Below are 70601 nucleotides of genomic sequence, written 5' to 3' on the forward strand. Positions count from 1 at the left end.
GAGGCACAACGCAAGGGCACATTCCTGCACCACAGAGAGTATCAGCCAAGACCAGCTGGACCAGCTCAGGCGGCATGTTTGCTAGTCCTGTCTTGCCATCCTAGCCAGCAGTATCCAGGGAGGACAGGGTCACAGCCCATGCAACAGGACATTGACCTGAGGGTGCCTGCAACTGGCCGTCCAGTTACAGTACAGAAAATTCAAACTCTCCTCTGCACTTCACAGTTCTAACAGATTGATGTTTATTTGAACAGCACTTAAAGCATCTCCCCTTCTCAAGGCTCAGTAAGTAAACTTGTTCTACTTTAAAAGATGGATTGATGGATGGGAAGGTGGATGCAGGGAGCGATGGAGGATGGAGGGGTGGGTAGCCACAGATGATAGATGGACAAACAGATGAGTGAACCAAGTAAGTTTGCTCTGTCAAGAACGCAGTCTGATGCTCTGACACACTTCAGGGTGCTCAGCCCTGAGGCACAGCGGGTTGTCTGTGGGTGCGCTAAATGGAGCATCCAGGTACACAGAACGGCACAGAAGTACACACTGAAAACTCAAGGGCAGAATTTTTTTTTCTTTGCTTTTTCCAGGAAGGAAATGCACAGCATAACTAGAAGCTTTTGTTTTTTAATCAAAACAAAATTATACCTGGTCCATCACTTGCACCTAAGGTAGATATTTGTGCCACCTGACACTAAAGTCACCCTGCCAAAGACACCTGACACAGGATCACACTGTTGATGGTCAGGTATCCAGAGACAGGCAGAGTGAGATGCTGTCAAATTAGCACAGAGCTACTCTTGTGAGGGAAACAGAACTTCTTACAGATCTAACGTTGATCACAGTATCTGGTGTTGAAAAACTAAACAGCTAGGAACAATAGAAAAGAGGCACTTCAGTATCCTACATACAGCTTTAACTCCATAATGAGCACGGTCATGTTTTCCAAACAAAATGAAGATTATCAAGTGGCTAAAACCAGTCTCATTTTACAGCATTTCCTTAATCTATATACTAAGAGAACAGGAGTTTCAAAGCAAATAAAGAGCAAAATTTAAAAGTTCAAGAGTGGGCCAGGGGTGCAGCTCAGCAGTAGAGCGCTTGACCAGCATGTGCAAGCACCAGAAAGAAAGAAAGAAAGAAAGAAAGAAAAATTAGGAGACGTAAAAAGAAAACCTCACAGAACTGCTGTCAGACCGGCCTGCATTCAAGTGCTGCTGCTCCACACTCACAGGCACCCTCTGCTTTCCAGCGAGTGTCTACACATTTTTTAAATTCGATAAGGGAAAAGTACATCTTGCATGTCAGACGTGACCTTTGGGAGACTCATCTCACCTTCTGGCGATAAGAGGGTGGCATGGCCACTGCAGGTTGGTCACAGCCAGACATGTCACATGCAAGGAAAGGGGCAGGGTCCTGGGAGAGACGCCCGAGGACACAGGCTGCGAGTCATTGCCGGGGTCGCACATCCAGTTCCCACAAGCAGGGGCTGCAGCAGGTGGGCATCTGCACTTAAGGCCACCGAGCACAGGCCCTGCGGGCTCCCACGGGCATGGTGCACGGGGTCTTCGATGTGAAGTGCGGGCACTCGGCAGGTTCCTGGCTTCACGTGGGAGGCACCACCACTTAATGGGGTGCTAACAGGCCATGCAGCCCAGCAGGCCCTGCTGCTCGTGTAGCAGCACCAGGCTGCACGCTGGGCACTCCTGTTCACTCCACTTCCTCCCGGGCATCTGCCAGGTGGCCCTTGCTCTGCCGTCGGAGGCTGACCAGCCTCCCCGCAGAGCGAAGGCTCCACCTGGCACTGCTGGCTGAGCTAGTCAGGCTGCTGTACCTGGTGGAGCCCTTATCCTCGCCCTCCCAGCCCGTCCAGGGCTGCTGGCCCTGCACAGAGTCCCCTGTGCCAGCTGCTGCATCCTCCTGAGCAAGCTGTGGAGGTTCCCAGCCTTCAATCTCATCTGGCTTTCTAGATTGCACATTCTGTTTTAGAACCAAATTGTCCCAAAATCCAGCCTTCTTCTCTGTCTTCGAGTCTTCTTTTAACCGCACGTTGGATCTGCAGGGGAGGAAAGAGTTACGTGTTGGCGATCCAGTCATCCCATAAATCGGTCAATCTATGAAGCTCTTTGCCTAGAAGTTTTAAATTGCTCAGAAAGCTATCCTGTGTGTGCAGGTTTGAATAAGTATTAAAATTAATAAGGAAATCATGAGAAGCAGTTTCTCCCACTGTTAAGGAAGTTTGTTGAAGCTGTGCACGGGGTACCACCTGCAGAGGCAAAGGCTAATCCAGACACAACAGGCCTGAACCACGCAGGCCAGGTGAAGAAGTCACGGACACGGCAGGTCCAGGCGAGGACACCAGGCCCCTCAAGCGGGCTTTCAACAGGGCTCCTCAGGTAGCCAGCTACCTCGAGCACCTGGTGGTTAAATTGCTCAAAAAGAAGAAGAGCTAAGAACGCCTCCTACCAAAGAAAAGGACGCCATGTGCCCAGGAGCACGGTCCAGGCCGCGCTGTCCAGAGGCTGCTTTGGCGGCTCACAGGCGCAGCTGGGGCTGCTCCAGGAGCGCCGCTCCTGCAGTCCCGACCCAGGCACCCTCCATCCAGGTCTGGTCCCTGACAGCCTCAGGCAGCCCGTGACCTTCGTCTCCAATGTCACGTACACGTTCAACGCCGTGGAATATTTATAATAAGTGGCACGTCCTCATTCCTAAGCTCTTTCAGTTACCATGCAACGAAAGCCCTTGCACTTTCAATAGAGCTTCCTCAGGCATGGCCAGATGGCCTCAAAGCCAGCAACCCCGGCTAACAGCTCAAGCGCCTTTCACTTTTCCATAGCATTTCAGGATGCTTATGGTGCCCTCGTGACCTTTTACCAGAGGACAGTTGACTTTGTCTCCAGAACATCCCAAAATGTAGCTCCTCTCGTGCCCTGGGAAGAACCCCACAGGCACAACCCAGATGGCTGCCGGGGACCTGCAGTCCGCCACACGGCCCTCTCCACCACCCACGCCTGCTCCCTGAGATGCTCTTGGCACACACTGGGGACTCACCCTTTGAACTTGGGAGATTCACATCTTTCAAGCAGATGCTGCTCATCGTCTTTGTTAAACAGAGAAGTCACTTCTTTCCAACCTCGGAAACTTGCTCCCTGAACCTAAAGAAATGTTAAGAGAAATGTCGGATTGCTGCTCACAATGTTCTGCTCACACCACGATCGCAGCACGTAACGAGCTGCCCTGGGACAGTACCGTGGTGACGATGGCCCTGCTGTCATCTCACAGGACACCACGGCCTGTCACAGAGGGATGCATTCCACCACAGCACAGGACTGCGCTGCTGGAGACTGTGACCTGCCCTCCCACCTGGGCACACACCAGGGTCGCTGCCCATTGTGACCAGGTGTCCGAGTCCTGCCTTCCTGTCCACTGCCTGCATCCCACATGCACTTACCTCCAATCACATTTAAAGTAGGTTTGATGATGAGGCGTGTGTTTAGACGGGGTTTCTTCTATAACAAGAGCTGGGTTTCTTAAGCCCTGGCAACCAGACCCCGGGGAAGGGCCTGTCTGAGGACCAGAGCAGGGTGCTCCTGGCCCTCTGCATGACCTATAGGTATTGGCACCTGTGAGGACGGTGGCCCTGACCCCAACCTCAAGTACAGGCTTTGGTGAAAAAACGGTGTGTGTTGGTTCTGAACAAATGACTTCATGCAATTTTCATTACTGAAGTCGGAATATCTTAGAATCAGTGACACCTTGGCTCCGTAAGATACTGTGAGAAGAAAGAACTGCATGTGAGTGACCAGCATTCCTGGCTTCACCCACGGCTTCACCCTCCCTGTGTCCTGGGGCAGACCTAGCTGCAGATACATCGAAAGGCTAAAGACGAAACATGAGTCAAGCGCCCTGAAAACTGAGAGGCACACTCTGGACAGAGGCCTGTCGCCCACAGGCAGGCCCTCCAACAGCATGTACAGAGACCCAGCAGCAGCCAGCCTCTTTGCACAGGGCTCAGGGCGTGGTGCGGCTGCAGGCAAGACCTCGCGGAGTGTGACTTCTCAGCCACAGAGGGCTGGCTTGTGCTCCATCTAGACCAGAAAGAGGACAGTCTGCAGTCACCACACGCCCAGCTCCACGTGAAGGCGCACCTCTGCCCTGGAGCAGGGTCCCACAGAATGACACTGTTCCTGGGAGCAAGTGCCCTGGCACTGCGAGGCCCTGTCACATGGCCAAAACAGCAGCTACAGATGAGGCCGGCTGAGCACAAGACTTGGGGGAGGAGTCGTTCATTGCTACCCAGTGTTCTGTCCAAATACATGTGGTGCACGCCCACCAGCACCCAGACAATGACTCCCTCAGCTGCCGGCTGCACCCAAGCTCCACCAAGTACCCTAATGGGTACTACCGAGCATCCCCCTCCTGGAACCTCCATGAAAATCAACAGGAAGGGAGAAGCACTGGAATTTATTCATTATTCTTTTTGGTACCGGGGATTGAACCCAGGACACAAAACACTGAGGCGCATCCCAACCCTTTTTTACATTTTATGTAGGACAGGGTCTTTCTTGCTAAGTTGCTGAGGCTGCTTTGAACTCGCAATCCTCCTGCCCCAGCCTCCCAGGCCCTTGGGATTATAGCCATGCACCACAGCACCCAGCTGGAATTTAAATAATGGCCTTGAGCACATTAGATCCAGAAGCACGATCCTGGGTAGGGAGAGAGATGACCTCCCGGTGGAATCAGTGTCCAGTCAGTGCCCGTGGGTGGCTGGGGTGCTGCTGCTCCTGCCACCAGGCTGGACGCTCTCCATGAATAGGCTTCTTCAGAGCAGGCTACTGTGTTTCCAAACTGGACAGAGGAGCCACACTGGACCAATGTCCCTTTCGAGGCCAGACTTCCACTCCCACCTCCAGCATCTTGTTGGCTTCCTCGTCCTCTCACATGAACTTCTGGGGTGCTTAAGAAAACCCTCACCTGTGGTATTTCAGTCTCTCACACAAAGCTTCCAGAAGTCCTGGGACTTTGGGACCCTGCATCCCCTCCTCAGGGGGATCCTCCCAATGAACTGAGGCTGTTTCCACCAAGGCCTCAGAGTTAGCTGCCTCCGGGCGCCAGCAGAGCCTTCCAGGCTGAAGGATTTGTCGAAGTTCATTGACATATGCATCTCACTGGACCCAGGTGGCAGGGAGGCACAGGCGCAGGACCTGTGGCCGAGATCTGTGTTGGGAGCCACTTTCTATTCCTGGCCCTCGAGCACCCAGCCTGGGACTCGCATCTGCAGCTCAAGCAAGGGCAGAGCTGAACCCCTGTCAGACCAGTCACCCTAGGGACATCCCAGGGAGTTTGATAAAACTCTAGCTTGAAGGACTAGTGGTCCAAGTGAAGATAAAGGGAGACCCCAGGCTGCTCAGCACAGGCCATCAAGCACAAGTTCTATCAGACTAGAAAACCACAAGGCGGGTGTGACGAGTGAGGTGTGCCGTTTCAATGAGGCAGACAAAGGAAACAGAATACCAAGTACCTCGGACACACTGAGGAGTGCGTAGGAAATCAGTGAGGCAGTCAGTTCTCTGGTCAGCCCAGTGCACACCCGCTCTGGGCCAGGTGCCTATGATTTCGGTATTTTAATAAAAGCAATCTCACAAGTACACTTTAAAATTTTTCTGTCACTCAGTTTTCCATCCCTGTGACAAAGCCACCCCAGGGCTGCTCTCCTCTGCAGCACCTTGAGCTGCCACATGCCAATCTCACTGCATTGTTCCTGGGACTGACCACTACCATAGACAATGTGCAAGCAATAGACAGCCTGTCACTCACCTACACCACACCGGTCAACCATGAATCAGGGAGGAAGGCAGAGATGTTGTCTGCCTCTCCAACCATGCTGAACTGTGGGACTCAGATATTCTTCTGCTTAAACACTCAGGTTATTGAGAAACTAGTAATTCTGGAGAAATTCAGACATCTAAGTCAACTGTGAAACCAAAGCCAGACCCTTTTATCAGACTAGAGGATCTGGCAACAGAGAGTTGACAAGGCTGTGGCTACCTCACAGGGCTCTCAGCTGAAAGGCCCAGAGAAGATTGTCTGCTTAGCAGACACCAGGGCCCACTCACCGCAGGCAGGAGGATCGACCCCCTACCCCCTGCTCCTATCCAAAAAGGGCTATTAAAATCCAATCTGGAAATAGGCTATGTCCTGCCTTGAGTGACTATATGGTGTATACAATTGCAGTCTTCAGGCTGAGCCTGCCCTGAGTGACTCCATGGTATAGAACAGCAGCTCTCAGGCTGAGCCTGCCCTAGTGACTCCATGGTGAGTAGAACAGCAGCTCTCAGGCTGAGCCTGCATTAGTGACTCCATGGTGTAGGACAGCACCTCTCAGGCTATGCCTGCCCTAGTGACTCCATGGTGTGTAGAACAGCACCTCTCAGGCTATGCCTGCCCTAGTGACTCCATGGTGTGTAGAACAGCAGCTCTCAGGTTGGACCTGCCCTGAGTGACTCCATGGTGTAGAACAGCACCTCTCAGGCTATGCCTGCCCTAGTGACTCTATGGTGTGTAGAACAGCAGCTCTCAGGCTGTGCCTGCCCCGGGTGACTCCATGGTATAGAATAGCAGCTCTCAGGCTGTGCCTGCCCTAGTGACTCCATGGTGTAGAACAGCACCTATCAGGCTGAGCCTGCCCTAGTGACTCCATGGTGTAGAACACCAGTTCTCAGGCTCTGCCTGCCCTGACTCCATGGTGTTATAGAACAGCAGCTCTCAGGCTGAGCCTGCCCTAGTGACTCCATGGTGTAGAACAGTAGCTCTCAGGCTGAGCCTGCCCTAGTGACTCCATGGTGTAGGACTGCAGCTCTCAGGCTGAGCCTGCCCTAGTGACTCCATGGTGTAGAACAGCACCTCTCAGGCTATGCCTGCCCTAGTGACTCCATGGTGTGTAGAACAGCAGCTCTCAGGCTAAGCCTGCCCTGGATGACTCCATGGTGTAGAACAGCACCTATCAGGCTGAGCCTGCCCTAGTGACTCCATGGTGTAGGACTGCAGCTCTCAGGCTGAGCCTGCCCTAGTGACTCCATGGTGTAGGACTGCAGCTCTCAGGCTGAGCTTGCCCTAGTGACTCCATGGTGTGTAGGACAGCACCTCTCAGGCTGAGCCTGCCCTAGTGACTCCATGGTGTAGAACAGCACCTCTCAGGCTGAGCCTGCCCTAGTGACTCCATGGTGTAGAACAGCACCTCTCAGGCTATGCCTGCCCTAGTGACTCCATGGTGTAGAACAGCACCTCTCAGTCTATGCCTGCCCTAGTGACTCCATGGTGTGTAGAACAGCAGCTCTCAGGCTAAGCCTGCCCTGGACGACTCCATGGTGCAGAACAGCAGCTCTCAGGCTGAGCCTGCCCTAGTGACTCCATGGTGTGTAGAACAGCACCTCTCAGGCTATGCCTGCCCTAGTGACTCCATGGTGTGTAGAACAGCAGCTCTCAGGCTGAGCCTGCCCTGGACGACTCCATGGTGTAGAACAGCAGCTCTCAGGCTGAGCCTGCCCTAGTGACTCCATGGTGTAGAACAGCACCTCTCAGGCTATGCCTGCCCTAGTGACTCCATGGTGTGTAGAACAGCAGCTCTCAGGCTGAGCCTGCCCTGGACGACTCCATGGTGTAGAACAGCAGCTCTCAGGCTGAGCCTGCCCTAGTGACTCCATGGTGTAGAACAGCACCTCTCAGGCTATGCCTGCCCTAGTGACTTCATGGTGTGTAGAACAGCAGCTCTCAGGCTGAGCCTGCCCTAGTGACTCCATGGTGTAGAACAGCACCTCTCAGGCTATGCCTGCCTTAGTGACTCCATGGTGTGTAGAACAGCAGCTCTCAGGCTGAGCCTGCTGTAATGACTCCATGGTGTAGAACAGCAGCTCTCAGGCTGAGCCTGCCCTAGTGACTCCATGGTGTAGGACTGCAGCTCTCAGGCTGAGCCTGCCCTAGTGACTCCATGGTGTGTAGAACAGCAGCTCTCAGGCTGAGCTTGCCCTAGTGACTCCATGGTGTAGAACAGCACCTCTCAGGCTATGCCTGCCTTAGTGACTCCATGGTGTGTAGAACAGCACCTCTCAGGCTGAGCCTGCTGTAATGACTCCATGGTGTAGAACAGCAGCTCTCAGGCTGAGCCTGCCCTGGACGACTCCATGGTGTAGAACAGCAGCTCTCAGGCTATGCCTGCCCTAGTGACTCCATGGTGTGTAGAACAGCAGCTCTCAGGCTGAGCCTGCCCTGGACGACTCCATGGTGTAGAACAGCAGCTCTCAGGCTGAGCCTGCCCTAGTGACTCCATGGTGTGTAGAACAGCAGCTCTCAGGCTGAGCCTGCCCTAGTGACTCCATGGTGTAGGACTACAGCTCTCAGGCTGAGCCTGCCCTAGTGACTCCATGGTGTAGAACAGCACCTCTCAGGCTATGCCTGCCCTAGTGACTCCATGGTGTAGAACAGCACCTCTCAGGCTGAGCCTGCCCTCGTGACTCCATGGTGTAGAACAGCACCTCTCAGGCTGAGCCTGCCCTGGACGACTCCATGGTGTAGAACAGCAGCTCTCAGGCTGAGCCTGCCCTAGTGACTCCATGGTGTGTAGAACAGCAGCTCTCAGGCTGAGCTTGCCCTAGTGACTCCATGGTGTAGGACTGCAGTTCTCAGGCTGAGCCTGCCCTAGTGACTCCATGGTGTAGAACAGCAGCTCTCAGGCTGAGCCTGCCCTAGTGACTCCATGGTGTGTAGAACAGCTCTCCACAGGCTGCTCCTGCCTTGGATGAGTCCATTTTTTGAAGCAGGGATTTACCACTCTCCATTCCATTTTAATTCTATGTGCTAAGATGTGTTGACTCCACACCTCGTGTGTATGAGTAAACAACCACCATATGCCCAGCACCACCACAAGGCCCACAAGGCACCAACTGATAAATAACTTACACCTGCCAACTTATCAAACCAATTCAAGGAATACCTGGAATCCAGGAATACCAGACACAAGAACTTTTCAACCTGAAGAGGGGAGAACACCTCACTTGAGACCCATAAAAGGAGGAGCAGCCTAAGACTAGACATGGTGGCATACTGACCTAGTCTGGTCACTCATCACAGGCCCCACCCAGGGAAGTCTCGTAGCAACGAACCTCCATTTTCCTGTCCTTACCAGGCTCAGCAGAGCAGGGTTCCCCTGCCTGTGACGACCACGCACGGCCCACTCCAAGCTGACACTCAGGCTGGGCTCTGAGCCTGAAACCACCCGTGTCCAGATTCTCACCTCGACACCTCCGGGCTCTGCTCCTTGAACCCTCTGCCCACCCACAGCCACTCCTCAGCTCTGCACCCGTCTCTGCTGTGCTCTGGGCTCAGCAGCCTGTAACGCTGCAGCGTCCCGGCCCTGTCTGAGTCTTTCTGTGACCCGTTTTCTATCAGTGTGGGACGTCTGTGTGACTTGAGTGTTACAGATACTAGAAATGAAGGCTGGGAGGGAGGAACCTGCCTGCCCAGCTGGGGACCCTCAGGTAACTGTCCTATGGGATGGAGGAGCCTGTGAGTGCCCAGTGGGGACCGCCAGGTGACCCTTGCGTGGGATGGACCGACCTGCCACTGCCCAGCTGGGGACTGCCAGGTGACCCTCGTGTGGGATGGAGGGACCTGCCACTGCCCAGCTGAGGACTGCCAGGTGACCCTCGTGTACTCAGAGAACTGCCCCTGTGGATTTGTTGTCATTCGATAAACTCTGGCATTGTGGGAAGACACAAAAGTGTCATCTGGTAATGGCATAGCACAATCACAACACCCAGGTACACGCGGATGCAGCAGGCACAGCCAGATAAACCAGATGCAGAGTGGCCAGGATCACAGACACATGTGTGCACACACAGCCCCCACACTTTGCCCTGGATCTCTCTGTCTCTCACACACACCCCCACACACCCTACACTGTCCAGGATCACAAACACAGCCAATGCGAGGACCTCAGGCTGTGCTCACAAATCAACAGAGTTGGTGCCCGAAACCTGTCCCCATTCCCAGTGGCTGGAACACAAGCAAGTGTGTGTGCCCTCTCCTGAGCAGTCTCTGGAGGGAACAAGGTCCTGCTTACTGCAGAGGGACCCAGTACCTGGAAGGGAGGGACACATTTTAAGCCCACACCTCATGCATCCCTTACCTACAGACAGACAGACACATCCCCCAGAAACAGTAATGATCGCAGGGCTTCTCAGCCTCAGACCCAAGGCCCCTCCAAGGAAGCTGGGCTGAAGCAGGAGAGAGTGATTGGCAGGAGTCAGGGCACAGTGCAGATGCTGGAAGTAAGAGAAGCCTGGCAGGCGAAGCAGAATCCAGGAAGAGGCAGCCGGGTGCACAGAGGGAAGATAACCACAGCACCTAGACACAGCTCAGGCAGGGACAGCAAAGGACAAGGCAGACCTGGGACTGTGTGCTGAGGCAGCACCCGGCCAGAGCAAGCTCCTCTTAAGAAGTCACACTGCACAGTGCAAGCCAGAGGGCTCTGCAGAGCAGCACAAGACTGGAGCCAGCGCCATCAGAGAGGCCCCACGGAGTCCGCTCCACAGCACTGATGGAAAATTACTTCATCTCGGGTCTATACCACAGGTCTCGTGTCAGAGAGAAAAACAGCAACAAAGACCTCCAAGCATGTTTGTAAGCACAAGTTCAACCTCCGCAAAAGCAGACCTACCTCTGCACAGCCCCAGAGGTACGTATGCAAAACCCAGAGCAAGAGCAGTTCATACAGACTGTGCGATGGTTTCTGAGGAGACTCACGTCTGCAGAATGACTCAGGAAGGCTGAGAGGAGGCCGTGGGCCACTGGGTCTGGTGAGACCAAGCCCAGGTGGAGTCACAGGTGCGAGTCCCAGCCACCACTCTCTGCCACCAGGAGAGAGAACGGCTGTGTTCTGAACAGCCACAGTGAGGAAGCCCCTCCACGTGACCCTTGGGAGGAGCAACTGATAAGACCCAGGGTTGTCCCTGTCCCCACCCTTCAGATTCACCATCTTCTGGAGAGAGGCTGTGAGTGAGCCACCAGGATCCAAAGCCACACCTGCCATAACCACACCTTCTGACGACAAGGTGGATGGAAGCTGTCCCTGCAGGCATGGGGTTCACACCTCAAGAACCAGGTGCAGTGTTCTACACAGCCACTCCTGGAGGGAGGCGTGGGGCACAGGCCACTACTGGAATCATGACTTCTTTTGAATTTGTTAAACAAAAAAGCAAGCAAAATGCTAGGAAAATTGCGATGTGCAATGATAAGTATCTAATGACCCATAAAGCAATGAGAAGAATTAAAACAACCAAGTTGGAAAACAGGCAAAACTGAAGAAAGCAGAAGCACCTTGACCCCAGGGCCTCGCCCACCTCAGGCATGGCGGGAAGCACTCTGCGCATCAAGCAGGCCCCAGGTCAGTGCTGCCCATGCAGCAAGTCAGCGGCACCTGCTTCCTCTGCACGGTCCTCGGTCACACCTGTGGGCGTTCCACACTTCCACAGTGCTCCTGAGGTGCCTAACACGCCACGACACAGCTCCAAAGGCCTCCCGCCCATGGCTCCTACCAGGCAGGCAAAGGCTCCGCAGCCCCAGTACCTCCAGACCTTCACCTCTGTTGCTCAGGAGGCTTCCTCAGAGCAAAGCAGTTGCCCTGGTCCTGGGCACAAACCCTCCTGTCGGGAGCCAGGCCACAGGACCTCCAGTGGGCTTCTCCATGGGTGCATCTTTACGCTTCCTGAGCGCCCGGGGCTTTGCCTCCTCTGGCATGCTCAAGGACCCATCGCAGGTGTGACGCGTCCCTCTTCGTCAGTCACTGTCTCTCAGCTGCTCGTGAAGAGTCCAACGCAAAGGTGGAGAGTAGAGGCGGGCACAGAGCAGGCGAGGGTCCTAGCACTTCTCCCTGCAGGGAGAGGGCCGAGCTTCCTTCCACCTGTAGCAGGAGGGTCCAGCCCCCTTGTTTGCAGGGCAGACCACAGGCTCTGCCACAGCCCTGAGACCCCGTGCCTTGCAGCAGGGGGGGCTTGACCTTTGTGGGCTGCAGACGTGCATGGGCAGCCACTTCCTGCCTGGCCAGCCGATACTGGCCAAGATACTGCTTCCTCTTTGCTGATGCGAGGACCGTCAACACAGCCCGGCATGCCATTCAGACTCCAGCCAGCAAAAGTCCACGCCCACAGGTCATGCCCACACAGTCATCGGAAGGCAAACCTGCTTCTGCAACACATGGGGCTAACTCCATCTCTGTGAACTTACTTCCCACACTGAAGTTTTAAATAAAGTATTTTGCTGAAATAAAAATTAGCCTTTCATATTTCAATATTCAGTTTATATTACCAATACACATTCTAACCTTTACCCAATCTCTTTTGCCTGATGAAAACACGATAGTTAATACATTCAGAATTACTTACACAATCTGAAATAAACCCCTAAGACTACCTAGCTAGCAGGTGATCTGCAGACCTGAAGCAGGCATTCTTTAGTTCAGCCAGGCTGTGAAGTACTGAAAAGGACTTACTCCATACAACCCACGCACACCTTGGTCATTAAACACTCAACTGTTTAACAATCAACTCACCAGGTTGGCCCTCCTGTGACACTCGGGGATGGGAGGAGTCTTTTAAAAGGATAAATATTTATTTTCACAATATTGAAAATGCTTAAAATATCTTTCCTCTTTTTTCAAGAAACTGGAAAAAGCAGTTCCAATGAAGAACTCAATCCATTAAATCCATCCCTTCTGCCAATCAAAATGCCAAGGAGTGCGTGGGAACCTAACGGGTGGCCAGAAGCAAATGATGACTCGCCTGTTCCCTCCTCCTAGTCTCTGGACATCCTCCTCAGCCACAACAAGGGGTATGCAAGGCACACCGCCCAACAAGTCGGTCAAAGGCCCTTTCCCTCTCCCAGGAGATGGCCTGAGCAAATTCAGATCAACACGATACTCCAGACTTCCCTGGTCACCGTGCAGGAAGGAAACGCAAGGGAGGTGAAGACAAGAGCCACATGGAGGCAGAGGAGTCTGGCCAGCGAGCTGGTGCACCCGAGGAGGAGGACACACAGGACCCAGGCCCGGGCATGAGCACTCTCCTGGAGCCACGCCCCTCCCTGTGGAGGGCCTTGGGCCGAGTCCTCTCAGGTCAGCGTACCACTTCCAGGTCCCCTGGCGCCTGGACCGCCGCTTGACAGGCGTGGTGAGGTGAAGCAGCACAGAAAGACTGCACACCTGAGGAAGTTTTAGGAGTTGTAGGAAGTTTTTCATTGACTTCAGAGGTGGCTCTCGCCTAAGAACTCTTCCTCTAAACAAAGATTCAGAAAATTCTGGAAATTCTTTGGACTTTATACCCAGTGGGGGAGCTTGGAGGTTCACATGACAAGCACTTTCCTCTTCATCTCTAGACAAGACACAGTTTCACAAGTTTTCACCAAGAAAACAGAGATAATATCTTCTTGCACAACGAGCTTGCAGACTGACCCTGTCACCTGTCATGTGCAGACTGGCATGTACGAGGAAGAGGAAGCTACCAACCACAGCAACCTCTGCAGATGCCCTGCTGAGCGGACGGGAGGAGAAGCTGAATTATGGCGAGCGTCTTTTTGGACAGGGATACCTGGTGTGCTTCAGAAGGAGCGGGACCCAAGGCCCCCACGTGTGTGCTGAACACCACATAACCAGGGCACCTGCTGGGATGTGCCATGAGCAAGAAATAGCCTATCGTCACCTAGCCACCACGTGAAACAACAAGAAAAGTGGTGCATTCGGAGGCACAAGCAGCATAAGCTGCGTGGCCTGGTGAACAGAGAGTGTTACCAGGCCCTGGAGGAAGGAGGGCCTGCCAGTCCTGAAAGCTGGATGCAGAGGGACGAGGAGAGACCCGCACCACATGCCATCCCAGCACCCGGCAGGGCCACGCACAGCGAGTGCTCAGTGACTCGAATGACAAACATCACATCCAAACAGCATCGCGGAAACAGGCCTGGCTGGTCTCAGTGTGGGATAAAACTGGACAGGATATGGCTCCAGATTTCCTGAGCTTAAAATAACAACTGAAACTGCTGGAGAACAAGGAGGTCAGAGAAAGGGAAGAGGACGGCAGACACAGAGGCAGTGGCAGCGCAGTGGCCTGCCAGGCGGCACAGCAGCAAGGGAAAGGGAGCGGCCAGCCCCTGAGCAGCCCTGTAACAGTCCCTTCACCAGGAGACAGACACCGCTCCTCAGTCCAGGGCCTCGGCTCTGGGCACAGTGCACCGCACACCACGGAATGAGGGTGAGCAGTAGGCCTGCCTCCAGGTCGGCCCGAGCTCCCCACGGCCCGACTCTCCACACGCTGCCTGAGCACCAGACGGCTGGGTGTGCAGTGTTCTGCTGGAGTCCCACAGGGGCAATTAGTTAGGACAAAGACACAGAAAGCACCCAGGTAGGAAAAGAAGAAGAGCACTATAATGTACAGATGACACGACTTTTCACATAGAAAATCCTCAGGAGTCCAGTAAAAATCTATTAGAATAGAAGTTCAGCAAGGTCACAAGATAGATAATCAATACACAAAAATCCATTGTGTTCCTATACACCAGCAATGAATGAACCAAAACTGAAATAAAAAAATAGTTCCATTCAAAATCACTCTAAAAATCATAAAATACTTAGGAATTTAACAAAAATTCAAATTTGTTTCCTAAAAATTACAAAATATTTTAAAAATTTTTAAAAATCTGAATAAACAGAAAATCATCCCATTTCCGTGAATCCAAAGATAAAACATTATAAAGATGGCAATACTCCCTTAACTGATGTAGATTCAATGTAGTCCCTCTCAGAATCTTAACTAGATTCTCTCTAAAAAAAAATAAATTGATAAGCTGGTTCTAAAATTCATATGAAATGACAAAAAATCTCAAACAGTCAAAACAACTTGGAAAAAGAACAAAGAACAAAGATTCTCATTTCAAACTTACTACAAAGCAAGTCATGGAGGCAATGTGGTTCTGGTAGGTCTAAGGCCATGCAGGTAAACAAAACAGAACTGAGTCCAGAGTAGACCTGGCCGCCACAGACAACTAGTTTTCAAGATTGGACTTTCCAACAAACGTCGATGACACCACTGAATAAAACATGCAGAAGAACGTAGCTGGACAGGAATCAGCTCAAAAGGGTCAAAGACCTTAATGTGAGAGCCGAAACTAGAAGACTCTAGGAAGAAATATGAAGGTATATCAGACCCTGAATTTGGAAAAGATGTCTTAATGGAGACAATGGAACATTAAAAGAAAGCAGTGAATTGAACTTCATCAAAATTAAAACCTTTTGTGTTTCAAAGGACACCATCAAGAGAGAATGAAGAGACCACTCACCAAATAGGAAAAAGTAACTCAAAGCATAGAGGGACTTTTATCTAGAATATATAAAGAACTTTAAAATTCAATAACAAAAGTACAAATTACCCTATTTAAAAAAAAAAAAAATGAGAAAAGATCAAATAGAAAAGTCTCCAGGGAAGTGGTACAAAGAGTCACTAAGCACATTAAAAGATACTCAAGACCATCATCCTCAGGAAACGCAAATCAGAATGACAGTGGCACTAGCTGATGCCCAGGAGGGTGGCAGATGAGGAGTGAGGTGAGGACAGGTGAGATCAGAACTGGCATGCTGCTGTGGGAAACAGTGGCCGCTGCCCAGATCACCACACAGTTCACACACAGCCCAGCCACTGCACTCTCAGGAACAGGCTGCGAAACACAGTTGGCGCAGAGTCCTGTCCACATGTGCAGCAGCCTTGCATAAGACAGCCAGAGCTGGAAACCAGGCAGACAGCAGGGACAGGCCAGTGGGAAACACCGAGGCAGGCATCAACACGAGGCCCAGTCACCCAGAGGCAACGCAGGCCACCTAGAGGCAAGGTTCCCTAGAGGGAAGGTAGGTCCCCTAGAGGGAAGGTCCCCTAGAGGCAAGGTCCCCTAGAGGGAAGGTAGGTCCCCTAGAGGCAAGGTTCCCTAGAGGAAGGTAGGTCCCCTAGAGGGAAGGTCCCCTAGAGGCAAGGTCCCCTAGAGGGAAGGTCCCCTAGAGGCAAGGTCCCCTAGAGGGAAGGTAGGTCCCCTAGAAGCAAGGTTCCCTAGAGGAAGGTAGGCCCCCTAGAGGGAAGGCCCCCTAGAGGGAAGGTCCCCTAGAGGGAAGGTTCCCTAGAGGAAAGTCACCTAGAGGGAAGGTCCCCTAGAGGGAAGGTAGGTCAACTAGAGGGAAGGTCCCCTAGAGGAAGGCCCCTAGAGGAAGGTCCCCTAGAGGAAGGTCACCTAGAGGCAAGTTTACCTAGAGAAAGGTCACCTAGAGGCAAGGTTCCCTAGAGGAAGGTCCCCTAGAGGAAGGCCCCCTAGAGGAAGGTCACCTAGAGGGAAGGCCACCTAGAGGCAAGGTTCCCTAGAGGAAGGTCCCCTACAGGGAAGGTCCCCTAGAGGGAAGGTTCCCTAGAGGGAAGGCAGGTCAACTAGAGGGAAGGCCCCCTAGAGGGACGGTCCCCTAGAGGAAGGTCCCCTAGAGGGAAGGTCCCCTAGAGGAAGGTCACCTAGAGGCAAGTTTACCTAGAGGGAAGGTAGGTCAACTAGAGGGAAGGTCCCCTAGAGGAAGGCCCCCTAGAGGAAGGTCCCCTAGAGGGAAGGTCCCCTAGAGGAAGGTCACCTAGAGGGAAGGTCCCCTAGAGGAAGGCCCCCTAGAGGGAAGGTCCCCTAGAGGGAAGGCAGGTCAACTAGAGGGAAGGCCCCCTAGAGGGACGGTCCCCTAGAGGAAGGTCCCCTAGAGGGAAGGTCCCCTAGAGGAAGGTCACCTAGAGGCAAGTTTACCTGGAGGGAAGGTAGGTCAACTAGAGGGAAGGTCCCCTAGAGGGAAGGTCACCTAGAGGAAGGTCCCCTAGAGGCAAGTTTACCCTAGAGGGAAGGTAGGTCAACTAGAGGGAAGGTCCCCTAGAGGAAGGTCACCTTGAGGAAGGTCACTTAGAGGGAAGGTCCCCTAGAGGAAGGGCACCTAGAGGGAAGGTCCCCTAGAGGAAGGTCACCTAGAGGGAAGGTCCCCTAGAGGGAAGGTCACCTAGAGGGAAGGTCCCCTAGAGGAAGGCCCCCTAGAGGGAAGGTCCCCTAGAGGAAGGTCACCTAGAGGGAAGGTCCCCTAGAGGAAAGGTCCCCTAGAGGAAGGTCACCTAGAGGCAAGTTTACCCTAGAGGGAAGGTAGGTCAACTAGAGGGAAGGTCCCCTAGAGGAAGGTCACCTTGAGGAAGGTCACTTAGAGGGAAGGTCCCCTAGAGGAAGGGCACCTAGAGGGAAGGTCCCCTAGAGGAAGGTCCCCTAGAGGGAAGGTCCCCTAGAGGAAGGTCACCTAGAGGCAAGTTTACCCTAGAGGGAAGGTAGGTCAACTAGAGGGAAGGTCCCCTAGAGGAAGGTCACCTTGAGGAAGGTCACTTAGAGGGAAGGTCCCCTAGAGGAAGGGCACCTAGAGGGAAGGTCCCCTAGAGGAAGGTCACCTAGAGGGAAGGTCCCCTAGAGGGAAGGTCACCTAGAGGGAAGGTCCCCTAGAGGAAGGCCCCCTAGAGGGAAGGTCCCCTAGAGGAAGGTCACCTAGAGGGAAGGTCCCCTAGAGGAAAGGTCCCCTAGAGGGAAGGTCCCCTAGAGGGAAGGTCCCCTAGAGGAAGGCCCCCTAGAGGAAGGTCCCCTAGAGGAAGGCCCCCTAGAGGAAGGTCACCTAGAGGGAAGGTCCCCTAGAGGAAGGCCCCCTAGAGGAAGGTCACCTAGAGGGAAGGTCCCCTAGAGGAAGGCCCCCTAGAGGAAGGTCACCTAGAGGCAAGGTTCCCTAGAGGAAGGTCCCCTAGAGGAAGGTCCCCTAGAGGAAGGTAGGTCCCCTAGAGGGAAGGTCCCCTAGAGGAAGGTCACCTAGAGGGAAGGCCCCCTAGAGGAAGGCCCCCTAGAGGAAGGTCACCTAGAGGGAAGGTCCCCTAGAGGAAGGCCCCCTAGAGGAAGGTCACCTAGAGGCAAGGTTCCCTAGAGGAAGGTCCCCTAGAGGAAGGTCCCCTAGAGGAAGGTAGGTCCCCTAGAGGGAAGGCCCCCTAGAGGAAGGTCACCTAGAGGCAAGGTTCCCTAGAGGAAGGTCACCTAGAGGGAAGGTCCCCTAGAGGAAGGTAGGCCCCCTAGAGGGAAGGTCCCCTAGAGGAAGGTCACCTAGAGGGAAGGTCCCCTAGAGGGAAGGTCACCTAGAGGGAAGGTCCCCTAGAGGAAGGCCCCCTAGAGGGAAGGTCCCCTAGAGGAAGGTCACCTAGAGGGAAGGTCCCCTAGAGGAAAGGTCCCCTAGAGGGAAGGTCCCCTAGAGGAAGGCCCCCTAGAGGAAGGTCACCTAGAGGGAAGGTCCCCTAGAGGAAGGCCCCCTAGAGGAAGGTCACCTAGAGGGAAGGTCCCCTAGAGGAAGGCCCCCTAGAGGAAGGTCACCTAGAGGCAAGGTTCCCTAGAGGAAGGTCCCCTAGAGGAAGGTCCCCTAGAGGGAAGGTAAGTCCCCTGGAGGGAAGGTAGGTCCCCTAGAGTGAAGGTCCCCTAGAGGGAAGGTCACCTAGAGGGAAGGTAGGTCCTCTAGAGGCAAGGTTCCCTAGAGGCAAGTTTACCTAGAGGGAAAGTCACCTAGAAGCAAAATAGGTCACCTACAGGTAAGACAGTGATTAGCACTGCAGGGCAGTCAGAGTTCTCGGGTGACGTGTGCCATTCACATCAAGCTTAAGACAGGAAATCCCACAGAGACGGCGGGCAAACAAAGCGGTCACCTACAGCTCAGAGGGAAAGGAAGAGGGCCAGGGCTCTTAGGGAGTGACCCTAGACTGTGGCTTCTGGGAGGGGCCTTTGTTTCTGCAGTCATGGGACTGAATGCAGGGGCATCACCACTCAGCAACCCCTCAGCCCTTCCTGTTTTCCATGTTGACACGGGTCTCCCCAGGTGGCCCAGGCTGGCCAACTTGGGATCCTCCTGCATCAGCCCCTCGAGCGGCTGGGACTGCAGGTGTGCTCCGCCACTCCAGCAGGTTTTCTTCTCTTTCTTTTAATGGTCTGGGGTTTCTTTAGGAGGTCATGACACCGTTCTACAGTCGACTAGCTGCATTCATCTACAAATATACTAAAAATCATTTAATTATCCTCTTTCATGATCAGTCTCTATGTTTAAAAGAATGACAGCTCAACATGCAATTTACAGAGAAAACACAGGCAGTCATGTGGAAAATGGTGTGAGACTGGTGGAGACAGAGCCCAGAAGCAAAAGGAGCTTGCTGCTCTGCTCTCTAGCAGAGCCGGCCAAATGCTAGAAGGGGACTTGCAGGCAGACACTGCAGCAGCTTCCTAGCAGGGGCCTTCTGGTGACAATGGCCTCACACACCTCACTCATGGTGACGATGCCAGGCAAGGGTGCAGTGACAACATGGGCTGTACCTGAGGGCCACACACACCAGCTGCACAGCTGCTCCTCATCTACACAGAGGTGATGCCAGGCCCAGGTCAGGCAGCACCACCAGCCTGCAAAGCTGCCCCTCATCTACACAGAGGTGATGCCAGGCCCAGGTCAGGCAGCACTACCAGCCTGCACAGCTGTCCAGATGCAGCTGGACTGGTTCTTCATCTACAAGGATGTGATATCAAGGCCTAGTGCCACCCACAGTACAGGAGGGTACTCCTGGGAAGCAGCCCTGCACACAGCCATGACACTGGAAGACAAGGAGCTCAATGCAAATTCCAGGTCAACCTGCTATGTCCCGGGTGGAGACCAGGACTCCAGCACCGAAGCTGCTGATCCAAAATCACACACACTGAGCTGCCTGTGTGGAGGCACTGGGTACTGCTGGCCGATACCCCTGTCCCCAGGAGCTCGGTCATTTTCCATTCTCCAGCTGCAGAGCACAAGGCTGCCCTAGGAATCAGTGGACATGTACTGCATGTGCTCCCCATCTCTCACAACCCCACCCACCCCGTCCTTCAGAGGACAACACCAACAGGCAGGACTTATTCTCCAGGTGTGGGGTACCTTGATATTGAGATTTTTATTGTAGAAAATCAAGGGAGTGGGTCATGATGGAATTTATCCTGCAAAAGTTATCAGGAAAAGTTTTGAAGTTCAGATTTAATTGTACCTCAGCTATACCTGAGAAAAAAGATCCTATGCGTACTGGGGATACAGGTCATGATCAGGGTCCTGCTGACCCACTTTGTGATCTCCTGGAAATCATGGAGAACCTCCTCAGCACAAATGTCACCCAACACACACAGACAGCTGCTGTGTGGACCCCCGGTAAAGGACATACACAGGATCGCCCTCCTCCTGCTCCGTCTCCTCTGCAGAACACATTCACCAACCTCTCGGCTGCAACACTGTGAAACCTCTAACTGAAAGCATGCAAGCACACATGGACGGCCTGCATGTCCAGAGGTCTGCAAGACAGCAGTGCTCAGTGAACGACCAGAGCTGCAGGCAAGCACTCCAGCGTCACTCTTTACTGTTCTCAGAGGGCTGGTCAAGACTCAGCCTAAAGCAGAAACAAGATCTTAGTCTGTTCCCTTCTACCCAGGTAACCCCAGACAGAAAACTGCTGTCACTTCTGGTGCTGAGGATGAGGAGAAGGCCAGACTGGGAGAAGATATTTGCAAGAGAACTCTTACTCAAATTACACAAAAAAACTCCATTAGAACAGCCTTACCAGCAACCTCCCTGGAGTAGATGCAGAAATGCAAGAAAACACACACGAGGAGGACCAGTGGGAGTGGCTCACCCCACACCCACCACAGGCCAGAACCAGGCACGAGCAGCTGCACAGCTGCCCAGGAGGAGGACCAGTGGGAGTGGCTCACCCCATACCCACCACAGGCCAGAACCAGGCACCAGCAGCTGCACAGCTGCCCAGGAGGAGGACCAGTGGGAGTGGCTCACTGCACACTGCTACGTATAAGAAGCCATTCCAAACAGTTGCTCACTGTGGTTCCCAGTATCCCACATCATGGAAAAGGTGAGACCACAGAGCCAGTGCAAAGGTCGGTGGTTGCCAGGACACCTGCCAACAAGCAGACTGCAGAGCACAGAGGGGCGGCGTGTCAGCATGGACTCCAGCTGATGTGTCCCGTAGGTTCATTAATTAAGACATGCACCCCTCTGTGCAGATGTTGGACGAGAGGCTGTGGGCAATAGAATGGGGGCGTACAGGAATCTCTGTGCCTTTCACTTAATCTTGCTGTAAACCCAAAAGTGCCCTGAAAAATGATCTACCAGATTTTTACAGTGTTGCTTAATAATATTTAGGGAGCTGTACTTCCTCAAGTCTAATAAAAAACAATTTACATTACCAGTAAATCACACAATATACAACTTCACTAAGTAAAGTTGTGGATGTGAAACAAAAACAGAAAAACGACACAGGTGGAAACCCATAAGCCCCAAACACAGATGACGTGCACCAGGAGCGGAGGGATTCTGAGAGAAAACGTAGGTCCACTTCTGTGTGACAAAAAAAGTTCTATACAGATTATTTCTTTTAAATGAAGCCACAAGAAACTAGAAGCTTTAATGTCAGGGAAGGGACTACATTCCTAAGTCCTAAAGCAAGGGGTCGGGGAGACCCGGGTATTTCATCACCTTTACGAGTTTTAGGTCATTCACATAATCATCTTAATAAAAAGTCTGATTTCAGTGCTGAGGGGGTAGTTCAGTGGCAAAGCACTTGCCTAGCACGCACAAAGCCCTGAGCTCAATCCCTAGTATGACCAAAAAAAAAAAAGGTCTAATCAGAAATTCATACAAATTTATAACAAATCAAAAGTCAGGGTGTAGCAAAATGAAAAAAAATTAGTGTTTATCTTTGGCTGCTGCCAAGTTCCCCAAACCACTGGAACTTACTTTCTGCTAATATGGTTACTCATGGGACAGGGCCTGGATGGCTTGGGTAAGAAGACTGGTCACCTGAAAAACTCACCCACCATCAGAGACTGGAACTTGCAGCCCAACACCCATGGCTCTCAGTTAGAGGAGGAAAAGAGGCTGGAGAGCAAGCTCAATCTCCAATGGCCCCAGCTGTAATCAATCATGCTACAACATGGGGCCTGCGAGGACAAAGGGTCCAACCAGCAACTGCTGTCTGATGACTTTCAATACCTCACGAGTGGAACATGCTTTATCTTTTTTTTTTTTTTTTTGGTGGGGGGAGGGTGCAGCAAGGTACCAGGGATTAAACTCAGGGGACTCCACCACTGAACCACATCATCAATCCTATTTTGTATTTTGTTTAGAGACAGGGTCTCACTGAGTTGCTTTGTGCCTCGCTAAGTTGCTGAGGCTGGCTTTGAACTCACGGTTCTACTGCCTCAGCCTCCCAAGCGGCTGGGATTACAAGCACCACTGCACCTGGCTTTATCTATCTTTTGTGATTGGCTTAATGCACTAAGCACAATGTCCTGAGATAAATCCATGTAATAGCATAAGACAGGATTTTCTTCCTTTTTAATACCGAATAACAGTCCACTGTACACACAGATCACATTTGCTTCATCCATTGATCTACCCATAGACATTTAGACTATTTCCATCTCTTGGCTCTTTTGAACAGTGCTGCAATGAACGTGGGCAAGCAAACATCTCATTGCAATCATGTTATCATTTCTTTAAGATACACACCCAGAAGAAGGATGGCTAGATCATATTCAGTTCTAAATTTCAAAGGAAACCCCACCATTCTCCAACGCTGCTACACCATGTAATATCACCACCAACAGTGTGTAAGTGTCCTTTCTTTCCACATCCTCTAGCAGGCTGGTCATTTTCTGGTTGTCTTTTTTTCTAGAGGCCAAGCCAAGTGCAAAGAGATGCCTCATGGCTTTGACTTCATCTCCCTGAGGACTAGTGATGCTGAACATCTTATGTGCTTATAGGGTACTTGTATATCTTCTTTGAATGAATATCATTCATCTTCTTTTTTTTTTTTTTTTTTTGGGGGGGGTGCTGGGGATTGAACCCAGGGCCTTGTGCTTGCAAGGCAAACACTCTACCGACTGAGCTATCTCCCCAGCCCTCATTTTCCCATTTTTAATCAGTTTGCTTTTTTTTTCACTGTTTTGTTGCACAAGTTCTTTACACATTAGATATTAACTATCTGTCAGATATATGGTTGAGAAATACTGATCCGTTCGGAAGACTGCCTGTATACTCTGTGGATTGTCAGAAGCGGTCTCGGGCCTATTTCTGCCTGTTTGGGTATCATGTCCAGCAGACCAGCACTGAATCCAGGACCTCAGAGCTTTTCCCCGTCTCCGTCCAGGACTTTTACCATTTCAGTTCTCGTACTTAGGTCTTTAATTATTTTGGGATAATTCTGATAGGGTCTAACATCCTTTTGCAAGAGACAACCTGTTTCCAAACATTATATGTTGAAGAGATGATCTTTCCTCCATTTTGTAGCCCAAGCACCTTGTTGAAGACCTCTGACCATATGCATGAGGGTTTACAGCTGATCCCACTCTTCTCTGTGTCTTTCTTTATGCCAAGATTATGCTGTCTTGATTATGTAGTTCTGTTATTCTATTTTTAGTCAGGAAGTGTGAGGGCTCCAGCTTTATTTTTCTTTCAAAAGATTGTTTCGGCTATTTAGGATCCTCTGAATCCTACAGATTTTATGATGGCAAAAAATAGATTTTTTTTCTTTTGGATTTTGATAGGGATTGCATTTAATCTGTAGATCACATTGGGTATATGAACATTTAACAATATTAGGTCTTCCAACCCATGAACATGGGATCTCTTCGTCCGTCTTCTTTCTTTCAGCAATGTTTTGTAGTTTCCAAAGGATTTTATTCTTTTTTATGCTACTGTAGGGTTGTTTCCTTAATTTCCTTTTCAGACTTGTAATTGTTAATGTACAGAAACACAACTGTGTTTTGCATATTAATTTTGTGTTCATTTGTTCTAACGCTTTGTGTTGTTGGCAGGAGTTGTGTGAAAGCACGTGACCTCCTGTCACTCCTGTGGGCTGCTTCCCTCTAGTCTTTCGAAGGGCCATCATTATCCTGCAGACTGCCCACGGACCGCCCACAGGCCGCCAGTGGATCACCTGTGTCCTCTGACACCTGGAAGTCTACTGTCACAGTACCTGCAGGTTTTTGTCACATGCAGCTGCTGCTATCTTGGGACACTGGCCTTTACTGCCGCCAACACTGCCGTCTTGGGGTGTGGTTGTCTCAGTCTGGGACACTGGCCGGGGCACCTGCAGGTCTGGCTGCACCTGAGGTCTTTCTGATTGATGTGGCCGTGGCTGCCATCTGGCTGCCTCTGCAGGGTAGTCCTGGTGTGAGTGCATCACTGGTGGTCTCTGTGAGTTGAAGAGCATGGAGATCTTGGGACTGCAGCAAGGCAGGGCCCGGAGAAGCTGAAGCGCAGGTCCATCGGATTGCAGCAGGGTTTACGTGAGCCAGTCTGGGTCTGGCAGGCCTGTGGAAAGCCAGAGACTAAGGGCAGTGCCCCGTGGGGAGCATGGGTGGAGAAACTGGAGAAAACTGGGCTCTGCAGCTCAGTGAGTCCCGAAGTGCACAGGGACGGAAAGGAGCAGCTACAACTGGTTGGAGATGTGAAGAGGGTGTGAGGGCATCTTGCTACTGGCTCACCCACCCAACCTGTCCAGCACCCACTGGACTAGAGCTAACATCGAACTTCAGACAAACCACCTATTGGCGGAGAAGGGAAGCTGAGAAAATTTTTGAAAGTCAACAGAAGCAATCAATCAATTTCCACTGAGACTATTTTAGCTCTCTCTCATACCTCTCCCACCTTTGAATCCAAATATTTTTCATGAATCAGTTTCTTGAAGAATGGGATGTCTGAATGTATATGACAGTTTTGTTGCGTATTCTTATGTTTTTACTTTTTGTAAAAAAAAGTATATATATTTTTTCTCTCACCTACCTGTCTTCCTGGATTCCTTTTCTCACTTCCCTCATACTAACAGCCAATATCTATTAATTCTTCCCTCCTTCTTCTCTCCCTCATAAACATCACATCTTACTCTACTTCTGTTCCCTCATTGTCCACAATTTGAAATGATAAATCCCTTTAGAAAACTTACTGTTTATATTGTAGACAATAATTGAACACTTCATACAACATATCAGAATCTTTGGGACACTCTGAAGGCAGCGCTAAGAGGAAAGTTCATTGCACTGAGCTCATTCATTAAAAATAAATTCATTCATTTATCAACAAATAAATGACCTGACATTACATCTCAACACCCTAAAAAGAAAAGAACAAATCAACTCCAAAAACAGAAGACAGGAAGTAATTAAAATCAGAGATGAAATTGAAACAAAAGAAGCAATTGAAAAAATGAAAAAACAAAAAGTTGATTCTTTGAAAAAATAAACAAAATTGATAAACCCTTAGCTACACTAAAAGAGAAAGAACGCTCAAATTATTAAAATTTGTGATGAAAAAGGAAATATGATGGATACTACTGAAATACATAATTGGAAACTTTTTGAAAGCTCAATAAAGTAGAAAATCTGAGAGACACTGAAAATTTTCTAGAGACATATGATCTACCCAAACTGAGTCAGGAGGACATACACAATTCAAGCAGATCAATTTCAAGCAAGAATGAAACAGAAGATACCATCAAAAGTCTAACAACCAAGAAAAGCCTGGAACCAGACAGATTCTCAGCCAAGCTCTACAAGACCTTCAAAGAACTAATACCAACACTCCTCAAAGTTTTCCATGATTCTTCATACCCCCCTCCCTCTCATTTCCTTCTACATAATCTAAAATCCCTCCATTCTAAATGCAGTCTATAAAATATAAAAAAATAAAAATAGGTGTAAAAAAGAAAATAAAAGTATTCCACGAAATAGAAAAGGAGGGAACCCTTCCAAACTCATTCTATGAAGCTAGTATCACCCAGATACCAAAACCAGACAAAGACTCATCAAGGAAAGTAAACTTCAGACCAATATCCCTGATGAACACAGAGGCAAAAATTCTCAATAAAATTCTCAAATCACATACAAAAACATATTAAAAAGATAGTGCGAGACTGCTCACTGTCAGGCGTCTATCATCCGCCATTTCCCTGCCTCTGGCCTGTCCATTGCCTGCCTTACACCTATCCATCACCCAGCGCTCGAGGTTCACTTCCCGATTGTCCGACAACAGTCAGCAAACTGATCGCCGACCGCCAGGGGAGCACCAGTTGCCTGCTGCTGCCTGGAAGTTCACTGTCACAGTACCTGCAGGTTTGATTACATGTGGATGCCGCCATTTTGAGACAACAGCCTGGCCCCGTAGGACCCCTGGCCAGACTAACTGAGCCCCGTCTTCAGGATCCCTCAGCCTGACCAATCACTCCCTGCCTCTGGGGCCCTCACATCAACTGACTGCTCCCTGCCGCCAAGACCGCCAGAAAAACTGACTGCGCCTTATCACCAGGACCCCAGACCGAATGATTGCACCCAGCCTCCAGGATCCCACAACCACACCAAACACGGGACCTCCAGGACCCCTGCTGGACCAACCGCATCCTGTCTCCAGGACCTCCAGCTGACCACGTGCACCCCTGAACTGCAGCTCCCCATTTACCAACACATTTCGAAGCCGGAGCAGCCATCTTGGATTATCCTGGAAGCCGCAGCTCCGATCTTTGGGTGGGGCAAATCCCATCCTGCGACTCCTGCTGGAGGCTTGAAGCTCATTCTCAGGTACCTCTCCTGCATCAGGCTGCTGAACACTGGGAGGTTTCATTAGTATATGACTGTTATACAGTAGATTTTATTTTTTCTTATTAAAAAAATATATTTAAGTTTTTATTACGTTTCTTGCTTTCTTTTCCTTTTGTTTACCTGTTCCCTCAGAGTCGCTTTCTCCCTTATTTATATGCTAACATACAATTTCTTTTGATTACACTCTCACCCTATTTTCTAGAACTTCTGTATATTCTTTTCTTATCCCATTAACAGCCACATTCTACATCCCTCTGCATCCTCTTTGTCCTCCATTAGGAACTGCAGACCTTATTGCAAACCTGTTTGTTTTATTGAAGATAATATTTGAACTCATTTTGTTTACTATGACAATTTTGTTATTGTCCCCATAGGGGCTATTTGGTCTAGGATTGCATAGTGTCTGATTTGGGCACTGCTAATATTGATCTCCCCTTAAAGAAAGGGTTTTGGAAACCTATAGGGCCACTATAAGCCTATAGGGGGAAATCTGAAATACCCCAGATCTGCACTCCTAGAGGGGAAGATACATGAACAACCTGAAAAAACAAGGGAAGAAATTGATCCAAACAAATCTAGATTCTATAGTAACAGAATTCAATGACAATATGTTAGAAGAAATGTCAGAAAAGGACTTCAGATTATACATTATTAAGATGATTCGCGAAGCAAAGGATGAGATAAGAGAGCAAATGCAGGCAATGAATGATAATACCAATAAGCTGAAAGAGCACCTGCAGGAAGCAAAAGATCATTTCATCAAAGGGATAGAAAAAAACCAAACAGAAATCCTTGAAATGAAGGAGACAATAAACCAAATAAAAAACTCAATGGAAAGCATCACCAACAGACTAGACCACTTGGAAGACAGAACCTCAGACAATGAAGACAAAATATTTAATCTTGAAAATAAAGTTGCCCAAACAGAGAAGATGGTAAGAAATCATGAACAGAATCTCCAAGAACTATGGGACATCATGAAAAGACCAAATTTAAGAATTATTGGGATTGAGGAAGGCACAGAGATACAAACCAAAAGAATGAACAACCTATTCAATGAAATAATATCAGAAAATTTCAAAAAACTGAAGAATGAAATGTAAAAATCAAATACAAGAGGCTTACAGAACACCAAATGCACTAAATCACAACAGATCCACACAAAGGCACATTATAATGAAAATGCCTAACATTCAAAATAAAGATAGGATTTTGAAGGCCACGAGAGAAAAACATGAGATTACATATAGGGGAAGACCAATACGGATAGCAGCCGACTTCTCAACCCAGACTCTAAAAGCTAGAAGGGCCTGGAACAACATATTTCAAGCTCTGAAAGAACATGGTTGCCAACCAAGAATCCTATACCCAGCAAAACTAACCTTCAGATTTGAAGATGAAATAAAATCCTTCCATGATAAACAAAAGTTAAAAGAATTTACAAATAGAAAGCTTGTGTTACAGAATATTCTCAACAAAATATTCCACGAGGAGGAAATGAAAAACAACAATGTAGGTCAGCAAAGGGAGGAACTACCTTACAGAAAAAGCACTCAAAGGAGAAACCAAGCCAACTTAAAAACCAAAAATAAGCCCAAATGACTGGGAATACGAATCATAAATAATAAACCTGAATGTTAATGGCCTAAACTCATCAATCAAAAGACTTAGACTGGCAGAATGGATTAAAAAGAAAGACCCAACAATATGCTGCCTGCAAGAGACTCATCTCATAGAAAAAGACATCCACAGACTAAAGGTGAAAGGACGGGAAAAAACCTACCACGCACATGGACTCAGTAAAAAAGCGGGGGTTTCCATCCTTATGTCAGATAAAGTGGACTTCAAGCCAAAGTTAGTCAGAAGGGATAAAGAAGGACATTTCATACTGCTTAAGGGAACCATAAATCAGGAAGACATAATGATAGTAAATATTTATGCCCCAAACAATGGTGCATCCCTGTACATCAAACAAATCCTTCTCAATTTCAAGAATCACATAGACCACAACACAATAATTCTGGGCAACTTTAACGCACCGCTGTCACCAAAAAAAAACAAAGAAACCATAGAAGTCAATAACACAATCAATAACCTAGACTTAATAGACATATATAGAATATTCCATCCATCAACAAGCAGATACACTTTCTTCTCAGCAGCATATGGACCCTTCTGGAAAATAGACCATCTGTTATGCCACAAAGCAGCCCTTAGGAAATGCAAAAAAAATAGAGATACTGCCTTGTGTTCTATCAGATCATAAGGGACTGAGAGTAGAAATCAATGACAAAATAAAAAAGGGAAATTACTCCGAAACCTGGAGACTAAATAATATGCTATTGAATGAAACATGGATAACAAAAAAACATCAGGGAGGAGATTAAAAAATTCTTAGAGGTCAATGAGAATGATGATACAACATATCAAAATTTCTGGGACACTATGAAAGCGGTACTAAGAGGAAAATTCATTGCATGGAGCGCATTCCAAAAAAGAATGAAAAGTCAACAACTAAATGACCTAACATTACAGCTCAAAGCCCTAGAAAAAGAAGAACAGAATAACAGCAAAAGTAGTAGAAGACAGGAAATCATTAAAATCCAAGCTGAAATCAATGAAATTGAAACAAAAGAAACTATTCAAAAAATTGACAAAACAAAAAGTTGGTTCTTTGAGAAAGTAAACAAAATAGATAAACCCTTAGCCACACTAACAAAGAGAAGGAGAGAGAAGACTCAAATTACTAAAATTCGTGACGAAAAAGGAAATATCATGACACCATTGAGATACAGAACATAATGAGAAGCTACTTTGAAAATCTGTATTCCAACAAAATAGAAAGTACCGAAGACATTGACAAATTTCTAGAGACATATGCTCCTCCCAAACTGAACCAGGAGGACATACACGATTTAAACAGATCAATATCAAGCAATAAAATAGAAGAAGCCATTAAAAATCTACCATCCAAGAAAAGCCCAGGACCAGACGGATTCTCAGCCGAGTTCTACAAGACCTTCAAAGAAGAACTCATTCCAATACTTCTCAAAGTATTCCAGGAAATAGAAAAGAAGGGTACCCTACCAAACTCATTCTATGAAGCTAATATCACCCTCATACCCAAACCAGGAAAAGACACATCAAGGAAAGAAAATTTTACACCAATATCCTTGATGAATATAGATGCAAAGATCCTTAACAAAATATTGGCAAACTGTAACCAAAAACATATTAAGAAAATTGTGCACCACGATCAAGTTGGGTTCATCCCTGGAATGCAAGGATGGTTCAACATCCGTAAATCAATAAATGTAATCCATCATGTCAATAGACTTAAGGATAAGAATCATATGGTTATTTCAATTGATGCAGAAAAAGCATTTGACAGTATACAACACCCCTTCATGCTCAAAACACTAGAAAAAATAGGGATAGTAGGAACATACCTGAACATTGTAAAGGCTATTTATGCTAAGCCCATGGCCAGCATCATTCTTAATGGAGGAAAAACTGAAACCATTCCCTTTAAAAATGGGAACAAGACAGGGATGTCCTCTTTCACCACTTCTATTCAACATTGTCCTCGAAACTCTAGCCAGAGCAATTAGGCAGACTAAAGAAATTAAAGGGATACGAATAGGAAAAGAGGAACTTAAGCTGTCACTATTTGCGGATGACATGAGTCTATATTTAGAGGATCCAAAAACCTCCTCCAGAAAACTTCTAGACCTCATCAATGAATTCACCAAAATAGCAAGCTATAAAATCCGCACGCATAAATCTAAAGCATTTTTATACACAAGCGATGAAACAGCTGAAAGGGAAATGAGGAAAACAACTCCATTTGCAATAGCCTCAAAAAAAATAAAATACTTGGGTATCAATCTAACCAAAGAGGTAAAAGATCTCTACACTGAAAACTACAAAACACTGAAGAAAGAAATTAAGGAAGACCTTAGAAGATGGAAAGATCTCCCATGTTCTTCGATAGGCAGAATTAATATTGTCAAAATGGCCATACTACCAAAAGTGCTATACAGATTCAATGCAATTCCAACTAAAATCCCAATGATGTACCTCACAGAAATAGAGTAAGCAATCATGAAATTCATCTGGAAGAATAAGAAACCCAGAATAGCTAAAGCAATCCTTAGCAGGAAGAATGAAACAGGGGGTATATCAATACCAGAACTTCAACTATACTACAAAGGAATAGTAACAAAAACAGCATGGTATTGGCACCAAAATAGACAGGTAGATCAATGGTACAGAATAGAGGACACAGACACAAACCCAAATAAATACAATTTTCTAATACTAGACAAAGGTGCCAAAAATATGCAATGGAGAAAAGATAGCATCTTCAACAAATGGTGCTGGGAAAACTGGAAATCCATATGCAACAGAATGAAACTAAACCCCTATCTCTCACCCTGCACAAAACTCAACTCACAATGGATCAAGGACCTTGAAATCAGACCAGAGACCCTGCATCTTATAGAAGAAAAAGTAGGTCCACATCTTCACCTTGTTGGCTTAGGATCAGACTTCCTTAACAGGACTCCCATAGCACAAGAAATAAAAGCAAGAATCAATAACTGGGATAGATTCAAACTAAATAGCTTTCTCTCAGCAAAGGAAACTATCAGCAATGTGAAGAGAGAGCCTACAGAGTGGGAGAAAATCGTTGCCACTCTTACTTCAGATACAGCACTAATTTCCAGAATATATAAAGAACTCAAAAAACTCTACACCAAGAATAGAAATAACCCAATCAACAAATGGGCTAAGGAAATGAACAGACACTTCACAGAAGAAGATGTACAAGCAATCAACAGATATATGAAAAAATGTTCACCATCTTTAGTAATAAGAGAAATGCAAATCAAAACTACACTAAGATTTCATCTCACCCCAATTAGAATGGTGATTATCAAGAACACAAGCAACAACAGGTGTTGGCGAGGATGTGGGGAAAAGGGTACACTCATACATTGCTGATGGGACTGCAAATTAGTGCAGCCACTCTGGAAAGCAGTGTGGAGATTCCTTAGAAAACTTGGAATGGACCTACCATTTGACCCAGCTATCCCACTCCTCGGCCTATACCCAAAGGACTTAAAATCAGCATACTACAGAGATACAGCCACACCAATGTTCATAGCGGCTCAATTCACAATAGCCAGAATATGGAACCAACCTAGATGCCCTTCAGTTGATGAATGGATAAAGAAACTGTGGTATATATATATACAATGGAATATTACTCAGCCATAAAGAATAATAAAATTATGGCATTTGCAGGCAAGTGGATGAAATTGGAGAATATCATGCTAAGTGAGATAAGCCAATCTCAAATATCCAAAAGAGGAATGATCTCACTGATAAGCGGATGATGACACGTAATGGGGGGTTGGAGGGGGACAAGAATGGAGGAAGGAGGGACTGTATGGAGGGAAAAGAGAGGTGGGAGGGGTGGGGGGGGAAGGAAAACGTAACGGAATAACTCAAACATCATTACCCTGTGTAGATGTATGATCACACAAACGGTATGCTGTTACTCCTGTACAAAGTGAAACAACACGTATCCCATTTGTTTACAATAAAAATAAATTAAAAAAAAAAAGAAAGAAAGAAATTGTACTGTGTAAGGAAAGTGAGGAGGAGAGGGTGGGTGGTGCTCCGGGAGATAACAGCAGAGCAGCATTCTGCGTGGCATACCTGGTGGCCTCTGCAGAGAGACGACTCTGGGGCAGTGCCCTGGAGGCTCCATGTCTCCTGGACACACCCAGTCAGACTTCCTCACACAAGGCCCAAGTCAGGGCGTCGGGCAGGTCAGGGTCACAAGGAGCAGGGCGCCGGCACTGGCCCTGCCAGCTGCGGGCCTCAGCATTTACCACTGCTGTGACGGCCTCCACGTGGGCCTCCACGTGGGCTTCCTCGTTTGGGGAAAGACAGCTCTGCTGACCTGATGCCAATGCCCCTCAGTGCTGCTCACACAGCTCTGAAGGTCGCTTCAAGTCTGAGTCCTCTGGCCAGTGACAACCCTCCACAGACTGGCCACACGCGTCTCTTCTAGGACAGATAGACCATCTAGTAATTCTACAGTGATGCCCTGTGGGTTTTGACAATGCTGCAAAATAAAATCAGGAAGAACGGGCTGTGATGTAGCTCAGGGGTAGAATGTACGAGGTCCTGGGCTCAGTCCCTAGCACGTCATAAAAAAGCATATTCAATGTGCTTTCAGTGGAGTGTCTGTAATGTTTTCATTACGTCGAGTTTCTCTCTAAGCTAGATGAAAGGATGCTACAAAAGTAGGAATTTGGTAATTCAGCTTTTATTTTGGTAAATCATCTTTTGAGAACCTTGTAGATTCATATGCAGTCGTAAGAAAAATGATACCAAGACAGCCTCTCCATGTGCTCCCCATTCTCCTCAGCGGTGACAATCAGAAACAACATGTATCCCATTTGTTTACAATAAAAATAAATTTTAACAAAAAGCATGAATCAACTCAGATTCTTTGGACAGTAAATTAATAATATATCATGATGTAAAATACAGAATCTTCGATTTATAAATCCCACTTATAGGAATTTATGTCAAGGAACGGATAAACAAGGTTGTTTACCTCCACATTAATTATAAAAGTTAAATTAGGAACTTACATGTAAAATTGAGAATTGGTAAAAATAAACTGTGGTCATGGAAAGCTGTAGAATTTATATACTTATCTATAATGAAAGTGTTAAGTCATAGAAACGAAACTGACAAATAACATGTAGTAATCTGGGTCAAATGGTTGCTCCATTCCAAGTTTTCTGAGGAATCTCCATACTGCTTTCCCGAGTGGTTGCACCAATTTGCATTTCTACCAGCAATGTATGGGTGCACATTTTCCCCACATCCTCACCAACAGTTATTGTTGCTTGTGTTCTTGATAATTGCCATTCTGACTGTGGTGAGATGAAATCTTAGAGTAGTTTTCATTTGCATTTCTCTAATTGCTAGAGATGATGAACATTTTTCCATATGTTTGTTGATCAATCGTATTTCTTCTACAGGTTTGTCAACCACTCACTACGTAGCCACGTTTTAGGTCCGTTTCTGTTTAAAGGATCTCACTGATGACGCACTGGTTCATTAACAGCACCTCAGCAGCAGTCTGAGTTGTGCTGGACACAGCCTCTCTTGCATGTACATCCCCACAAGCATATCACGACCTCCCTGGGCTTTGGAATGCCAGGCAGCCCTCAAGGGCTATGCTCCAGGGGCCACTTGAACAGTAAATCGCCAACAGAGAGCGCGGAACTTGGCACCAAGAAGGAGAAAAAGGAGGCTGACAGTCGGAACTGAAGCATAAAGGCAGAAGATCACCCTCCTTTATCCCTGGCTGGGAAGGAGCCCACGGGATGACTCACATTTCTTGCTGTTCTACATGTATGCAAATAACTGCGTGAGCACTTACTGATCAATCACCAAATCCTGAACAGTACTGATCAATCACCAAATCCTGAGCAGTGAAGATCAGCCACGCCTACCTTGCAGGGCACTGCAGGACTCTACTGTGACAGATAGCAAACACTGTGGCGCCCACACCAGTTCAATACTGACAGACCTTTGTCAAGCAATGCTCGAGTGCTATGCAATTCCACGTGGTCACAGAGCACCCCATCTCTCTCAACTGTTAGAACTGATAGACATTTTGAACAGAATACTGTATTTCCAGGAAGAAAATTATATAACTAAAGCTAGTTTTCCTCCTTTAATAGACACTATTTATTACAGAGCTCACACAGGAACCCTGGAATCCTAGGCCCATTCTCCTTAGAGCCTGAGGCCCCTTAGGCTTGACACCTTTTCTGCTTCCCGTGTTGGGGAGCAACTGCCTCCCCACTGCATCTGCAGAGAGCCACAGGGAGGGCTACAGTCCTCCCTCGCAGGCTGAGGGACTCCCAGAGCAGGGACTGTGGGCAATCTGACTGCTCAAGCAACCTGGGGGATCCACCAGCTGGCAAAGTGAATGTGAAATGAACTGCCTGCCTGCAACAGACAGAAAACAACAGTGTTCACAAGTTTATGGCTGCCCCTGTCCAGATGTTGATTCACTCTGAAATCACAGGTAAAAAAAAATCCTCTAAAGGGCTGGGGAGATAGCTCAGTCGGTAGAGTACTTGCCTTGCATGCACAAGGCCCTGGGTTCGATCCCCAGCACCGCAAAAAAAAAAAAAAAAAAAAAAAAAAAAAAAAATCCTCTCAAGCTTATCTCTCAATTTTCATGCCTGTGACTGCCGCCATCAGCCCGCTCCCCAGCCCTCATGCACAGCAGAGCCAGCCGTTCTCCTCAGTGATCTATGAGGGCAGAAGACAGCTGTGGACAAAGTGCTTCTGGGGAGACCTGCATGTGGCAAGGAGCAGCTTGCCAGTCCTTCTCTGCTCCACAAACCACCAATTCCCACGGTGAACCCACAGGGTCTGAGGCAATGCTAACATGCAATGAAAAAGGACAATCCTTCAGACTCTAAGTCAAGTCAAAAACCAACAGGGAATCTGGGGTTTTAAGCTCCTTAGGGCTACCAAGCTGAACCCTGATGTTTAAAACTGGCTCTTACAGGTGCTCACTGCTCAAAGCAACACACATGGTAAGAGACACTTGGGGCTGGGGATATAGCTCAGTTGGTAGAGTGCTTACCTAGCATGCACAAGGCCCTGGGTTCAATCCCCAGCACCACCGAAAAGAAAAAAAAAGGAGACCCTTAAGTCTCAACACAGGGAGAACGTTGGCTGACTTTGCCTCACTATGACCTCTAGCAGGTCCGTGGGCACTCCTTGGTGAACTGACAGGATCTGGAAGAAGATTCTAGAGCTGTGCTTTCCAGTTCAGTTGCCTTTAGCTAAAACTAGCTATTAGGAACCTGAAACAGGGTTAGCGAAGCTGAATTTTTAATTATTTAAATTTCAATTTAAAAACAGATATTCAGCATTACGGTTTGGATGTGAGATGTCCCCCAAAGCTCACACGAGACAATGCAACAAGGTTCAGAGGAGAATGGGTTCTAAGAGTCTTAACCCAATCAGTAATTTAATCCCCCAATAGAGATTCACTGAGTGGTAGGGTGTGGCTGAAGGAGGTGGGAATTAGGGTATGGCTATGGGGTATGTATTTTGTATCAGGAGAGGGGAGTCTCTCTCTGCTTCTTGATCACTATGTGAGCTGCTTCCCTCTGCCACACTCTTCTGCTATGATGTTCTGCCTCACCTGGAGCCCTGAAGAATGGAGCTGGCCTTCTATGGACTAAGACCTCTGAAACCGTGAGCCCTCAAATAAACATTTTCTCCCCCACAATTGTTCTGGTCAGATCCTTTAGTCACAGCAGTGAAATAGTTGACTAAAACAAACTTGAACCAAGAGGTGGGGTCATTGCTGTGTCTAACCTGACCATGTGGTTCATAAGTATTTGGAACTTTTTGGAACTGGTGGGAGGAATTTTGAGATGTGTAGCAGTGCAAGCTGGAAATGCTTTACATTGTTGAACGTGGAGATTAATGGCTGATTCTGATGGGAGCTCAGAAGACCAGAATGCCAATAGGACTTTGGACAGTGAAAACGTGGCTCAAGAGGGTTCAAAGAAGGAGAACTCTATTGGAATTTGGAGTAGAGGCCAATTCTGTTATGTTCTGGCTGACAAGTTGTCTGCATTATGCCTGTGTCCTGAGACATTCTGTGAGTCTGATTTTAAAAGTGGTGAACTACTTAATCAGGCAGAAGAAATGTCTAAGCAGCATAGCATTCAGGAAGTGGCATGGGTATTGCTGGTTACTTTTAGCCAAGTCTACTGTGATATTCAGGAGTGAAAAGTAGAATAGAAATATTTGAAAAATTTTAAAGGCAGGAGTAACTGGGGCTAAGGAAGTTGCAGTTGTTAAAGACATTACTGCCACTAAAGAAATGCTAGGGGGAAGGGAAAAAATAATAGAATGAATCAAACAACATTACTCTATGTAAATTTATGATTACACAAATGGTATGCCTTTACGCCTTGTACAGAGAAGCAACATGTATCCCATTTGTTTACAATAAAAAAAATAATAATAATAATTAAAAAAAAAAGAAAAAAAGAAATGCTAAAGTCTGTGCCTACCTAGACACAATGAGAAAGGTGGCCTCAGGGCATCTCAGGAGCTGGCAAGACCACAATCATCTCAAGTTCAAGGGAGTAAAAGTGGAAATTCTGCTGAGAAGAGGCCAGTGGGCACCCTTCTTGCACAAGAGGGCCTAGGAAGTTTTTTCAATGTGCTCAGCCACCCAGACCCTCAAGAGACTGCTGCAGCAGTCTTGAGGGTCCCCGTAGGCTTGGCTACTGCTCGAGATGGCGACAGACCTTGGTGTGAACCATGTGGTGCTGGTTCTGCAGGAACACAGGATGCTGGAGTTAGGGGATCGTTGAGGTTTCCACCAAGATTTCAAAGGAAGGCCTGGAAGGCCAGGCAAAGTGCAGCAGGGTCGGTGTCCCTGCAGACACCCCCTGAGAAGTCAAAGTGTGGAGATGTGACAAGGAAGCTGAAGCTGCAGTGGAGACCCCTGAGACTAAAAAATGCTAGTAATGTGGGACATCATCCTAGCAAAGCTGCAGGAATCAAGCAGAGACAACAGAGAGATCTCATTGGGCTGCAACCCACAGGGCCACAGGAGCCAAGCTACACAGCCCTTTGGAGAGGACGTCACTGTGCCATGTGCTCCACATGCCAGATGTGCAGCTGCAGGACCCGTTTGCCCAGCTGGATTTCAGTCTTGCTTTGGTCCCTTCCCTTCTTCCTACACTCCTATTTTTGTGAATGGAAATGTTTACCCTGTACCTTTATGTATTGGATACTTGTAAACTGCTTTTAATTTTACAGGAACTAACTTTGCAAGGTTGCCTTGAGCCTCAGAGAAGCCTCTAGACTCGAACTTTGAGCGTCTTGGAGCTGCTGAGACTATGGGGACTCTTGGAAATGGACGAAACGTATTCTGCCTTGTGAGATGGTTGTGAGCTCTCGAGGGCCAGGACAGAATGTCCCGGTTTGGACATGAGGAGTCCCCCCAGAGCTCATGTGTGAGACAATGCAGGAAGTTTCAGAGAAGAGATGATTGGGTTGTGAGACTCCTAACCCAAGCAGCGTTAATCCCGACAGGGAATGAGTGGCACTGAAGTGGTGGGGTGAGGCTGGAGGAGGGGGATTGGGGCCCGGCTCTGGGTATGTACCTGTATCTGGCGAGTGGAGCCTCTCTACTTTCTAATCACCATGTGGGCTGCTTCCCCTGCCACCCACTCCTGCCACGACGTTCAGCCTCACCTCAAGTCCCGAGGAACAGAGCCGGCCTTCTATGGACTAAGACTCTGAAACCACGAGCCCTCAAATGAACCTCTCCTCCTTTACAGTTGTGCTGGTCGGGTCATTTAGTCACAGCAGTGAAACAGCTGACTGAAACATTGTTTCAGTTATTGGAAAACCTGAGGATTTCTGTAACAACTCAGATAAAACCATCTACTTGGACAACTGTAAATTTTATAATCCCAAGTACTGATCAAGCATTTCTGATGAATATTTAGCACTGAAATTAAAATGTGCTGATAAATGTAAAATATCACTTATCTAAGACCAAGTATGAAAAAAGTACAATAGGTATGTCACAAACAGATTTTCATGGTTTACATATTAATTATATTTTGAAAACACTGAATCTAAAGTTTTGTGCCAAAACTTTAACATTTTACTGTGGCTGCTAGGAATGCTCGCACTAAACTCCTACGGACAGCAGCGCTGCTCTGCCCCACCATGAGAGATCTCAAGCCTCCTCCTAAGAGGGCTGATCCTCCTCCCTTCCCCTGAATAACTCATGCATGGGAAATGGACTACAGCCCTTCTGCTGACCAACCAGTTCCAAGGTGTCCAAAGAACCACCCTCCCAGCCGCTGGAGTCCGCTACACAGGCGCGCCTTTCCCAGGGAAGAAATCTGGGCAGGCACCCATTCTTCCAGACCCTGCTCCTCACCGTCCTCCCCACTTTCAGGTCTGCTGCCCTCAACACACCCAGGACAACGAGGCCAGCTCCTCAGAGGGCAGAGTGTCGTCGCCCACTTGTCCCACCAGCATGTGCCTGGTCTGCTCCTGCATCAGGACACGGCCTGGTTCAGTCTTTTCTCTAGTGAAGTGTCCAGTCCAGACGTAGATGACTCAGGAGATGTCAGGCGAAACGTGCAGGCTGTGTCCAGCCGTCACCCTGAGTGGCAGTGGCTCTGTAGGCAAGTGCACACAGGGGTGCCAGCAAGGACTGCAGGAAGGACAACAGAACCCTTAGAGCTGTAACAAAGTGTGCAACAAGAGGCCTGCTTCTCTCTCTAGAGGCACCCTGTCCCAGAGGCAGGCCACTCCCTGTTCGCCCACAGACAGACCCCAGCTCCACACTGTGGCTCTCAGGGGAGAAGCCAGCCTGACCCCCCAGGGAGATGCCCACTCCACATGGCACCTGTCCTCTGAGAGAAAGGGTACCTTAGCGACCTCATCTCGAGAGCAGGCATGTCACGGCTGTCTTCCTGCCACATAAAACAGCAAGCTTTCTCTCTTCTTCATCATCTTCACCTACGACACACCTCACATCCTAGTAACATGTTTATTCCTAATAAAATTGTTTTTTCTTCTAATATCGTAGAGAAGTTTCCTCGGTTGGGAGAAAATTTTGTTTTTAATTACATCCACTAGCATTCACCACTGTTAAGGGAAAAGTTTTTCTGACATTAAAAAAATGTCAAGGCCATCCTAAGTGGGGAGACAGATAAACTTCAACTCCCAGTCAGGAGACATCAAGGGGAGGCATTTCTTCTAGGACTCGATGGAGAAGCTGCAGCAGAAGGAATTTGGTCAGGTATCACCAAAGAATCCCTCCAAAGTCTGGTCAAGAAGAGTGTCTGTCAGTCACAGCTCTGTGGCCTTTACAAGTCGCCCTCCTGCTTGGTGACTGGCCACCTCATTGGCAAAGGATGGTACTAGCCCGTGTCCCCAGCTGATGACGGTGCCTGAGCCGGCGTCCTATAAACAACAGCGCTAGCTCAGCATTCTCCAGCTTGACAGCTGGATAACAAAGCTGCAGTGTGGCTGCTCAGGGGCTCACATGAGCTCACTTGGCTCAGAGTGGAGGTGCCATCAGGAAGCAAGGTCCAGATCTAAACCAGTGGACTGCACCTCCCCAGAAGAACAGCTGTGGTGGCCATGACCTCACGCCTTCACCAACACAGTGACAGGTGGGGTTGGTTTTCATGTAGGCTCCCCAGGAGACACACAGATCAAAACCGCAGGGAGATACCACTCCCCTTGTGGAGTCTGGAACTGCTAACATGCTAACCACTGTACTGGCAAGCGTTCAGTGGGAGATGTGTTCACCTGGCCCAGGCTGAGCTGTCAATCAGGGCCACCTCTCTGGGGACAGGGCAGTAATTTGGAGATACCCACCATCACAAATGCACTTGCCCTTGGACTCAGCAGTTCTACTTCAAGAAATTTCCTTCATATAAGTGAAGGTACAAGACTAGAAATAGCTCCTAAAAAAAGAAAAAAGAGAAAGAAATAGCTCCTAAAGGTCCTCAAAAGAGGGTTAAAAAAAAAAAAAAAAATCTGTGTATCCATACGAGGAAACACTACTGCTGAAGACTGAACGTTAGTGTCCCTCCAGACGTCACTGTTTGAAGCCCTGACCCCAGGGGATGGCGTGTGGCGATGAAGCCTTAGGATAGTCACTAGTGTCAGATGAGGTCACAAGGTAAGCGTCCTCGCATTCCTCCAAGCGAAGGCCAATGGGAAGGCAAGCCAGGAACAGATCTGCCAGCACCTTCACATCTCGAACTTGCAGGCTCCAGACCAGGAAAAGTGTTGTTTAACCACCTGGTTTATCACACTTTTGTTACAGCAGACCAAATGGACTAAGACAATCACACAACACTTAAACACAGGAAACGTGCATGGAAGAATGAGGACCCTCTTTCTGTACTGGTCAGGAAAGATCACCACTCAAAAGATACACACTGCTAAGAGGGAGAGCCACGTGAAGAAGTTTGCACAGCAAGCTGACCTCCGGCAGGAGAGGGCACATATGTGCTGGTGTTTTTGAAAAGAACTCATGGGAACAGCAATGAAATGTTAGCTGTAGAGGCAGAGGGGCCAGTGTGGAGGGCAGAGCTCATCTGACTAAGGGCCTGGCTCTGTCCACTGCACACGCCTCCTGGAGACGCCAGTGGTGGTCTGCTGGCCTCGGAGCTCAACCCAACCACCAGCTCCCAGCTCAGGGCATTCCTTCCTTCCCACACACCGGGACAAACCCAGCACCACAGAGGATGCTGACTGATCTAAACTCAAATTCTCTCATTTTTAAATATATTTTCTAATTGTTGAGGGACCTTTATTGTATTTATTTGTTATATGTGGTGCTGAGAATTGAATCAGTGCCTCACAGGTGCTGAGCCGCAGCCCAGCCCGCATCTCTCATTCTTTTCATCTTCAAATCTGATTCTAAAATTCCTGAAACAGTCCTTAATCTCTTCTTTCTCTCTTCATCCCCCATCACTTCTGGCGATGCCTGTAGAATATGTCTAAGCCTTTAAATATTTTCAACATGAAAATATGTCAAAAATTCTCCCAGGGTTTGTTTGTAAACGCCTTAACTTAGAGCTGACTGAGTCCCTCTGCAGCTGGCTTGGCCGCATGGACCCGTCTAGCCTGCGCCAGCTGGGCCTCTCAGCACTTCCTTCTTCACTCTGAGGGAGAACCAAAACAAGGCCAGCACCCTCACTACCCTTCAGAATATGCCCAATCAAATACATTTTGGCATATTGTCTAATAACATTTACTACCACAGTCTTGAAAATTCATCTCTCTTCAACTGGTGATGCTGGAATGAAGTGCCCCACTCATATCCACACACCTGCGTGAGGGTGGGTTCCATGGACGTTGAGGGGACGATCTGAGGACAGAGAAATGCCTGAGTGGGAAGCAAGTACCTGCTCCACACACATCCACACAGCTGCATGAAGGTTTCATAGATCCACAAAGAAATTGACACTGCGTCCCTTAGGACAGAGGGAAGAGTTCTGCCTATTAGCGTCCAGAGGTGTTTTGCCACGTGCCTTAGTGATCAACTCAAGTAAATACGAAACTCATTAAAACATGTCCCTTGTTGAATGACAACAATGAATGATTCTCCTTATAAACCTGTTTATTTTAATCAAAAATATTTGTGTACTTACGATCAAAACAGGTCAATGGCCTAAAGGGAATCACAGGGTAATTTACTCTCCACCATGTGAAAGCTATTTTAGTAACAGTTAAGTGTCCCTTGATCCAAGTAGTAAGTTCAAGCGCCTCACATTTGAACTTATTAGAACCTAACATTTAGCCATTTTTTTCTTTCACACACACACAGATTACAGCTCTGAACCTGATTTTCAAGGAAGCTGACAGAACAGGCATAAAGGTAGACTTTGTAATATCAGACAGTGTACTCTCAATCTGCATATTCAATATTGAACAGGCTGACTGTGTTTCCAAGTGGGGAGTTCTCAGTCCAAAAAAGGACTGAGAACTTCTTTCTAATGAGACAACAAATTTAGTAGACACATTCAATTCTACTTGCATTTTTTTTTTTTTTTGCTACTGTAAAACCTTTTATTGATGGAACAAGTGAGCTATTAAAGTGCTATCAATTATTATTCACATATTATTTTCTACTACTCTCAAATTTAAAGTAAGTTTGTAGGCAGCAGTTTTATGATAGCATTGTAATGAATTTTAAAATTTAACTCTAAGAGAAGTTAGTTTTGGATAAAGACCAATCCTCCTGAAGAAATTAAAAGTATAAAGGACTTGCCGCAATTAATAAATATTTTCTCTTTTGTTCTATAGCAAGGTTTTTCTCAACATACTGATCTATAGATATCCTTAATAAAGTACCAAAAAGCCACAGTTTGGCTGGGTGTAGTGGTGCATACCTGTAATCCCAGTGGTTTGGAAAATTGAGTCAGGAGAATCACAAATTCAAAGTCAGTCAGCCTCAGCAACTTAGGCCCTAAGCAAGTCAGTGAGACCCTGTCTCTAAATAAAATATTAAAAAAGGGCTGGGATGTGACTCAGTGGTAAAGCGCCTCCGGGTTAATCCCTGCTACAAAAAACAAACAAAAAAACAAAACAAAAACAAACAAACAAACAAAATACACCACAGTCCACACTCACTGCTAGAAGGTGACAGGAGAGAACTAGAAGAAAGAACTAGAAGACTGTGGGCATGCAACCATGTTTTAGATGCGACACCAAAAGGCATGATCCACTAAAGAACTGAACAGCTGAACTTCATTTAAACTAAAGACTTCTGCTCTGCAAAAGGCACTCTCAGCAAATTAGAATAAAAGCCACAGACTGGGAGAAAATACTTGGAGACACATCTGATAACAGATTGCTAAACAAAATATACAAAGAACTCTTAACACTCACCAGTTAGATTTAAAAATGGAGCAAAGACCTTAAAAGACACCTAAGCAAAGAATATACTGATGGCGAGTAAGCAAGTGAAAAGATGCTACCTATTTTATTTCACAGGGGAAATGCAGATTAAAACAATAATGAGACACCACTGGCACACCCATCAAAATGGGCAAAGATCCAAACACTGACCACACCAAATGCTGGAGAGAATGTGTGGCAGCAGGAACTCTCTCTCTCTCTCTCTCTCTCTCTCTCTCTCTCTCTCTCTCTCTCTCTCTCTCTCTCTCTCTGCTAGTAGGAAGGCCAAGGTGCAGCTGCTTTGGAAAGAATACAACAGTCTTACAAAACTACTCAAACTTACACCATACAATCCAGAAAGCACACCCTTGGTATTTACCCAGATGAACTGAAAACTCACATTCACGTTCACACACACACACACACACACGGGTGTTTACAGCAGTCTTACTCATAATAGCCCAGACCTGAAAGCAACCAAGATGTCCTTCAGTAGGTGCATGGATGAATAAATTGTGGTAGTCAGGCACAGTGACACACACCTGTAATCCCAGCGACTCAGAGGGAAACTGAGGCAGGAAGCCTGCAAGTTTCAGGCCAGCCAGGGCAACTGAGACTCTGTCTCAACATTAAAAAAAAAAAAAAATTTTAAAAGGGCCGAGGATGTAGCTCAGTGGTAGAGTGCCCCTGTGTTCAATTCCCAGTATCATAATAAAGAAAGAACGAACAAAAGCTAGTACATCCATAAAATGGAGTATTATCCAGCACTGAAAAGAAATGAGCTATTGAGTCATAAAAAGACCTGAAGGAATACTGAACGCATACTATTGAGTGAAAGAAGTCAATGTAAAAAGGCCATATACTCTCAAAAAGTAATTTCTCCAATATAAGTTCTGATAGTGACCATACTTAAATGCTTATGATAGTCAACTACAATTCCTATAAGTTGGAAATGACATAATACCTGCTAATGGTGTCATATGCTAGAGACAGTAGGTAGTTAGGGGTTGCAGGGGATGGGGAGGAACGAGGGAGGAGCAGGCAGAGCACAAAGGACTTTTGGGAGAGTGCACCCCCTCTGTAGGATACTACCGAGGTGGTTTCATGTCATACACAGACATCTGTCCAAACCCACAGGAAGGCAGCACCAAGCATGCACCCGGGTGGACTTCATGTGTGGAGGATGTGTTGCTGCTCGGCATCGAGAGCCAGGGCATCTGAAGGGAGGCAGGGGCACATGGGAACTTTCTGTGTTTCCCACTTGAATTTGCTCAGTATCTCAAATTGGATATCTAAGAAAGAAAGTGAAAAAATTTTTAAACTCACGCAGAGGTAAGCAAAACAGTAAAGATGACAATTCTGTAAACAAAAGATCAGAAAGAGCTTTAACAAATGTGCTACCTATGACTGAATCTAAGTAGAGGCTCTGTCAGTATTCAATCTCCAATTTTTCTACCTTTTCTGTACATAAGAAACTTTTCAAAATGAAAGCATAACAGGAAAAAAGTTGGTTTTAATATTAAGAGAATTGGAAGCAGAATGTAGGAAGGTTTTATTTAAAATGTTCCAGAGTTCATCTGGAAACAATATTGCTCATCTTTGAACATCATTAGTTATTTACAGCTTCTTCAATTAACTCTGTAACCACATATATGTTCTTGTTATGGTATTTAAGAAAATAGCTGCTGTTTAGAGTAACTGCAAAATTTTGAGCCTTAAAAAAAAAGGCAAGTCTGGGGTGTATCTCTGTGGTAGAGCACTTGCCTAGCATGCTACAGGCTCTGGACTTGCTCCCCAGCACTGTAAAATAAAATAAAATATAGATAAGCACTAATATTAGCAAGAGGTAATTTTTCAAAGAGAAATTCTGATAGTAACCATATCTAAACGTTTAAGAGAATGAGCTGTGCCCAACCAACACCACCTGCACAAGGCCCTGGGTTCATCCCCAGCACCGCAAAAAAAAAAAAAAAAAAAAAGATGGGAGGGGTTAGTGTTAGGGTTAGGGAGGGGGCAAGAATGGAGGAAGGAAGGACTGTATAGAGGGCAAAGAGGGGTGGGAGGGGTGGGGGGAAGGGAAAAATAACAGAATGAATCAAACAACATTGCCCTATGTAAATTTATGATTACACAAATGGTACCCCTTTACGCCATGTACAAATAGAGAAAATAGAGAAACAACATGTATCCCATTTGTTTACAATAAAAAAAGAAAAAAAAAAAGAACTGAAAAAAAAATACGCTTTAATTCTGAGCTGCCAACATATACACAATTACGCATGGATATAACTCCCTGGAAAAACAATCAAATATTTGGAAATAGAAGAGCATAATTCTATAGACTTTATAATGTAATTCAATAAAAAGCTGGGTTTTTAAGAACAACAACAACAACAAAAAAAAAACTTATAAGGGGGCTGGGGTTGTGGTTCAGTAGTAGAGCACTTGCTTCGCATGTGTGAGGCACTGGGTTCAATTCTCAGCACCACATATAAATAAATAAAATAAAGGTTCATTGACAACTAAATAAAAATTAATAATAATAATAAAAAACCCTTATAATGGTTGGGGGTGTTGGTAACAACCTAGCATTCAATCCCCAGTTCCAAAAAGAGAAAGAAAATCAACTCTGTGAGTTGGGAATGGTACTGAATTCCTGTAAAAAATATCATAAAATAAAGCAACTTGTCTCAGAATTTTGCTCCAATTGTGGGAAAAAAAAATCTGTAGATCATCATTGGCTTCCATAAGAGCTTTTCAAAATTGAATGCAAAAAGAAATTTTAGTTAGCAGAGCATGGTGGCTACTCCCTGCGGCAGGAGAACCACACGTTCCAGGCCAGCCTGGGCAATTTAGGGAAACACCAAGACAAAACATAAAACAAAAAGAGCTGGAGATTCGCTTAGTGGCAGAGGGCAGCCTTGGGTTCAATCACTAAAACCACAGAGAGAGGAAAAAAAGGGGCGGGGAGGGAAAAGAAATTGTAAGGCCCTTCTTTAAAAAAAAAAAAAAAAAAAAGGCTGGCTAGTTAGCCGGTTTTGTGACCTACATTTCGTTGGGTATACAGCACTGGAAAAAAAGGGTGGGGGGGAGGCTTATGAATGCATACAGGATGCACCTGGGTCCTTTTTAATTAAAACATTCTACACATTCCAAACGTGTCTACGTTTGTCAGGCTGATGCCTTTCAAACTTCAGTATAAACGACTGTCTTCCCCCAGTAAACCGAAGGTCTAAGAAAAGGAAATACGCGCTATGCAAATACTTAGCCCACCGAACCCTTTGCTGCGGTCACCGAAGGTTCTTAGCCTCCGCGAACAGCAGTCCCAGGCACCGTGAGTCAGGGTTTCTCCGTCTCTTCCAGCGGGGATGGGGAGCCCCTGCGTGGTGACCGCCCCGGGCCGGGGCGTCTGCCTTGGCAGGAACGTGAAGGGCAGCGCCCACCCCTCGCCAGGAAAGCGCCCACTGTGCGCGCCCGGCTAGGGCGGTTCCGGGGGCCGCGCCGCGCGTTCACGGGCCCGCCCGGGGGTCTCTGGGGCCCCGCCACCAGCCGGGACCGCCACCTGTCTACTCCCGGGGCGCGGGGTCCTCACGGAGAGGACGACCACCGGCCCGGGCAAGCTTCGCCGGACCGCACGATCGGGGCCCTAGCCAGCCGCAGCTCTCCCACCACGCCCCGTCCACCTCCCGCACCGCACACTGACCAGCCCGCGGCGCGCGCACCCGCCCGGCGCGCTCCTCACCTGCCCGCCCTGCCTCGCCCGCCTGCGCCCCTCGCCCACCCGCGCGCCTCACCTGCGCCGGGGCTAAGGCCGCGGCCGACCGCGGCGCCGCCCCCAGGCCGTCCTCCTCTTCCGGGGGCTCGTCCAGAAGAACCCGGCTCCGGCTCAGCTTCCACATTTCGGCGGCGCCGGCCGCGTCCGTCTGCGGCGCGCCCCCTGACCGCCGCTGACGCGCGGCCTGCGGCTCCTGCCGGACGCGGCCCGGCCGGGCGGGGCCGCCCACCCCGCGGACGGCCCGCCCCCGCCCCACCTGGCCAGCCCGCCGGCCGGGGCCGCCCGCCAGGCCCTTCCTCCGCCCAGGTTTCCCCTGGTCCTCACGGTCCCCCCGACCCAGGCCCACTCCAGCCCCTCGCGCTGCCCGACTCCCCAGCCCCAAGACGCCCGGCCTCCAGCCGGACCATCCGCCCAGCCGCGGGGCTGGAAGCCCAGCCCTCGCCAACCCACGACCCCGGACCGCCTGTCCCTAGACCCGGCGACCCCCGACAGTGCCGGTCGCCTGACCCGGAGCCCTCACCCTACCCGCCTCCAGCCCCCCAGCCCCCCAGCCCCCCAGCCCCCCAGCCCCCAGCCCCCAGCCCCAGCCTATGGGCGTGGCCTGTTTCGGGTCACCACGGCAACGCGGAGGTCCGAGCCGCGCAGCGCGCATGCTCGGCCTGCGGCCCCTGGGGGACTAGGGGCAAGGCAGAGGGCGGGGCCGCTCCTGGGCGCGGGCGGAGGGGTCTGAGCTACTACCTGCGGGTCTGTACGCTGTTAGAGGAGGTGGGACCCTGGTAGGGGGCTGGCACTTGCTGGGAGGAGGGGACAGAGGCCCCAGGGAAAAAGAACTGGCCCTTGACGGCCCTGGTCGCTTGGTTCTGCTCTGAGGACTGTTCTGGGCCTGATGATTGGGTTGATGGATGGATGGTGTCCAGACCCCGAGGAAAAGGGAGGACCGGCGTCCAGCGCAGGATCTGAGGTCCCAGAGGAGCAGGGGCAGGGCCGACCTTGCTGAGCCTCGGAAGGCCTGCGTGGTGGCAGTGGTCAGTCAGTCCTGTGTCAGATCCTTGGTTTCCCAATTGTGGACAAGGCAGCCAACTGTGCCGCACTGGGATGTTACAGGGTCTCGAGGTCCTGGCAGAAGTCATCTGGACAGGATGTTACTGCCACTTTTCCAGCTGGGACTGCTGTAGGCTGCCTTTGGAAGTGTGTGTGTGTGTTGGGGAGAGGGGGGCTCCAGGTTGCCCTGAGGCATTTCCTGGATGGGTAGGAGCAGACGAGTCACCAAAGTCTTAAGTCCCACACGCTTCAAAGGGCAACTACTCTTATTTTCTCTTGCAGAAAGAAACTAAGCAACAACATGCCAAAAGATGACAACTCCATCCAAAAGGAGCAATGCAAATTAACATAATTTGTTAATTTGTTAATATCAAGTCAATTTGTTAATATCTGTTAGAGTTTTAATGTGCATACCCTCCCGCCCAGCAAATGACCTTCTACAGAGAAACTTTTTACTTGCTATGCTTCCATATGGCTTGTATGTTCACATCATATTTATCATTCTAAAAAGGATCCCAAACTGCAGACTTTTCTAAAAACTCTAAGCCTTGTAACTTGACTGTTCTAAAAAATAATCAAGTATACTTGTGGGTTTTTTAGAGGTGACTAGCCACAAAACTTTTGAGAACAGGAACTAGACTGTCTTTTGCAGGCCAGCCAGTTGACAGCGTGGCCCAGAACTCCAAAGGGAGAAGCCCAGGAACTCAGACATAGGATCATGACCAAATATATAAACATCAGCTGCTACCTGGGTACCAAGAGGTGGTGTTGCTGGCAACCCAGATCTCAACTTCACATGCTTCTCCCCCAAGGACCTCCAAGTCCACCAGGCCAAACAGCACAAGATCTAAGAAAGCACAGGACACCTGCTGAAGAGCAAGCAACCCGGTGCAGGTAGATTTAGGAATTCCTTCTCTGCACAGATATTTAAGAACACTGGAAATGTGTGTAGCTTGTGTGCCTTTTCAACCAAGGTCAAATGGGCATGGCCTGGGTTGGTAAAACTCGGGATTAGAGAAGCACACAATAAACATGCTGCTTCAGGGTTCTGTCAAAATAAAAACACTGTATGTACAAACAAGTTTCAAAATAAATAAATAAAATAAAGGTATTGTGTCCATCTACAACTTTAAAAAATATGTATTTAAAATGAATAAATACAAATAAAGCCAGGATCCAACACAGCTTACTCAAAGATACTTTGAATGCAACATGGAAACATGTCCTGTGTCAGGACACAGAGGACCAGAAGGATGCCCAGGATACCAAGGAGGTATCAGGTCAGTTGGCGCACAGTCACAGACACATCCATTCTAGGTTGCTGTCAGATCAATGCCACAGGAAGTTGAATTGTAACCCACCCTACAGATTCCAGACAATGTGGAAGAAAGGCAGTCTTACTGAGGCAGGATAAATGGAATAAAAAAATAGGTAGAAAGGAGATAAGAAGAACAAAAAAATAAGATTTTAATTCAAAAGTCCCATACACTCTTCCAGGGCCGACATCCTCTGAGCCAGCCTTTCTTCCAGGACTGTCACAACCTCCTGTTAAGAACAATGATCAATAGTCCAAGAAAAGACAGAGTCCTAGTTCTCACCAGTGCACTTTCGATATGAAAGATCATTTTAAAAACCTTACAGATCCATTCAGTTTTACTAGCTGGACAACACTCGGAATCTCTTTTCACAGCCTTTTGCTACTTTCTACATCCATTCAGGTTCTGCCCAATATTTTTCTTCTTTCTCGTCCTGGAATGACCAGTCCTCAGGACAAAATGGCACACACCTGTCATCCCAGCTGCACGGGAGGCTGAGGCTGGAAGATGGCAAGTTCAAGTTCATGGTAAGCCCAGGCAGCTTACCAAGACCCTGTCTCAAAATAAGAAATAAAAAGGGCAACTCAGTGGAAGAGGACCCCTGTGTTCAATTTCCAGTACCGAAAGGAAAGAAAAGAAGAAAAAGAAAGAAAGGAGAAGAAAGGAAGGAGGAAAAAAGGAAGAGCATACCTTGCTTTCCCTGCACGGTGTTCATTCAGAGCCTGTTCTCTTGCTGTTTTTAGTTTTTAGTTTTATTTACATATATTGATTATAAATTTCACCCATTAGGAATTTCTTTTTTGCAGAGAAAATGAAGAAGTAGCTGGTTGAGGGCTGGCGGGCTGACACCTGTCGACATTCTGTGGTGGACCCGGAAATTTTATTAAGATCATCTCATACTCTTTTTGGACACATGATGTTTCACAGTACGAATTCTCAACATGCATATCAAGAGACCCACAGTCATTAGGCTCTGTACGCCTTATGAATGTTAGAATGCTAGGAGCATATGAACTTAAATGTGCGCCTAGGAGCTGTTTCAGGAGTTTGTTGTATTGCGGGATTAGGGACCCAGTTTCTGAGCAGCACTTCAAGAACAAGAGATACTTAATGAATATCTAATACTTATTTTCACTTAGTATGACTTTAACATTTCAAGTTACTACAAAGAAATTACTTTTAGGCAGACAACATGTCACAAGATAGCCATCAGCTCAAGATACTTCCCTGTCTGATATTTTAATCTTATTTGCAAGTAAACTCAAGCACTGTACTTAAAGCTAATAACTCAAAAGGCACACCTGTTTTTATTAAACCAACAAAATTAGACTGATCTTACCAAAGGTTGACAAGTCATGTGAACTCAAAAAGTATGTGGGTAGTTACTATTTCTGGGGGTTTGGAATTTTTAATTAATATTAGTACTCATTTATCTCTAAGTCAATTTTAATAAAACCTTAAAGGATCTCAGAAATTAATTTGGTAATACCACCAGAGGCAAGAAAACAGCACATATGTGTGATGTCCATTATTAGACAAATGTAAATTTGGAGAACAATGAGGTTCCTCTGCCCCAGGAGAAATGTGTTCACTTTGGAATTTGTCTTTTTTTTTTTTTTTTTCCTTTAAAGGTGTTAAACGTACTTTTTTTTTTTTTTTTAAAGAACAATAGCAGAATACAGGATTAAATAGGATTATAGTTTTTGATAAAGGAAGTCCCAACCTTCCTTTTTGCAGCAAAGCCAGTGACCAGGGAAGGAAGTCAGTCATGATCCAGTTCTCCAGAAAAAACTGTTAGACAATTTAGGGAAGTCCAGGTATCAGGTTACAATGGTAGTGCACAGCCATTTACAGGTTCTCCACACTCATTTGCAGATAGCCCTTTGAAGTTAATGGTCTGGATTTTCCTTTTTGAAACTGATTACACAGTTACAGGATTTTTTCTGATAGATTTTTTTTTTCTTGTACCACTTCATTCTATTTAATAGTATCATGAAACATTGGTATTAAAATAGTCTTTATTTTAAAAATATTTATTGTGTTTCATACTGCTTACAAAAGTAACGTTCATTACAACTGGCAACTTGGCACCTAATGAAAAGCACAAAGTGACTACACATTAACCAACTTAGAATACTTAATAATCCAGCTGGGAAAGTTGATACTTCAACAAGAAGAGCAGAAAGGGAGTGTTACCAAGGTCCTCCATCACACCCCCCGCAAAGAGTTCATGGCTCCAACACAATCATGGGTGGGATTCGGGGCCACAGAGTCCATGCCTAAGAAACCACCACAGGCATGAGCTCAGACACACAGTTCAGTACCACGCATCACCAAGTGTGACTGAGCCACACAGTGCAGCACAACCTGTCCACACAGTGCAAACAGTGCTGCTCTGCACTTCAGAGGAAGAAGTGTGGGGACACGGCACTTGTAAAGTGGACAACACCCCTTCATTTGTCCTGGTGAGCAGGCCTGCGGAGGGCTGCAGGTGAGAACGTGAGGAGTCTCCCAGTGAGGCTCTGAGGAAGGACCCGCGTGCTGTAGGCCGAGGCAGGATTCAGTGCTCAGCCCTGGAGAGCTGGCTGAAGTGTGTTGGTGTCAACAGTGCTGGATTGTCCCCATGGCTTCTGTGGCCAGACAGCCACCCTAGCTACCATCTGGATGGCAGGCCTCCCTACTGAACCCTTATATACACTCCTGGTGGGTACGTCCATATGTGGAAACACGATTGAGTCATTTAAATTGTTTATGAGAAGAATTTTCCCAAAAATTTAAAGGAAAAGAAAACCAACATTTTACAAATAAAAATTACATGAGATTATTTTTTAAAAATCTGAAAAAACACTGAAATAAAGTGAAATTAGTATTATCTCCCACCTCTCAGTAGTTGGCAGAACAATAGCCTCCCAGAAGTGTTCCCATCCTGATCTGGGAACTGTGAATATATGGAATATGTGGCAAAGGGAAACTAAGTCAACCAAGAGTGGGTCTTAAGTGGGATGATTATCCTAGATTATTGGGATGGGAGGGTTCATGCAATCAGTGAAAGGGGAGCTGGGTACAGTGGCACACACCTCTGACCCCAGCTACTCCGGAGGCTGAGGCAGGAGGATCACAAGTTCTGTCTCTTGAAGGGTCCCTGTCTATTGCAAATGAGATTCTCTTGGGAAGTCCAGGGCCTGGAGCCGACACACAGTGGTGTGTGCCTGGACTGGGTGCCTGTGTGTTCCTGACCACAGGAATGTGGCAGCGATGCACATGCATGGCTGACGCTGATGGGCAGCTCTTTTGATATAAAGACAGGTCTTCCAAAATCATCTCTATGGAATGAACTGGGCCCTGAGTCAACATGATCCAGTCTAAGTGACATGGGAGAGACAGATGGGAGTGTGGGAACACGAGGTTAGGGAACGATCCTACAGCATGGGCCCACTGTGCTGACCCCCACATGCTCTCTCCCAGGAAGCAACTTACCTGCTGCCCCACGTGGCCTAAGCGGACAGGCTGTGTCACATTCCTCAGCAAACTACTTGTTATCTTCAGGAGAAATGCAGACCCAAATAATGTCAATAAGAGGAACCAAGCTACCCTGAAGGGGGAGACTTTTGTGACCCTTTCCACAGAACGGCTTCCAAAATCCAGGGAGATAAGGTTAATTCCTCCTAACCATAAAATCTGTAAGAATTGATGGTTAAGAATCCAATTAGAACTGGGCAGCATGGGCCAAAGTGACCTAGAGTTGTCAAGGCAGTGGGGACTTGAAAGTCTGATGTCATCCTGTTGTCAGCCAAAAGTTAAAAGGGAGACCTGGCGGGTCTCTCTGGAAACTTTTCTGGATCCCCAATAAAAATGGAGTGCAGGAGAGGCACGTTGTTCCTCTCTTCTGTGAGAGGACCCACACTCTCCCTTGAGAGTGTCCCCTTTCCCTTTCCCTTTTCCTATGTCTGTTACGCTGAGTGACACGTCTGAAATCTTTCTGACTTGATTGCAAGAATCGGGGTTTGAAGGGGGCCTTCATGCTGCCTCAGTTTCCCCGAAGGCCCCAGCCCTGAAACACTAGGAGCAGAGAAAAATGTGTCATGCCCAAAATAAGACATATCAAACAAAGGCAAGGCAGGTTCAGGCACCAGGTTGCAGAACCCTGCTCCTGCCACCTTCAGCTGGGGTAATGTGATAGCAAGTTGCACATCACTTAACAATGCAGTTCAAAATAAGGAGCATTTGCTGGCTGGCCAGTGTTCTGCTGGACCAGTGCAGTACTTTTCCTCAGAGCTGCATGGAGTGCTTAGGAAAGTATACACCAGTCAGATCAAGCCATCCCTAGAAACTGGTTTAGAGACAAGCACATGTATGATATTTTGGAAGAATAACTAATAATACGTCAGCACCAAGTGCCTAAGGACATGCCAGCATCCAGGACAGCAGCAGAGCAGGGACTTGCTCCGTACTGCAGAATCCCAGTGGGAAGGCTCAGAGACCCTCATTCAAGGGAGCTGCCACATGGCTGCACTGAAGAAACTCATGCAGGCAAGAGTAGGGGCTTTGCAGTGGCAAACACAGACGGCCCTGGTGAAGGATGTGGCCAGGGGCCATGGGGCACTGTGCCTAGGAGAGCTGCTCAGCCCTACCTAGGATTCAGTGCAGGCCAATTAAGGTCAGTCCCTTCTTCTTCCTGGAACAGTGTGGTTAGGACTCATCCAGATCCACCCAAGATGAACCTAGTAGGGAGGGGCCTGTGGAAGGCAAGTATGGCCCGCATCTTCCCCACCTTGAAACCGCACAGTGAGGGCCCCGAAGGGTCATCAGGCTGAAGAGCACCCTGCAGATCTCTTGCTGGGGGCGGCTGCAACTGAAGCCTGTCTCCACCCCTGGCATAGCCTCAGGATGGCTGGGCTCCTACCCACCCAGCGACTGGGTGACAGGAATTTACTGAGCATCTTGAGGAAAGGCTGAACTCTAAACTCCCACATATGAAGTGAGGGCTTCCCCAGGAAACTGACCCCAGGGAGCTCCAGGCCTATCTTCACTCCTTGATGCTTGGGAGAGGCCAGTTCTGACATGATCACAGTACTGGGGGATGGTATAGAACCACGTTTCCTGCAGTCCATGCCACTGCAGTAAATGTTTCCTCTGAGAGTACAAAGATCTCCCCACAGGTTTAAGGAACAGCCCACTCTGGTCTCACTTCAAAGGCCTCCCTTCCCCCAGCCTGAAGGGACACATTCCAGGGATTCTCAGCAGTGGGGTGGGGAAGGGCAGGGGAGGAAGGAGCTTCTTCAGCTCCAGGGCCCGCTTCCTTCCCCTCCAGTTGTCAGTAGTCTGTGTCTTTGTCCTGGAGATACATCTTATTTAGTTCTGAACTAAATCTCTTCTTTTGAAACAAAACAACAACAAAAAAAAAATCACAGTAATGTTTTCACATAGTCAGCAACTTAAACTTTTTAAAAAATTCACAAAATATTCCCCTTTTTAGTCCCACTCTGAGGAGCCTCCTGATGTTGTGGGGCTGTCTGTTTGGTCAGTGGAAAGTTAGAGAACTACTTTAAGTGGTCATTAAAAGTGAAAACAGGGCCGGGGTGTGGCTCAGTGGTAGAGCACTAGCAAGTGTGAGGCACTAGGTTCGATTCTCAGCACCATGTAAAAAAATAAATAAAATAAAGATATTGTGTACATTTACAGCTGAAAATATTTTTTAAAAAGTGGGGAGAAACGGGTATACACACCTGTAATCCCATCTACTCAGAAGACTGAAGCAGGATTATCACAAGTACCAGGCCAGGCTGGGCTTCTTACTGAAACCCTGTCTCAAAATAAAATTTTAAGGAAGGGCTGGGGATGTGGCTCAGAGGTAGAGTGATTGCCTGGCATGTAAGAGTCATTGTGTTCAGTCCCTAGTATGGGTCAGGAAGGAGAGACCCCAAGCTGAAGCCAGGCAAGGAGAGGCCAGGCCAGGCCTGAGGCACCTCCACCAGTCCTGTGAGACCAGTGTGAAGAGGCCTGGGGTGCTACTCCATCATGCTCTTGAAGCCAGAACTGGGGACAGGCAGTTAGTGTAGACATAGGGGATCGGGTCAAATCGAGGAAATGGAGCCATGAAAGCCTTCTGCCTCTGGAACTGGAGATGCCCTGGGAGAATGGAATGCCAAGGACCTCCAGAGCCCGTTGATTACCAAATTTACCTGCCCTTATCAAGGACTGCAGGCAAGGAGCTGCTAATTAATGTCCTTGGACCTTTGCCTGGCTGAATCACTTTGGCCCTCCCCTGCCCATTCGCTTCTCACTTTATGCATCTCACCTGCAAAACGGGGACTAGTCACTTAGGTAGGAAGGAGAGATAAGGTGGGGAGAGACGTGGAGAACAAAAGAGACCTTAACCTATAAAAGATGCAGGGCATGCGCACTTCTTGGGATTCTAGAACATCAGCCTTGGCCCCCTTCTTCCTCCCGGGAGAAGTCTGTCTTATTACTACTTTTAAATAAAACCTGCTTAATATGCTTGCCTTGGTGTGCTTCTCTGATGTTATACTTCAACACCTGAGGAAGCAGATCTCATCACCGGTAAATGGCGGCATCACTCTGAGCCTCATTCTAGAGAAGGTGCACATGCTGTCCTTGGTGTCCTGGCTGGCAGACAGAAGGGAGGTCAAAGGGTGTAGCCAAAGGGGACTCTGCTCTCTCAGTTCTCTCCGATCAGCCAGCCTCTTGGTGGTTCACTTGAGCGGGTCACTTACTACAACAAGAAATATTTGAAAGCAATAATAATAATTTAAATATGCTTCCTGCTTCCTGATAACCTGTGCAGTCACAGAAGGTTAAGGAACCCATGTGAATTTGCTACCAGAGACACAGATGGGAGTGTGGGAACACGAGGTTAGGGAACGATCCTACAGCATGGGCCCACTGTGCTGACCCCCACATGCTCTCTCCCAGGAAGCAACTTACCTGCTGCCCCACGTGGCCTAAGCGGACAGGCTGTGTCACATTCCTCAGCAAACTACTTGTTATCTTCAGGAGAAATGCAGACCCAAATAATGTCAATAAGAGGAACCAAGCTACCCTGAAGGGGGAGACTTTTGTGACCCTTTCCACAGAACGGCTTCCAAAATCCAGGGAGATAAGGTTAATTCCTCCTAACCATAAAATCTGTAAGAATTGATGGTTAAGAATCCAATTAGAACTGGGCAGCATGGGCCAAAGTGACCTAGAGTTGTCAAGGCAGTGGGGACTTGAAAGTCTGATGTCATCCTGTTGTCAGCCAAAAGTTAAAAGGGAGACCTGGTGGGTCTCTCTGGAAACTTCTCTGGATCCCCAATAAAAATGGAGTGCAGGAGAGGCACGTTGTTCCTCTCTTCTGTGAGAGGACCCACACTCTCCCTTGAGAGTGTCCCCTTTCCCTTTCCCTTTTCCTATGTCTGTTACTCTGAGTGACACGTCTGAAATCTTTCTGACTTGATTGCAAGAATCGGGGTTTGAAGGGGGCCTTCATGCTGCCTCAGTTTCCCAGAAGGCCTCAGTCTTCAGGTGAGGTCACCTCCACCTGAGGGCACTTTGCCAGGGCTGCCCCGGCCTCCCTCTCCCTGAACCCAGGGTGGGAATCCTGGACCTGTGGTGACTTGCTCTCTTTGTCTTGTGCTGGCCTTCAGCAAGACTGGCCAGAGAAGGACGTGAAGCTCTCACAACACTGCTGCTGGCAGAGGGGTCGAGTGCTGGATCTGCCATCTCTGTCCAGGACTTGGGTTCCGAAAACAGTCATTCTGCATATCAGCCTCGTGGGTTTGCTTGCATCCATTTTAAATTGGTTTATTAAGATGAGAGGTCCCTTCAGGAGAAGTTTCTGGGGCTATGATTCAGGGCATGTGGGTGGGTGGGTGGTCTCAGCTCTGTTGAGGATGTGGCTGGGACACCTAGGTCTCCAGGTCAGAACTTCCAGAGCACAGTGTCTCCACAGGAGCCCTTGGGGACCCCAAGGCCCTCCTGTGACAAGCACTGCCCCACTGGACTCTCCATCTTCTGCAGGTGAAATGTTGTGATCCAGACAGGCCTGGCTGCCAGGATGTCCCACCCAAGGTGTCACAAAGGCCAACACACCGAGGACACTAGGTGTCCAGAATGCAAGCAGCTGTTATTGGGGCATGTTCAGTCAGTGCACAGGAGAAACCAGTCCTCAAAGTTTGAGACAGGTACATGTTTACTATGCAAAGGACTGTTTTAAAAGAGATTGTCCAGTGCTTTTGTCCTGTGATTGGGATTTATAATCTGATCACTTCCAAGAGGAGCTTGATTCACAAAATTGTAACAATACACAGAACAAAAGCAAAAAAAAAAAAAAAAAAAGTGAACATCCTGATGTCACCCTGGTGGGCAGGCTGCACATGTTCATCTCAGTCTGAAAAGTGCAATTCTCTACCAGTTCCTGGAGCTGGGGAGAGGCACTTCAATTTCAGGCTCAAGTGGTTGAAACCAGGTATGTCTAGCCAGTCACCACATTTACATGCCTATTTATGTGAGAAGAACCGAAAAATAGAAATTCTTGAGAAATGTGGAAAATGCCCAAATCCACACAATCACACACAAAAGCCATGTCCAATGAAGGTAGCGCTGGTCACTGAAGACACTTCAAACACCCATTAATGACTGTGAACTACATCTTTAATTGGAAACACTTTACATTTTATTTGGAATCTAATTATAAAATAATACACAGACATGTAGAATGTTTTCATTCTCCTCAACAATCGATGAAGTGGGAAGTGGAAAGCCAGAACTGGATGGAACCCCAGTGGCACATGGGTGCTGGCGGGAGCCACAGCCCTGGCTGCTACCTAGGTGCTGGCCTTCAGGCAGGGCTCCCCGACATTGGATGCTGAAGGAACACGCAGCCAGTTCTAACTGACCCTTCCTCAGTCAACTGGGGCATGCTGTTCTGGGGCAGTGTGAGTCTACAGTTGAACAAAATGCCATCATTACTAAACGCCCGACCCCAGGTTCCCCAGAGTGGTATCTCTAAAAGGAAGCAGGGATTAGTTCTGCATATGGATAGAGATCTTTATGTGGAAGGCCGAATGTTTTCTCTGATGAGTGCATGACAATATAGAACGAAGGGGGGTGATGGGAGGAAGAGAAGGATGAAGGAACTCTGGATGGTGTAGAGGAAAAAGGGGTGGGAGGGGGTGGGGATGGAGAAACAGGAGAATGAATCAGACGGTATTGCCCTTGTACATGTGTGATCACATGAATGGTGTGAATCTACATCGTGCACAACCATAGAAATGAAAAAGTGTACCCCATTTGTGTACAATGAATCAAAATGTGTCTGTAAAAATAAAAAATATTAAAAAACAAAATCTTTATGTAAGAAAAACATTCAGGGACTCCTAAGCAAGGAACCCAAAGGCAGGTGTCCTTCCTAAAAACTATTTCCTTAAGTAGGCAAGATGGCAGCCCCTCCTGAGTCCCTGCTTCCAAGAATAAGCCCTGTCCTTAGGCTTTGACGCCTGCTCAGATCGACTGTGTTTAAAGGACAGGTTCAGGGAAGAGTTTAGAAGAGACTTGGCACAGTACACTTGCCATACCTACGCTCCACTGCCCTCCCGGCCCTGCATGCTCCACGTCCTTCATCTTCAATTAGGAAACTTTTATCTCAGTAGGTAGATTCTGACTCTAAAGTATTGAAGGCTGATTTACTTCCTTTCCTAAGATAAAATGGGAAGCTCTCCTCCTTGCTATGTTTGTGTTATAAAGCGCGACTTCATTTTATGGTCATCTCATCTCCTTCTGGTCATATCTGACACAAAAATGTGATCAAGAAACTTGTTCTCCTTTTCCCTGGGCAAGTCTTCCTGTCACAGAGGGGAAATCTCTGCCTGTTGAGGTCCTTGGGTGCCAGTTTGAAGTAAGGGCTAGTCTCTAAGCTCATCTTTTCCATCAGATGACCAGGGCCAGAGCCTCATCAGGGCTACCCAGCTGCCCAGTAGCCAACCGCAGTCCTTTCAGCACTTACCTTCCTGCCCTTTAACACAGGGATCAAAATGACTGTGGAACCACTCCATGAGGTGAGTGCAGAGATGAAGGAGAAGGGTGGCTGGCTTCTCTCAAATGGGTACAACTACGTATACGGAACCCAGCTTGCCAAGGGGGCTGTATGTTCTCAGGGCCTGTTCTGAGTTGTTTTCCCTAAGCTGGTTTTTGATTTTTTATTTTATTTTTGTGGTATTGGTGGAACAGAGTACCTCGCAGCAAGTGCTCTCCACTGAGCTACAGTCCTGGCCCTTTTTTATTTTGAGGCAGGGTCTCACTAAGTTGCCCAGACTGGCCTTGAACTTGGAATCCTCTTAGCTCAGGACCACAATTTGGTGGGCTTACAGGCATGGGCCACTATACCTGGTCAGTATCCCTAAACCAATTGACTTGTTTTCTTCCAGGACACTAATGAGACTCCCTAATGCTGTTTATAACTAGGAAACCTTGGCCCCCTGTTAAACTTTGCAAAATGGAACCCTCCTGCTGCCAGCTGACATCTCTGTAAGAAGAGATAATTCCATATTCCCATTTTAGCCTATTACTAAAAGTGCTGGCTACAGATACGCCTCAGAATCCTATTGCATTATTTTGAAAAAAAAAAAAAAAAAAAATCCCCATGCATATGGGATTAGAATTGGCCCATAGTGAAGGAGGCACTGCAGGAGGCTGGACCACCTCCCACAGAGCCATGCCTCACAGTGGAGCTTGTCACCATCCAGTATTTCAAGTCATTCGCTCATCCATCAACAAGAATCATCTAGAGTGTCACTCTGCTATCTGCCTGCAACTCCTCGGCCATCAGCCTTGCCCTGGGGACACCTGTGGGGTGCTGAGTGTGGAGCTGGGGGAAGAGTGATCATCAATAAAGCAAGGCAAACTCTGGGGACAAAATGGAGGCTTGACACACAAACAGAAGGTGCGGAAGCCGCAGGATTTTACGTCCAAGCTGAGAAAGTCGTTTCACTTTCTTCTGGTTGTTCAAACAACTGTATTTGAATGATTATGGTTTCCGATTATTCAGTCCATTTTATACACCCTGCAGATGTTAAAGATTAATTATTGTGGTGCAAGTAGCACAGAGAAGATGGAACTGTAAGGAAAGGAATGCTTTCCTTGCCCACCACCAAGTTCATGCTGAGCCCTGTAGCCAAAGGCAGATCAGTAAGAAAAGCAGACAGGGGCTGGGCTGTGGCTCAGTGGTGGAGTATTCAGTGGTGGCCTGCATGAGGCCCTGGGTTCCATCTTTAGCACAACAACAACAACAACAGCAACAACAAAAATGGTGTTGTACAATTAAAACAAAAAATATTTACACACACACACACAAAAAAGCAGACAGGTTCATATGCTTTTGTGTGACCCAGGGCCTTCATCAGGAAATGAGGAGATGAACACACAACCACACCTGTGTATTTGATGCTCAGGTTTGTGGAAGACTGGACAACTGTGCAGAGGACAGTGGGGTCTGATCTACTATTAGGAGCTGGACATAGAACAAGACTATGGGTCCATGTTTTTCTCTGTGCCCCTGTATCTCAGAGTTGAGGCAGGAGAAGGTGGGAGGCCTGGCTTCCTGAAAGCCCAACTTGGAACCAGCTGGCATCCTGGACTGGACCCTGTGTTACCCTGCAGGAGTCAGGTGTCTTTAGCCATGAGCAGGAGCCTCATGGTGACCCTGAGCAATCAGCCCCCATGGTCAGGGCCTGATCCTTAATCTCTGTCCCTCTTCCAACTTGGGAACAACCAGAGAAAATCAAACACACGCTACCCAATTACACCAAGGTTCCTCCAGCAACATCACAGCTCCTCCGAGTTTGAGGATGGCCCTAGGACGTTTGCCCCTGATATTGCACAAATATGATGTTAAATCCTACTGCAAGTGGGCTTCATCTAATGGGTGAATGAAGCAGGGAGCTTTTTTGCTGGTGGTAAAGGGGAAATCAGAGTCAAAGTTTGGAAAGGACTCAGTTTCTGCTGCTGGTTTTAGAAATGGGGGGCCACGCACGGAGAGGGACACAGGGAGAGAGGCCCCATGTGACGATAGCCGGTGAGGAAACAAGGACTTTGGTCCTATTACTGCCCCAAACTGAACTCTTATCATCATCCCCCACAGGAGCCAGGTGCCCACAGAGAATCCTGCAGCTGCTGGAGGATCCCTGACCACCTGCCTGCAACGTGCTTCTCTCGTCTGGCAGAAGACCTAACCCTAGCGATGCTGGAAGAGTGAGCCTGCGCAGACTTTGTGCTATCCACTCCCAAGGCATGATGTTCACCAAGTGGAGGGAATAAAAGCAGGAGATGGTGTTCAAAGTCCACAGGACTCACTCTGAAACTATGCTTCCTGCACCTGTGATGCTGTCTGCTCTGCCCACCAGATGAGGCACGCCTCTGCACAGGCACACATGAACTGTGGAGCCAGGCGCATCTTGCCACGTGTCTCTGCCCCTCGGCTCTCAGGTGTGGGATGGAATTGTGCACAGGCCCCTTGAACTCATGGTCACGTGAATTCATGTGTTCTGGGGCATGAGAGAACCTGTGTTCCTGCCACGAGTCAGACACGTGAGGGTCACAGGTTTCAGGGAGAAGGGGGGATGCACAGAAGCAATAGGCGTCAGATGCTGAGAGGAAACGTGGAAGCCCTGGGGCCTGCAATTTACTGGTGAGAGCAAGAAGTCACACCAGAGAAGAACAGAGCAGAAACTAACAGGCAGAGAAAGGCCCAGAGCATCAGAACACAGAGGCATCCTTCCTGGGGGATCTTGCAAGCCTCAGAGGATGGGGCTGGCTTGTGGCTCAGTGGTCGAGTGCATGACTAGCACGTGTGAGGCACAGGGTTTGATCCTCAGCACCACACAAACATAAATAAAGTGTTCACCTACAACTAAAATTAAAAATAAAACAATAAACAACGACAACAACCTCAGAGCAAGTTCTTCACTGATAGTGTCTGCTAAAATAATTACCCCCTGCCCCTGGTGACCCTCCCCTCAGGCACAGGAGTGCAAACACACTCTGCATCTCTGGACCACCCTTACCTGAGTCTTCATGTGCCCAGAACCAGCCATCTCTCTGTCGTCCTAGGATGCGGCCTCTCTGAGTCAACTGCCTTACCTCCACCGCAGAGCAGCGAAACCCACTTCTCCCACACCGGCTGTCGCCAGATTGTCTTGGGCTCCAAGACTCTATTGGTCAGTTCCATGATTTTGGAGAAAGGAGACGTTATCCTGAACATGGGATGCAGGACTAAGCTTGGAACTGACCTGGCTTTGCAGGGATGAAGAGGAAAGAAAAATTAAACTAGGACAAGGATACAGGCTGGGGGCTGGAAGGCCAGGCATGCCTACCCTGGGTTCTGCCTCTGCTGGAGAGCAGCTGACGGACATATGGGGCCCTCCTGCATCTCGCTCTCCCTGCTCTTCCTCGCTGGGGTCCATCACCTGGGAAGACTCTGGACCACCCTCTCCTCACCTTTCTCGCTACCAAAACCTCCAACTAAAACCTCTGTGAAGTTTTGGACAGCATGCTTGGGGTATCCATAGTGCTAGGTCCTTAGGAGGCCATGAGAACCCACCACATCTTATGGTCAGCGGTCATCTTCCGCTGTAACTGCTCTCCTCAGGGTCCAGACTTGGATCTGGACCAGGCAGAGGGACTGAAAGTGAGAAAGACCCCGGGACACTGTCCCTGCCTCCCATAGTAACCACAGTTTTCTTTTGAGATATTATCAAAATTTACTTCTGGTCTTCATCAGTCAATGGCAACAAAACCAGAAGAGCAGGAAGGGCCCACGTGAGCCCTTCCGGACCCCTGGTGCTCTGCAGGGGAGTGAGTCAGCCTCCAGCCAGGCCTCTCCTACCACAGCCTTCCCTGGTGCCTCTGCAGGCGAGTGAGCCGGCCTCCAGCCAGGCCTCTCCTACCACCGCCTTCCCTGATGCCTCTGCAGGCGAGTGAGCCGGCCTCCAGCCAGGCCTCTCCTACCACCGCCTTCCCTGATGCCTCTGCAGGCGAGTGAGCCGGCCTCCAGCCAGGCCTCTCCTACCACCGCCTTCCCTGGTGCCTCTGCAGGCGAGTGAGCCGGCCTCCAGCCGGGCCTCTCCTACCACCACCTTCCCTGGTGCCTCTGCAGGCCAGTGAGCCGACCTCCAGCCGGGCCTCTCCTACCACCGCCTTCCCTCGGTGCCCTTCTCTATGGAAAGCATGCTGAGGGTGAGGACGAGCTTACGACCTCTGCCCCCAACCCCACCAAAGGACTTTAAGATATCTTTTTAAAGGCATAGAAACACAATGATCATAACAAAAACTAAACCAAACTCAGAGATGCAAGTTGTGGGCGGTCAACCAAGCAGGAAGATAGAGAGAGATGAGGCAGGAAGCAGACAGCAGAGCAGGCCTGGCAGTGCCAGGACCAGCCAGTCAACGCACAGTAAGGAGAGCCTGGGGCTGGTAGCCTGCTGGGCACAGTGAAGTCAGTGCTTGGGGCTGGAACCCCATCCTGGTAAAAGATCTGAGCCCCGGCCTCCCTCAGGGAAGCAGTGAAGGGCTGGAGGGGAGTGTGGGAAAGTGAAGCCCCTGGCTGGCGTTGGTCCTGAGCCTAACCTCTCAGCTCACCTGAAGGTCAGGCTTGTTCCCCAGGCAGGAGGTCAGAGAATTAAATGGCCCCACTCTGGGCTGTTGATCAGCCGAAGGGGAAATTTACTAATATTGGCATTTGGGAACCCCAAAAAGAATGAGGCCATCTCGGTCAGTGTGTAAGTAAGCCTCAACACAAGCAGCCTTCAGGGCCCTGTCACTCAGGAGCCAGGACCATGAGGAATAGCAAGAGAGTTCCTTCAGTCAGAGGCCTAGCAAGGTCACATTTGTGACATGCTGAAACTGGCAAGCTGAGGAAGACTCACTTAAGGGATCAACAGTAAGAAATAGTACTGATGGCGGACTAGAGGGAGGCTGCGTTCCTTGTCGCTCTGCAACGCCAGATTCAAGCAGAGGATATCTGTTTCTTGGTGAGGCAGTTTTTGCTGCTTATTGATCCCCTGCTCTTTACCCCATTTGTCTGCTGTGATCACCTGCAATCTGCCAGCATATCGACGCCTTTTTTGAGAGCAGACTGCTCACTGTCAGGTGTCTATCATCCGCCATTTGCCTGCCTCTCGCTTGTCCATCGCCTGCCTTACCCCTATCCATCACCCAACGCTCGAGGTTCACCTCCCGATCGTCTGACAGCTGCCAGCAGACTGACCCCAGACCGCCAGTGGAGAACCAGCTGCCTGCTGCTGCCTGGAAGTTCACTGTTACAGTACCTGCAGGTTTGATTACACGTGGCTGCCGCCATTTTGAGAAAACAGCCGGGCCCTGTAGGACCCCTGGCTGGACTGACTGAGTCCCGTCTCCAGGATCCCTCGGCCCGACCGATCACTCCCTGCCTCTGGGGCCCTCACATCAACTGACTGCTCCCTGCTGCCAGGACCCCCAGAACAACTGACTGTGCCCTATCACCAGGAACCCAGACCAACTGATTGCACCCGGCCTCCAGGATCCCACAACCACACCAAACACACCCGACCTCCAGGGCCCCTGCCTGACCAACCGCATCCTGCCTCCAGGACCTCCAGCTGACCACGTCCACCCCTGAGCTGCAGTTCCCCATTTGCCAACACATTTGGAAGCCAGAGCAGCCACCTTGGATAATCCTGGAAGCCGTAGCTCCGATCTTTGGGTGGGGCAAATCCCATCCTGAGACGCCTGCTGGAGGCTTGAAGCTCATTGTCAGGTACCTCTCCTGCATCAGGCTGCTGAACACTGGGAGGTTTCATTAGTATATGACTATTATACAGTAGATTTTCTTTTTTCTTATTTAAAAAAATATATTTAAGTTTTTATTACGTTTCTTGCTTTCTTTTCCTTTTGTTTACCTGTTCCCTCAGAGTCGCTTTCTCCCTTTTTTGCATGCTAACATCCAATTTCTTTTGATTACACTCTCACCCTTTCTATTTTCTAGAACTTCTGTATATTCTTTTATTATCCCATTTACAGCCATATTCTTCATCCCTCTGGATCCTCTTTGTCCTCCATTAGAAACTGCAGACATTATTGTAAACCTGTTTGTTTTACTGAAGATAATATTTGAACTCATTTTGTTTATTATGACAATTTTGTTATTGTCCCCATAGGGGCTATTTGGTCTAGGATTGCATAGTGTCTGATTTGGGCACTGCTAATATTGATCTTCCCTTAAAGAAAGGGTTTTGGAAACCTACAGGGCCACTATAAGCCTATAGGGGGAAATCTGAAATACCCCAGATCTGCACTGCTAGAGGGGAAGATACATGATCAACATGAAAAAACAAGGGAAGAAAATGATCCAAACAAATCTAGATTCTATAGTAATAGAATCCAATGGCAGTATGTTAGAAGAAATGTCAGAAAAGGACTTCAGATTATACATGATTAAGATGATTCATGAAGCAAAGGATGAGATAAGAGAGCAAATGCAGGCAATGAATGATAATACCAATAAGCTGAAAGAGCACCTGCAGGAAGCAAAAGATCATTTGAACAAAGGGATAGAGATTCTCAAAACAAAACAAACAAAAAAAAAAAACAAATGGAAATCCTTGAAATGAAGGAGACAATAAACCAAATAAAAAACTCAATGGAAAGCATCACCAACAGACTAGACCACTTGGAAGACAGAACCTCAGACAATGAAGACAAAATATTTAACCTTGAGAATAAAGTTGCCCAAACAGAGAAGATGGTAAGAAATCATGAACAGAATCTCCAAGAACTATGGGACATCATGAAAAGACCAAATTTCAGAATTATTGGGATTGAGGAAGGCACAGAGATACAAACCAAAGGAATGAACAACCTATTCGATGAAATAATATCAGAAAATTTCCCAAACCTGAAGAATGAAATGGAAAATCAAATACAAGAGGCTTACAGAACATCAAATGCACAGAATCACAACAGATTCACACCAAGGCACATTATAATGAAAATGCCTAACATTCAAAATAAAGATAGGATTTTGAAGGCCGCGAGAGAAAAGCATCAGATTACATATACGGGGAGACCAATACGGATAGCAGCCGACTTCTCAACCCAGACTCTAAAAGCTAGAAGGGCCTGGAACAACATATTTCAAGCTCTAAAAGAACATGGTTGCCAACCAAGAATCCTATACCCAGCAAAACTAACCTTCAGATTTGAAGATGAAATAAAATCTTTCCATGATAAACAAAAGTTAAAAGAATTTACAAATAGAAAGCCTGCACTACAGAATGTTCTCAACAAAATATTCCATGAGGAGGAAATGAATAACAACAATGTAGGTCAGCAAAGGGAGGAACTACCTTACAGAAAAAGCACTCAAAGGAGAAACCAAGCCAACTTAAAAACCAAAAATCAGCCAAATGACTGGGAATACAAATCATATCTCAATAATAAACCTGAATGTTAATGGCCTAAACTCATCAATCAAAAGACATAGACCGGCAGAATGGATTAAAAAGAAAGACCCAACAATATGCTGCCTGCAAGAGACTCACCTCATAGAAAAAGACATCCACAGACTAAAGGTGAAAGGATGGGAAAAAACCTACCACGCACATGGACTCAGTAAAAAAGCAGGGATTTCCATCCTTATATCAGATAAAGTGGACTTCAAGCCAAAGTTAGTCAGAAGGGATAAAGAAGGGCATTTCATACTGCTTAAGGGAACCATAAATCAGGAAGACATAACAATAGTAAATATTTATGCCCCAAACAATGGTGCATCCCTGTACATCAAACAAATCCTTCTCAATTTCAAGAATCACATAGACCACAACACAATAATTCTGGGAGACTTTAACGCACCGCTGTCACCACTAGATAGATCTTCCAAACAAAATCCAACCAAAGAAACCATAGAACTCAATAACACAATCAATAACCTAGACTTAATAGACATATATAGAATATTCCATCCATCAACAAGCGGATACACTTTTTTATCAGCAGCACATGGAACCTTCTCGAAAATAGATCATATGTTATGCCACAAAGCAGCCCTTAGGAAATGCAAAAAAATAGAGATACTGCCTTGTGTTCTATCAGATCATAATGGACTGAGAGTAGAAATCAATGACAAAGTAAAAAAAGGAAATTACTCCAACACTTGGAGACTAAATAATACGCTATTGAATGAAACATGGATAACAAACAACATCAGGGAGCAGATTAAAAAATTCTTAGAGGTCAATGAGAATGATGATACAACATATCAAAATCTCTGGGACTCTATGAAAGCGGTACTAAGAGGAAAATTCATTGCATGGAGCGCATTCCAGAAAAGAATGAAAAGTCAACAATTAAATGACCTAACATTACAGAAAAGCCCTAGAAAAAGAACAGAATAACAGCAAAAGTAGTAGAAGACAGGAAATAATTAAAACCCTAGCTGAAAACAATGAAATTGAAACAAAAGAAAGTATTCAAAAAATTGACAAAACAAAAAGTTGGTTCTTTGAGAAAGTAAACAAAATAGATAAACCCTTAGCCACACTAACAAAGAGAAGGAGAGAGAAGACTCAAATTACTAAAATACATGATACAAAAGGAAATATCACAACAGACACCACTGAGATACAGAACATAATGAGAAGCTACCTTGCAAATCTGTATTCCAACAAAATAGAAAGTACCGAAGACATTGACAAATTTCTAGAGACATATGCTCCTCCCAAACTGAACCAGGAGGACATACACGATTTAAACAGATCAATATCAAGCAATGAAATAGAGGAAGCCATTAAAAATCTACCATCCAAGAAAAGCCCAGGACCAGACGGATTCTCAGCCGAGTTCTACAAGACCTTCAAAGAAGAACTCATTCCAATACTTCTCAAAGTATTCCAGGAAACAGAAAAGGAGGGTACGCTACCAAACTCATTCTATGAAGCTAATATCACCCTCATACCCAAACAAGGAAAAGACACACCAAGGAAAGAAAATTTTAGACCAATATCCTTGATGAATATAGATGCTAAGATCCTTAACAAAATATTGGCAAACAGTATCCAAAAACATATTAAGAAAATTGTGCACCACGATCAAGTGGGGTTCATCCCTGGAATGCAAGGATGGTTCAACATCCGTAAATCAATAAATGTAATCCATCATGTCAATAGACTTAAGGATAAGAATCATATGGTTATTTCAATTGATGCAGAAAAAGCATTTGACAAAATACAACACCCCTTAATGCTCAAAACACTAGAAAAAATAGGTATAGTAGGAACATACCTGAACATTGTAAAGGCTATTTATGCTAAGCCCATGGCCAGCATCATTCTTAATGGAGAAAAACTGAAACCATTCCCTTTAAAAACGGGAACAAGACAGGGATGTCCTCTTTTATCACTTCTATTCAACATTGTCCTCGAAACTCTAGCCAGAGCAATTAGGCAGACCAAAGAAATTAAAGGGATACGAATAGGAAAAGAGGAACTTAAGCTGTCACTATTTGCGGATGACATGATTCTATATTTAGAGGATCCAAAAACCTCCTCCAGAAAACTTCTAGACCTCATCAGTGAATTCACCAAAATAGCAGGCTATAAAATCCGCACGCATAAATCTAAAGCATTTTTATACACAAGCGATGAAACAGCTGAAAGGGAAATGAGGAAAACAACTCCATTTGCAATAGCCTCAAAAAAAATAAAATACTTGGGTATCAATCTAACCAAAGAGGTAAAAGATCTCTACACTGAAAACTACAAAACACTGAAGAAAGAAATTAAGGAAGACCTTAGGGGGTCGGGGATTTAGCTCAGTGGCAGAGCGCTTGCCTTGCACGCGTAAAGCCCCGAGTTCGGTCCTCGGCCCTGAAAAAAAAAAAAAAAAAAAAAAAAAAGTCTAAAAAAAAAAGACAAAAGGAAAAAAAATCCAAAAAAAACCAAGGTAACAGGAAGACCTTAGAAGATGGAAAGATCTCCCATGTTCTTCGATAGGCAGAATTAATATTGTCAAAATGGCCATACTACCAAAAGCGCTATACAGATTCAATTCAATTCCAATTAAAATCCCAATGACGTACCTCACAGAAATAGAGCAAGCAATCATGAAATTCATCTGGAAGAATAAGAAACCCAGAATAGCTAAAGCAATCCTTAGCAGGAAGAATGAACCAGGGGGTATCGCAATACCAGAACTTCAACTATACTACAAAGCAATAGTAACAAAAACGGCTTGGTATTGGCACCAAAATAGACAGGTAGATCAATGGTACAGAATAGAGGACACGGACACAAACCCAAATAAATACAATTTTCTCACACTAGACAAAGGTGCCAAAAATATGCAATGGAGAAAAGATAGCATCTTCAACAAATGGTGCTGGGAAAACTGGAAATCCATATGCAACAGAATGAAACTAAACCCCTATCTCTCACCCTGCACAAAACTCAACTCACAATGGATCAAGGATCTTGAAATCAGATCAGAGACCCTGCATCTTATAGAAGAAAAAGTAGGTCCACATCTTCACCTTGTTGGCTTAGGATCAGACTTCCTTAACAGGACTCCCATAGCACAAGAAATAAAAGCAAGAATCAATAACTGGGATAGATTCAAACTAAATAGCTTTCTCTCAGCAAAGGAAACTATCAGCAATGTGAAGAACGAGCCTACAGAGTGGGAGAATATCTTTGCCACTCATACTTCAGATAGAGCACTAATTTCCAGAATATATAAAGAAGTCAAAAACCTCTACACCAAGAATAGAAATAACCCAATCCACAAATGGGCTAAGGAAATGAACAGACACTTCACAGAAGATGTACAAGCAATCAACAGACATATGAAAAAATGCTCAACATCTCTAGTAATAAGAGAAATGCAAATCAAAACTACACTAAGATTCCATCTCACCCCAATTAGAATGGTGATTATCAAGAACACAAGCCACAACAGGTGTTGGCGAGGATGTGGGGAAAAAGGTACACTCATGCATTGCTGGTGGGGCTGCAAATTAGTGCAGCCACTCTGGAAAGCAGTGTGGAGATTCCTTAGAAAACTTGGAATGGACCTACCATTTGACCCAGCTATCCCACTCCTCGGCCTATACCCAAAGGACTTAAAATCAGCACACTATA

The 70601-nt window shown here is 47.4% G+C and overlaps 1 protein-coding gene across 1 annotated transcript; it reads right to left on the minus strand.

Annotated features, from left to right (window-relative positions):
• Window positions 1-215: 215 nt before the first annotated feature.
• TDRP (testis development related protein) lies at window positions 216-47306 on the minus strand. The gene is made up of 3 exons (XM_079141814.1): window positions 47100-47306; window positions 3049-3152; window positions 216-2053 (listed from the first exon to the last, which is right to left on the minus strand). Exons 1-3 carry the CDS (start codon window positions 47202-47204, stop codon window positions 1708-1710), a joined length of 555 nt encoding a protein of 184 aa, XP_078997940.1. The 5' UTR covers window positions 47205-47306; the 3' UTR covers window positions 216-1707.
• Between the last annotated feature and the right edge of the window lie 23295 nt (window positions 47307-70601).

This window comes from Sciurus vulgaris, assembly GCF_902686455.1.
Source record: "Sciurus vulgaris genome assembly, chromosome: 5".
Taxonomy (NCBI): Eukaryota; Metazoa; Chordata; class Mammalia; order Rodentia; family Sciuridae; genus Sciurus; species Sciurus vulgaris.

Bases quoted from the DNA above. Each gene is read 5' to 3' on its own strand.
- TDRP (XM_079141814.1), bottom strand. From the start codon at position 47,204: ATGTGGAAGCTGAGCCGGAGCCGGGTTCTTCTGGACGAGCCCCCGGAA. The intron at 3,153-47,099 runs GTGAGGCGCGCG...ACATTTCTTTAG, and splicing joins CGGCCTTAGCCCCGGCGCAG to GTTCAGGGAGCAAGTTTCCG. The intron at 2,054-3,048 runs GTGAGTCCCCAG...CCTCCCCTGCAG, and splicing joins GAATCTCCCAAGTTCAAAGG to ATCCAACGTGCGGTTAAAAG.